Source organism: Rana temporaria, chromosome 1 (assembly GCF_905171775.1).
Source record: "Rana temporaria chromosome 1, aRanTem1.1, whole genome shotgun sequence".
NCBI classification, from domain to species: domain Eukaryota; kingdom Metazoa; phylum Chordata; class Amphibia; order Anura; family Ranidae; genus Rana; species Rana temporaria.
Genome location: NC_053489.1, coordinates 287002382 through 287074470, shown reverse-complemented (window position 1 = coordinate 287074470; position 72089 = coordinate 287002382). Strand labels below are relative to the sequence as shown.

Sequence of the window (72089 nt, the reverse complement as noted above, 5' to 3'; positions counted from 1 at the left end):
TTGGCGGAAAAATTAACATTTATTTTAGTCTTCCTAAAAATTTCAAACAAAAAAGGTGGCAACCCAAAAACACAACATAATAAAAACAAAGATGCCAAGGTAGGCAGCACTTTAGAGCATGCTTGATTTTTTATGGAAACAAGGGTCCCCGAAGCCACAAATACAGCCTGTGAGTCCACATAAAAATTCCATCAGAGGCACCGTATTATTTCTTGGCCTTTTTCTTCCCAGCAGCCTTCCCTGCAGTCTTCCCTGCAGCCTTCCCGGTAGCCCGAGTCCTTGGGGGCTGGGTTCCTGGAGGAGATGAGGTGGCAGGAGCCAGAGCAGCCTCATGAGGTGGAGGAGCAGGAGCAGGTGCAGGAGCAGGAGCAGGAGCAGGAGCAGGAGCAGGAGGAGCAGCAAGGACAGGAGGAGCAATCCGCACAATGTGGGTGTCGTCATCGAGCTGCCCCAGGGATGCCATGGTTATGGCTTGGAAGATGAGGAGTTCGCAGCGCACACGCTGGCTCTGCTCCAGATTGTACATCTTGGCTGCAATGAGCGCTGCGAACCCCTCAACTTCACTGGGTGGCTCTCGGATGGCTGCAGTAGCTTGGCGAAGCAGGCCCTGGGTCTCCTCCTCCATTTGTCGCATACTCCTGAGCCGTTTATTGGGATTGCGGAATGGAGGGATCCGGGAGATGGTATCCCGCCGGCGTGCCTCCTGGGTCCCACTGGGGCCTGCCACCTCCTGGCTCCCAGTGGGCTCTGCCACCTCCTGCCTTGCAGTTGGCCCTGGCTCCTCCTGGCTCCCTGTGGGCCCTGTCTCTTCCTGGCTCCCTGTGGGCCCTGGCTCTTCCTGGCTCCCTGTGGGCCCTGGCTCTTCCTGGCTTGGGTCTGCCTGTGTATCAAAAAAAGGAACATATGTTATTTGTGTTTGTCATTAATCACACACATTTTTACAATCATGAGTGATGCAAATTGAATGTCAATATATATTACACACAGGGTCGCCATCCTTAATTATGTGGCCCCTTAAACACCTTCAGACATGGTCCCCCTGGAATTATGTGGGTTGTTGCATGCCTAATTTAGTAAATAAGTGGCCTTTTCCCCAAAAATTAATTTATTCAATTTAGTGTCAACTAGATAGTACTCAAAAAGGGTGTCTTCCATCTGGGACCCCTTGCAGGTGTATTGCGTTACTCCCCCCTACTGGCCTATCTGAAAATGCCACCCACTCCTTCCTAAACATTATTAATTTGCCCATTTTGACCCCATCATGTTTTCCCACTACTGACTATTGATCCTATCCCTAAACTTACGAGATTCACATAGAATTTAGAACAATAGTAACATACATTTACCATTATTACTATACTTGTCATATACTAACTAAATTCATACAAAAAACACATACCATTCTCCATGGCTCACAATTGGGGTCCTCCAGGAACTCTTCCTCTTCCTCCGAGCTTGCCTGCTCTTGTCTGCAGGGAACACTGGAGGATTGGCTGCTGGGAAGCTGGGAGCTACCTCTTGGGGGAAGGGTAGACATGGATGTCCTGGTCTCAATGTGGTCGTCCAGGAACTGCAGCTGACTATAGTACCACAGGGTTGGTTTGTATATGGAGTCAGCTGCAGCCCCAGACCTCATTGAGGCCAGGACTTGGACCCGTTGGGCCCTGTAGGTGCCCCTGATGGAATTGATTTTGCTTTTCACAGTGGCTGTTGTGGCGTTGGGGACCCTTGTTTTCACAAAAACAAGCATGCTCTGTCTAGCTTTCTCCCTGGCATCTTTGTTTTTATTTATTGTGCTTTTGGTTTGCCACAGAACTGGATGTTCCTTCCATTTTTGGATGAATTCTGTCAGGAAGTCCGCATCCTTGAAGGCATCCATTCTTTCTGCACATGAAACAGAAGCCAAAACATAATGTAATTAAAGGCACTAGCTTACTTCCCCTAACTAGCCCACAAACTCATTCCCTATTCACTATAATAAAGTCGGAATAAAAAACTTACGTCTCGTCGTTAGGAAAGATCGTGATTTACGCCTTCTTCCACAGACTATGCACGCCGTTTACAAACACGTCCCATCCCTTTTACACTACGCACGCGTGACGCTCCGCACGACACCCCGCCCCTGACGTTCGGTATCGTCCTTTCCACGCCCCTTCTCTGTCGTTTGGTGAGTGAGAAAAGATGGACAACATGGAGGTGTATTCTAGCTCAAGCCAGGAGGCAGGCCAGGCCCAACCACGCCGCAGATTCCGCTGCAGAGCCTCCAACATGAGCTTTAATGAAATGGTGGAGATGGTCACCATATTGAGGAGGGAGGACTATGATGCCAAGCATGGCCCCTACATGCATCCCAATAAAGTAAAAGCCCAAATTATGGAGAAGGTCATCCGTAGGCTCCAGCGGAAGTTTGGGAAAACCAGGAGCAGAGAGCACCTGCGCAAAAGGTGGTCGGATTTAAAAAAAAGGGAACCCCACCAACTTTACAGAATTAATAGGGTGATTCGAAGAAGAAGTAAGTTTTTTCCATGTGTATTTAATTATTTTGGTGTGTTCTTTGTGCCATTTTTTTTTTTTGGCCAGGTTGACCATAAAATGAATATTATGAATGTGGACGCATGATGCAGTCGTCGTAGTCGTCGTTCATTCGGTGACTTTCAATAATCCAAGACCATATTAATGAGAAATGGCATCATGCCTAGTTTGCATGTGCAAAGGGGAGTTGAAGCACTGTATCTGAACAAAAATCGTAAATTTAGGAATTGTGGGCGAATGAACGACGACTCCTATGACCAATTAGTCGACACAAATATGAAAGTTGTGACATTTTTGGGGCTTAAAAAAAAGGTGTATTCAATTCTGGAATAGATGGAAATGTGTTTCAGCTTATTTTAGAAGAAACGTAAATACCTTGAGATTCACAAAAAGGAGCGTTTGCTACTCCTTTTTTTATTGAACATGTGTACTCAGTAGCACAATTGTTTGTCACAATCACAACCTATGTTGGGTCACACACAGGGGTGAGCAGATCCAGGGGAGACTTGTTTAGCTTACATATCTAAAATTAAAAATTGGGTTAACAGATTTGACATTACTTTGTGAATGGATTAAATACTGGTCTATTTTCTTGATAATTGTTTAAAAATCAACAATAGTGACCTTTTGTTTATCATTTATTAATTTTTGGGTGTCATTTCATGCCGCTCGTAATGGTTGAACCTCATGTTTTCCCTTTCTTCAATCTTGTAGGGCACAATGAAGCAGAAAGGCAGGAGGCACAAGCCAATCAAGCCACACCCCCGAGGGATGTAGAGGAAGAGGAACCTGCCTCAACATCCGGTAAAGTAACATCTACCACATTTTCTGTGAATATAGATATAGGCATACAATCTTTTAACACATGTTTTGGTTCCACATTTCAGGAGGAAATCGGGCTGGTCAGGGACTGGACACGTATAGTGCCCAGCTCCTCATCGGCGAGGTTCTCACCTGCAGGGCCCAAGTCGAGGACATACGTCTGGCCTGCCGTGAAATACGCCACAAAGCAAAGACGCTGGAACGGCAGCTTAAAAATTTTATTAATGTTTTGGGGAGGGTTTAATTGTTTGTGTATTTCCTTTTTTCCTTGAATTTGAAAAAAAAAACAAAAAAAAAAATAACTAAATTATATTTTGTACTAATCAAAAAAAACAAAAAAAAAAATAACTAAATTATATTTTGTACTAATCAAAAAAGACCAAAAAAAAAATAAAAAAATTATATTTTGTACTAATCAAAAAAGACCAAAAAAAAAAAAAAAATTATATTTTGTACTAATCAAAAAAGACCCAAAAAAATAAAAAAATTATATTTTGTACTAATCAAAAAAGACCAAAAAAAAATAAATAAATTATATTTTGTACTAATCAAAAAAGACCAAAAAAAAAAAAAAAAAAATTATATTTTGTACTAATCAAAAAAGAACAAAAAAAAAAAAAAAAATTATATTTTGTACTAATCAAAAAAGACCAAAAAAAAAATAAAAAAATGATTTGTTGTACTAATCAAAAATAAAAAAGTAACCAATAAATAACATTTTGGACTCCAAACAATTTGTGTGTAGTTATTGGTATCAATGCAGACTCATTCAATTACTCAGGCATATTTGTAGAGTTATTAAGATTTAACACTCATGGGAATTTATGACATCCCAAACACATGGCTGGATGAGAACCTAGGAAAAAGAAACATTACCCCCCAAAACTTACAAATAACTAAAATCAAACAAATAAACACTGTTTCATCAAACAAAAAGTAAATTTAATTATTTATTCAAGATCAGGCATTGCAATGGCCCCCCTCCCCATAAAATAGTCCACATATGATTGACGCACTGCACGTGCGGTTTGGGGGGCCAAGCCTCTATGGCTAGCCTGATGTCCCGGCTCCGGAGCCACAAGATCAGCCTCATCAGGCAATACCGTCAGGTAAGTTTGAGAATTTCGTTTCAAAAAATTGTGCAAAATGCAACAAGATAGGATGATGTAATTCCACTTGTATTCCGCCAGGTTTATTGCTGTTAAAAACAATCTGAATCGGCTGGCCATGATTCCAAAGGCATTCTCTACCACACGTCTTGCTCTGGCCAGCCGATAATTAAAAACCCTCCTCTCATGGGTGAGGGTGCGTACGGGAAATGGCCTCATGAGGTGGGGACCCAAACCAAAAGCCTCATCTGCTACAAACACGAAGGGCAGACCCTCTTCGTTCTCCTCCGCAGGTGGCAATCCTAGGTCCTCCAACCGAAGCCGTTGGGCGAACTCCGTCTCCGCAAACACACCGCCGTCCGACATCCGGCCATTTTTCCCAACATCCACGTACAAGAACTCGTAATTTGCAGAGACCACCGCCATCAAAACAACGCTGTGGAACCCCTTGTAATTGAAGAAATGGGATCCACTATGGGGTGGGGGCACAATGCGGATGTGCTTGCCATCAATGGCTCCTCCGCAGTTCGGAAAGTTCCAACGCTGGGAGAAGTCCGCTGCCACAGTCTGCCATTCCTGTGGCGTGGTGGGGAACTGGATAGAAAGAAAATAAAAAATACATTAAAACAAAGATTTTGAACAGAATATAGCTAAAATTACAAGGGATCCCACCAACAATTCCACAAAAAAGGTTAGTATTAAAAAATAACATGTGAACACTTAAGCATATTAATCACCCCCCTCTGATGTTGAAAAAATATATTTAGGGGGAGTGGGGCTCAACATGAGTTTCTCACATGAGAAACAACCCCCCAAAAAAAATCTAACTAAGAAAAATAATTATTAGTATGTAGTTCAAAAATCTAGGGGGGGGGGGGGGGTTTGGACAATGGAGGCCACAAATAAACGGGGATATAGGGACACACAAAATGCAGCACTACAATGGAGGCCACAAATAAACGGGGATATAGGGACTATGCTAGGTGGGTTTGGCCACAACATAGAATGATGGACAGGTTGGCTAAATTAAATAAACATGTAGGGCTTTACTAATTGTGTAGAACAGCATACATAGAGACAAAGTGAGCATTCTGAGCATATTAGAATTTTTTTTTTTTTTTTGGGACATAGTTTGACCATTGAAAGAACACCACTTACCTTAACATAGTCCTCCTGAAGAACCTGAATGATGGCCGAACAGGTCTCAGGGATTATGAGGCCCAGAGCCTGGGGGGAGATGCCCGTCGAGAACTTCAAGTCCTGCAGACTTCTCCCTGTTGCAAGGTAGCGCAACGTAGCAACTAGCCTCTGCTCAGCAGTGATGGCTTCCCGCATAACGGTGTCCTGCCTGGTGATATATGGCGACACCAAAGCCAAAAGCTGCTGAAATACGGGGTCAGACATCCTAAGAAAATTCCTGAAATCATCAGGGTTATTTTCTCGGATCTCCCGCAGCAGAGGCATATGAGAGAACTGGTCCCTGCGTAGCAACCAGTTCTTGGTCCACAACCTCCTCCTCACCCTGTTCATGGACCGTCGCTGGGATGCAGCACACATCCTAACAACAAGCACAGCACGATCTCGGCGACGAGTTCGTACCCGCAACATGGCTAGAAAATGGTCGTCAAATCAGATCAGACTAAAAATTACGCCCTGAAGTAAAGAATGGCCTTTGAAGAACGACCTGCTAAACAGCACCGTGCACACAAAACGTAATGCCTAAACAAATACGTCCTTAGTACAAGCACTGTATCACAGATCCGACAACAAATAGACAAACTGTACGACAGAAAACGAAATTTAAAGCACAGTCACTGAAAATCACGAATCGTATCTCACCAAACTTTTACTAACACGCAGCAACACGATATCAGCAAAAGAGGCCGTCTTCCGCATGGAAACGACCCTTTATAGTGACGTCGTGCGTGATTGACGGAACTGCGCTGTGCTAGAGCGTTGTGAAAATGCGATGGTGTGTATGCTACGTCGTTGTTCAAATTGAAGTTTGAAAAATGACGTTTTTTTAAAGCACATAAAGCGTCGCATTTTTCCATCGCAGAAAGCGATGGTGTGTACGCGGCATGAGAGTTTCAATTTGTATGCAATCAGGCAGGCCCTTGTACTACATGGTTTTGGTAAATCTGAAGACAAAAATCTGCAGATAATCTGATGGTGTGTATGGGGCTTAAAGCGGGGGTTCACCCTTAGAGGGCACTTTTTCCCCTTAGATTCCTGCTCGTTTTCTCTAGGGGAATCGGCTATTTGTTTTAAAATATGTGCAGTACTTACCCGTTTACGAGATGCATCCTCTCCGTCGCTTCCGGGTATGGGCTGCGGGAATGGGCGTTCCTTCTTGATTGACAGTCTTCCGAGAGGCTTCCGACGGTCGCATCCATCGCGTCACGATTTTCCGAAAGAAGCCGAACGTTGGTGCGCAGGCGGAGTATAGAGCCGCACCGACGTTCGGCTTCTTTCGGCTACGAGTGACGCGATGGATGCGACCGTCGGAAGCCTCTCGGAAGACTGTCAATCAAGAAGGAACGCCCGCTTCCGAAGACCCATACCCGGAAGCGACGGAAGAAGATGCATCTCGAAAACGGGTAAGTACTGCTCATATTTTAATACAAATAGCCGATTCCCCTAGACCGAACGAGCAGGAATCTAAGGGGAGAAAAAAAAAAATTTTATAAATGGGTGAACTCCCGCTTTAAGAATAATTTTTTATAACAACAAAAAAAAATCTTTACCTTTCAGAATATTCAAAAACAGTGAAAACAGTATACATTCCGTATGGAACTAAATCCACTGTTCTTGCCATAATGTCCGCTGCACATTATAGCGCACTCACCCTCTAGTGTGCCCTCCTCAAGTGATACAGGGTTCACAATTCCTTGGTCATTCTGTCTGCAGCCACTGACTTGTAGAAATTGTACCTTCTAGCATTTTTATCTTAGTTTTGCTTTGAATGGAATAAGTAATGAAGAACCAAGGATCACTACTTATCATTAGCGAAGTATGGAGGTTACTGTTACTAACTTTCTGTTCCAAATGTCACTTTATGTACTGATTTACCTCCTCAGACCCAGTCTGTCTGGGTAGTATGGTCACCTACTGACTTGGTATCATCCACAGGCAGCTTAACCACTTAAGGACCGGACCAATATGCTGCTACATGATCCAAGGGGTTTTTACAATTCGGCACTGCGTCGTTTAAACAGACAATTGCGCGGTCGTGCGACATGGCTCCCAAACAAAATTGGCGTCCTTTTTTCCCCACAAATAGAGCTTTTTTTTTGTGGTATTTGATCACCTCTGCGGTTTTTATTTTTTGCGCTATAAACAAAAATAGAGCGAAAATTTTGAAAAAAATGCAATATTTTTTACTTTTTGCTGTAATAAATATCCCCCAAAAACATATATAAAATATATTTTTTCCTCAGTTTAGGCCGATACGTATTCTTCTACCTATTTTTGGTAAAAAAAAATCGCAATAAGCATTTATTGGTTGGTTTGCGCAAAATTTATAGCGTTTACAAAATAGGGGATAGTTTTATTGCATTTTTATGAATTTTTTTTTTTTTACTACTAATGGCCGCGATCAGCGATTTTTTCCGTGACTGCGACATTATGGCGGACACTTCGGACAATTTTGACACATTTTTGGGACCATTGTCATTTTCACAGCAAAAAATGCATTTAAATTGCATTCTTTATTGTGAAAATGACAGTTGCAGTTTGGGAGTTGACCACAGGGGGCGCTGTAGGATTTAGTGTGTGTTTACAACTGGAGGGGGGTGTGGCTGTAGGAATGACGTCATCGATCGAGTCTCCCTATATAAGGGATCACTCGATCGATGCAGCGCCATAGTGAAGCACGGGGAAGCCATGTTTACATACGGCTCTCCCCGTTCTTCAGCTCCGGGGAGCGATCGCGACGGAGCGGCTATAAACAAATAGCTGCGCCGTCGTCCCGGATCGCTCCCCGAGGGAACACGACCGACCCACGTCTAGGCAGGCACGTACAGGTACGTTGATGTGCCTGTCCGTGCCATTCTGCCGACGTATATCTACATGCGGCGGTCGGGAAGTGGTTAAAGGGGTTGTAAAGGTTTGTCATTTATCTTCTAAATTGGTTTCTTTAAGCTAGTGCATTGTTGGTTCACTTACCTTTTCCTTTGATTTCCCTTCTAAATGTTTTTTTTTGTTGTTTGAATTTCTCACTTCCTGTTTCTCCTCAGTAAGCTTTCCACCATCATCCGAGCGGTGGAAAGTCAGTCAGAACAGCTTACTGAACAGCTTACTGAGGGGAAACAGGAAGTGAGAAATTCAGACAAAGAAAACAAAGAAAAAAAAACATTTAGAAGGGATATTGAAGGAAAAGGTAAGTGAACCAACAATGCACGAGCTTAAAGGAACCTATTTAGAAAATAAAAGACGAACCTTTACAACCCCTTTAACTCTTCAGTATGACACAGAAGTTGAACCTAATGCAATTTTACTTCAGATAGTTGCAGCACAGATGATTTTTTTTATAGTCTTCAGAAGTGTAAGAAGACAATGACTTTGCATAGCTGTCCTTGTGCAACAAACTAACACTGAGTGAAATAATATAGAATAAACAGAGAAGGACTAGCTAGGAGTGAACCAACTAGCTTTAAAAACGAGGGAATGACAGAGGGGAATACCAAACCACTCCAGTAAACAATTTCTAGTGGCCTAAAACCGCCTCTAGATGTCAGCATACTATAACAATAGTAACTTGGTGCAGTTCAATACAATGCAGAAAAATACATGAGGTGGGACAGTCGACAGTGTCCGGTCTGTTTTCTTACTCACTCCATCTCTTTCTAAGCCACAGCACTCCATATCTTTCTAAGCCCAGCACTATTCACTTTCTTTATTTCTAAATTTAGCGACAGCGACATTAAAGGTTGAACAATGAGTTTGATATGGTAATGGATGACTGTCATTGCCTATAAGGTGAAAACAAAAATGCATAAATTATAAGGCTTAGCAAACTACTAATTATACATCAGACAGGAGGCTCATATCTTATGCATTATCTTTCTTTAATAATGCCCATAGCAGAAATACAGTAAACATTTATTGTAACTTAAAAAATTCAAAGAACTACCCTTCCCAGCAGTCCCTGGCCAGTGTAGCCCCTCCCAGACCGTAGCCTATATAAGGGACTGTCTGAGGTAACCTATTCCTCTTTCTTTCTGCTCATAGCCAGAACTCAGATAAGTACATTACTCTATGTTTATAATTTTTATGTAGGCTTGCTTGTTATTTGGTTATCAGCAGCCTTTTTAATTTGTGTAGATCCTAATGTCACATCGTCTTTCCACAGGGTGCTGGGGATCCCCCCCTCCCACCCCAGCTTTTATTACAGCTACGGAGGTTTTTCCCTCCTCCGCTATTCCCTTCAACTTCCACCTGTATCTGTATATACCCTCTGATCCCCTCAGACCTTCATCTGTGTGTTGTTCTATCAACCTTCTTCTCCTTCTCCTCAGAGCGTCTCATCTCTGAGGGGGGCGTAGCGGTGAGGATCTCCCTGCACCAATCGCGCTATTGTCGTGAATCGACGGCGCCATTGCTGCGGACCTGTCCTGGGGACCCCATCCTCCGTGTGCTAGGCCGTCTCTCCCCATCGCCGCCACGCCAGGGTGCGGGCGGCTGTATGGTTGGAACTCTGTGTAGATCTCACTGATCTATGCGAATCACGTTAGGCCGTAGTCTCGCGAGACTACGGCCCCGAGCCTCACGTCTCGCTCCCCTTGTGGTGGGGAATATCTCCCCTCACCTAACTTCTGTCACTCACACCTAGCTGGTGGGGAATTCCTCCCCTCCCCTGCTTCTGTCACTCCTTCACCTTCAGTTACATTAACATCAGTTCTTGTTCTGGGAATTTATTCCCCTGTAGTCTATTCTACATATAATGAATATATTAATACATGTAAATAAATAATAAATTTAAATAATTATACGAATGAATAAATTAATGACTTATTAAATAAATATAAATAAATCAATGAACATAAATGTCTATAAATAAATAATTTATACAATCTATATGATTGAATAAATAAATAAATATATAAATATATATATAATAAACAAATTTAAAATATAAACTATTAAACTATACTTTATATATAATTGAATAATTAAATACATATATATATATATATAAATAAATAAACAAATTATAACAATAATTGAATGAATTATAGAAATTACTATACAAGTTATAGTACATAACTTCCGTATCTTCCTGTGCTGCACGGCCGTGCTGTCCGCAGACAGCTGACTCTTCTCCTGTGGCTGGCGACAGATCCTTTACTCCCTACTGGTGCCACTGAAGTGGTGGACGCAGCCCTGGAAGGCCCTACCTACCTCAGTGCTGCACTGGTTCCTGAACTGGTCGGTAGGTCCGTCCAGACTACCAGGGCATCGGTTGTTCCAACCCACATGCACCCCTATGTCCGGATCTCCCGGCAAGGATATAACGCCCCTGAGTAGGGCATGGCGTCCCGTATGCGCCGTCACATTAATGTGGCCTCCGTCTCCCCAACTGGGGAAGTAAATAACATACCCCAGGCAGTACCCTCCCAGGACTGCCGACCCTCTGACTCCCCGGCAGGGGAAGTACATAACATGCCCCAGGCAGTACCTTCCCAGGACTGCTGACCCACGGACTCCCCGGCAGGGGAAGTAAATAACATGCCCCAGGCAGTACCCTCCCGGGCCTGCCGACCCACTGCCTTCCCAGACTCCAATCGACCCCCGAGCCTCGGGGAGATGCACATGCAGAGGCAGCGATCCGCTAGACGGACTGAGCCAGACTCCTCGTGGACTCTTCCAGAGTCGTCCGCGGAGTACGAGGCGGCTAACACCTTTGAGTCTGAGGATGAAAATGATGATGATAATGATGATGATTATGTGAGCAGTGGGCACATGGCGCTCCATGACGACGCCAACCCTAGGTCCCAGGGTAAAACCTTATTGGACTCTTGTGGAGTACCATTTTCGATCAGGAGGTGATTGGCCACCCACACTCCGGTGACTGGGCACCTCTACCTGAGGTGATCCAATAGATCGAATGCTGGACCCGGAGATCGATCGGTACGCTAACCGGACAAGTTGAGGGTGGAATACTCACCCTTCCATTACCAAATACGGTGGTGCTCACTCCAGAGGTGGATCCCATAATCATTCAGTATTCCAGGAAGGGAATAGAGAGGGCCTTTGGGACCTCACAGTACTGGGTCTTAGATCTCTGGACCTATCACCTAACCCTACGCCTTAGTGAGCAGGCTACCGCCTCTGTAAGCCGGTTGACCTAGCACAATGGGATCACGTTAATTGATGATATCTTTAAGACGGTAGGACAAATGGAGTTATATTACCAGGCGTATACCTGGTTCACCATCCTATTCGGTTTTTCAAACCTAAACACCGTCCTAATGGACAACAGGTTGCTAGACCTTGGACCAAACAGCCGATAGTAGAGATGGACCCGCTCTCTTTGAACTTCCTCAACAACATCTTCCCGATCAGGAAGAAGAAAGGCGGTTTTTCGTCCGGTGGGAGCTTGAGAAATCTCACCAACTTACTGCCCTGTGGAACAAGGGTGAGGTTGAACATCTACTTGAACGACCTACTTCTAATGGCTGGTTCCCCTCGCCTAGCGAGCGAACACGCCTCCTGGATGGTCGGATCGCTTCGCGATCTGGGACTCCTCATAGATCACGAACACCTATTATCTCCCCATTTCAGGAGATAGAGTTTTTGGGGTTCTTGGTGGACACCAACCGAGCGACCCTTCGGCTACCCATACCCAATTAGCCGCCATCCGCAAAGACATCAGTATCATGCTGGGCAGCAGCGGGTGTCCTTACGCGGACTGACTCGCTTAGTCGGCCTGTTCCCGGTGTCAATCCAGGCCACTCTCCAGCCCCTCTTCACTGTCGAACCCTCCAGAGACTCGAGACTCTACATCTTCGCTAGGGGCTTCGCTATACAAACTACGTGAAGCCATGGTGGACCTACGGTAGTGGTTACGTCATGCCGTCAAACGGAACGGCGAGACATTTTCAACTCCTCACCGGATTTCGTCATAGGGTCGGATACCAGCCGCCTCGGCTGGGGTGCTCGGTGCAGTCCCTCGTCCTCCGGTAGGACGTGGTCCGCAGAGAACCCTCGGCTGCACATCAACACGTGCACCCCTGACGGCCTTTTTTGCCATCGGAAGTCTGTTGCCACGCACGTCCATCTGCTGTGTGCTATTGCGTTCGGACAACGTACCCGCAGTCCGGTACGTCGATCGCTTGGTGGGCCCCTGATCCAGAATCCTAGCGGATCTAGTAAGACTTCGGGCACTTCTGCCTGGAATGCAACATCGTCCCGATTGCGGGATATGCCACAGACTATCCCTATAGGGTGGCAGATTGGATTCTCGTTACCTGACCGATTCCAACGATTGGCGACCGCTCCGGTCAGGGTCCCTGATCCTCGCTCACTTCGCGGATCCTTCTCTATGGACCTGTTCGTTCCCCGTATCAACCACCAGTTTCCGCGCTCTTACAACCGGAGGCCGGATCCGGAGGCGCACCATGTGGACGCCCTCCACCAAACGTGGTCACAGGGGACACATTACGCGTTCCCCTGTTCCCGGTGACCCTTAGCGAGCCGGAGGGCATCAGTCGTGCGGTTCACTCCGTGGTGGCCGACGCAGCCATGGTTTCCCCTCCTTCTGAGGATGACGGTGGAACTCCCCAGGTTGTTTCCTCATTCCCCCCACCTCCTCGCTGGTCCGAACGGGGATCTGCACCCTCTACTCACGAAGAACATCCTACCTCTCCTCACATGGTTAGTATCGGGGTTCCGGTCGTAGACTACGACCTTTCGGGAACAGCTAGGGATTCCCTGCCTTGGACTGGGCCCCGGGACAAGATCGGCATCTCGATCTACCTGGGGACTCTGGGTTACTTGGTGTGATCAACGACGGGTCGACCCCGTTCAAGCGCCAGGGTCTGTAATAGCCAATTATCGGGCGGACTCTTTGGATCCGTTGGTGTGTCAATTTTGAAGGCGTTAAGTTTAAATCGCCCAATGTACCAGCACACTTGGGATTTTTCCAAGGTCATGATGATGTTCTCGGGCTGGGGGATGTTGACACTCTGTTTTGAGGTTACTGTCTTTCGAGCTTACTGTCTTCTTGTGTCTGATTTCCATCATCGTGGGTCAGACGTCAAGGCTTTGGACATATCCAGGCGTCATTCCTCGCCTCAGAGACTCAAGTCTTTTTCCGTCGTGCGTTGGACCAGACGGTACTTCGATCGGTTTTCTACCCGTTCTTCCCCGCACATCCACAACTGTATGTGGTCCGCTGTCTACAGACTTATATGTCCTTGACAGCCTCGCTGCGATCTTCGCAAGTCTTTCAACTCCTCGTTTCCTACGTTAATCCTCTCTTCCCGGTTTCCTCTGTGACTTACTATAGCGGCGGACTGTTGTCAGCGACCGCTTTTCCGCCAATCCCGCTTTGAACAGGAGTTACACATATCTATGTCAGTGTTGTGGATTATTTTGATTGTTATTGGTCATATGCATTGTTATAGCTTTGAACTTGCATAAGATATGAGCCTCCTGTCTGATGTATAATTCGAGATTTTCCTAGCTTGTGACGGAAAATATTAATTATATGAAGACAGGAGGCGAGTATCTTCCCTCCCAACCCAACCCTGTCACGAGGTTGTCTCTCTCTCGTTCTAGACTGATGAACCACGCACCCTGCAAGTCGGAGGCTGGTACGCCCCGGGAGTTCGTTTTCACTATCCCCGTTGGGATTGCTGTCCGTTTCGATCCATGGGTTTAGTTCACCGCAGATGGAGGTTCCTACTGTGTTCCAGATCCGGAGTCGGGATACCGTTGACTGAATCCGTTGGTCCATGTTCCGGAGGACAACTGACCGGTCGGCTCCGAATGGTTTGGGTTTCCTATAGTCCCCGTTGGGATGAAGCTGGTCCGGATGAAGTTGGTCCGTGTTGGCCTTGTCCTTCGTTTCCTCCAGATTCGGATGTTGTGTTCCGGTCGGAAGGTTCCCGGCAGCCGCAGAGATGTCTAATTGGACTTTCGGTTCCTGTTTACACTAATTTGCATGAAGAAAGAGGAATAGGTTACCTCAGACAGTCCCTTATATAGGCTACGGTCTGGGAGGGGCTACACTGGCCAGGGACTGCTGGGAAGGGTAGTTCTTTGAATTTTTTAAGTTACAATAAATGTTTACTGTATTTCTGCTATGGGCATTATTAAAGAAAGATAATGCATAAGATACTCGCCTCCTGTCTTCATATAATTAATATTTTCCATCACAAGCTAGGAAAATCTCGAATTTCTAGAAAGAAGTTAATACGTGAAAGTTTTTCGATTGCAAAACCAGCATACAATAATTTGCATTTTATGACCTGACAATGCAGAAAAGGCAAAATATATTTCCATTTGAAAGCTATTTTAACTTTTAAGTGGTGTAGAATGTGTGAGTTTTTTAATTATTTTGAGAGTAAATTAGCATATTTATGAAATAACAAAGCTTGTATTTTGTTGCAGCAATGGCATGCTTTCTTCCTTACTGTTCCATTTTTTAAAACGTAAAACTAGTAAGACGGGCATAGGCATTGGGAAAATGTCCTTGAATCTGTGAAGTCCCTGGGGATTAACACCTTCTATCCAAAATGGGCCCTAGCAAGTGTGTGTCTATATACAATAAGTAGGACACAGACCCAAAGCAGTAAAACCCTTCAGGGGCTGTGGTGGACATGCATGATCTATGCCAGGGGTAGGCAACCTTTGAGAGGCAGAGATCTACCTGAACAACACAGGAGAGATCAAAGATCACTGGGGTGTGGCGCCTTTTATTTTATTTTTATAGAAGTTAATGTTAATTAGCATGCCCCCAATAAAAAGACAGCACAAAGAAAGCTTGGAAAAATCTAACAAAACCAGAAAACTAATGTCATAGTAAAAATATATACTTAGCCTACCTTGGCTTCAGCAAAAAACTCTGCATTCACTTATATTCACAATTTTTTCATGTCTGGGGAGTAATTGGTCACCCCCAAAAGTCTGATGCAGGAATCCATTAAGAAGGCAGAACAACTGGTACTGCAGGCTGACTTGCATAACTAGCTTCAGGCTGGGTTCACATATATGCAAACTGGATGCGTATTTCCAATCCAATTCGCATGGCAGGTGAGTGTAACCAGCTCTCAATGTTCACACAGGGCTGCAGGGCCGGCATCATCAGGAATGAATTATGGGGCCCCTTACACAGCTTCAGGCATGGGCCCCCTGGAGCAGAGAACCGGGGGGGGGGGGTGCTGCCACCTGAAATTGAGAAGCAGGGGGGGGCCCTTTACAAAGAAATAAAGAAAAATATATATAAAAAAAAGGGGGGTAGCCATCCGGGGCCTTGGGGACCTCTGGGCCCTTTAATAAAAAGAAAAAAAAGAAATATATATATATATATATTTTTTTTTTTAAAGGGGGGTTGCCATCTGGGGCCCTGGGGACCTCTGGACCCTATATATATATATATATATAGGGCCCTTTAATGAAAAAATTTAAATAAACCTCTGGGCCCTTTAATAAAAAATAAATAAAAACAAATATATATATATATAAAAAAAGGAGTTTCCATCCTCTGGGCCCTTTAAAATTTATATATATATATATATACATATACATATATAAACAAAAAAAAGAAAATAAACATTTATAAAAAAAAAAGGGGGTTTGCCACATGGGGCCCTGGGGACCTCTGAGCCCTTTAATAAAAAAATGATATATATATATATATATATATATATATATATATATATATATATATATATATATATATATATATATATATATAAAGAACTAGAAAGAAAAAAAAAGAAAGAAAATAATATAAAAAAAAAAAAAAATTATAAAAAAAAAGGGGGGTTGCCATCCGGGGCCCTGGGGACCTCTAATAAAAAAAAAAATATTATATATATATATATATATATATATATATATGTAAAAAATATATAAAAAAATATATTTTTTTTATAAAAAAAGGGGGTTGTCATCCGGGGCCCTGGGGACCAGTGTCCTGATTATCAGTGCAGTCCCAATAGTGCTGCCTATCAGAGCCCACCAGTGCTGCCAATCAGTGCCTATCAGTGCTGCCAGTCAGTGCTCATCAGTGCTGCCAGTCAGTGCTCATCAGTGCTGCCAGTCAGTGCTCATCAGTGCTGCCAGTCAGTGCCATTTATCAGTGTCGCCTACCAGTGCCTATCCATGCCCATCAATGCCACCTATCAGTGCTTGTCAGTGCCCCCTATCAGTGCAGCCTCATCTGTGCCTCCTTATCAGTGCCCATCAGTGCAGCCTATCAGTGCCTCCTTATCAGTGCCCATCAGTGCAGCCCCATCAGTGCACATCAGTGAAGGAGAAAAATTACCTGTTTGCAAAATTTATTAACAAACTGTCAAAAACGTTTATTTAGCAAAAAATTAAAAACCCAGTGGTGATTACCGTATTTATCGGCGTATACCGCACACTTTTTTCCCCATAAAATCAGGGGAAAATCGTGGGTGCGCGATTAACGCCGATAGCATACCTCGGAGGGGAAGGAGGGGGACGAGCGCCCGCCGGAAATCACTGAGCCGTCATCTCCTCTCGGCTCTCACTCGGCTGTCACGTCACACACGCACAGTCCCGCCTCCGCCACCAGCATTGGACCAGTGTTCTGTCTGTCACAGGAGATGGTCCAATGCCGATGGCGGAGGCGGGACTGTGCATGTGTGACGTGACAGCCGAGTGAGAGGAGATGACGGCTCTGTGATTTTTCCGGCGGGCGCTCATCACACTCTGAGGTATGTGAGAGCCGCTTGACCTCTTCGATATCACTCGAATTATTCCCCCTTATCTAAGAAACTTGAGGTTGATCTCCAAATGTGGTCAGTATATGATCTGTCCTCAATTGGCAGGGTTATTTCTATTAAATTGATGTTGCTACCTAGAGTTTTGTATTATTTTCGCTCATTACCTATCGATTTGAATTGGGCAGACTTATTGAAGCTACAAGCTAAACGTATTCGTTTTTTCCAGAAAATTCTCTCTTAAAATTGGGGTGCTCGTTATACGCCGGCGCGCGTTATATGCCGATAAATACGGTAAATATCACCCAAAAAATAAATAAAATGGAAAATGGAACAGGAGATTTTAAAGGTGCCTAAAAAAATTCATGTATAATATAAAACTACAAATTTTATTAAATAGATTTGATAAAAAATATATAACAATCTTCTTCAGAAAACAATGTGATCAGATCAAAACATATCTACTGTACAAAAACATATTTCTCGACATGTTTCGCTAAAGTATATAGCTTCCCCACTTATCCTTGGCTGATTTACCTAATAAACCACCAAACTAAAACTCTAATTGTGTGAACAAAATGATAAAAATGTCATATGTGTACAGCGTGGTATGACCTTGCAATTATCATTCAAAGTGTGACAGCAACGAAAGCTGAAAATTGGCCTGGGCAGGAAGGGGGTATTAAATATGATGCATTCATTTATAAAAAAAAATAAAATAACATTTTCCAACAAATAAGTGTAAAATATAGTGTGACTCTTGTACCAGTGGCGGCTGGTGCTCAAATTTTCTTGGGGGGCGCAAACAAGCTGAAAAAAACCTCCATCAATTGCAGCCACTGTGCCATCAAATGCAGCCACTGTGCACATCAAACGCAGCCACTGTGCCATCAAACGCAGCCACTGTGCCCATTAAATGCAGCCACTCTGCCCATCAACCGCAGCCACTGTACCCATCAAACGTAGCCACTGTGCCATCAAACGCAGCTACTGTGCCCATCAATTGCTGCCACTGTGCCCATCAATTGCTGCCAGTGTGCCCATCAATTGCTGCCAGTGTGCCCATAAATTGCTGCCACTGTGCCCATAAATTGCTGCCACTGTGCCCATAAATTGCTGCTACTGTGCCCATCAATTGTTGCCAGTGTGCTCATCAATTGGCGATACTGTGCCCATCAATTGCTGCCAGTGTGCCCATCAAGTGGCGCTACTGTGCCCATCAATTGCTGCCAGTGTGCTCATCACTTGCCACTACTGTGCCCATCAATTGCTGCCAGTGTACCCATCAATTGCTGACACTGTGCCCATCAAATGCTGCCAGTGTGCATCCCCCGCCCACCCGGCACATACTTGTCTCGGTGGGGCACGGCGACGATGTCCTCTGCGCTCCTCAATGTCTTCTCCTGTCCTCTGCTATGATTGGACGCCTGATAGGCGTCCAATCACAGCGCCTGACGTTTCAGCAAATCAGGTAACAGACCCGAGCACCTGATTGGCTGAAAGGTGGTTCAGTGTTAAGAAAACTAATATGTATTCGCTTTCCAAACACAACGCTGAGTGAACTGCGAGTGCCGAGCATGGCGCCCGCTGTTACCCTTTTTGGACGCCTATTAGAGCCTACGCCAAAAAGGGGCCAGGCACCTGAATAGAGCGTGGCAGCGACAACCATAGATAGATTCATGCAATGCATGAATCTATCTATGGTAATAGACAGGTGGCAGGCGAGAGGGGGCGGCGCCCGTGCGCCCTTTATGGACGCGCTGCCACTGCGCTTGTACTGAAGTTTGGAGACCCCTTAAGTAAATAATGCTAATTTTACTACAGACAATAAATGCATGCATAAAAAAAAAAAAAAAGCATGTCACGGAAAAGGTGACAACAATGGTGTGTGATTCCCTCTTACAGAAGGAAAGTGTCCTATGACATACATGGCAGAATGTTGTGTGCTGCTACTGCATATACAGTATGTGGGTCTGCTCCTCCGTGCTGCATTCGATGCACCCTTGCTGTTCTGGCGATAATCATGTTGTCTTTACAAGGCTTCCTGGTAATTGTCAGGGAAATCGATAACCATGTGACAACATGAATCTATCAGGGACTACATCTCCAGCACTGGCGGCGGAGGGATCCGAGAACACACATCCTGCTTAGCGTCTCTGTCACCATGGAGACTAGGGGAAGTGCCCGTGTTTCTGCTTCTCTGCCCCCCCTGAAAACGAAACAATCGGGTCACCTGCTCGCTTTTCTTGCTCTCTGCTTTTAGCAGTTATACAGAGGGTTCTAGAGAGCTCTGTGTAGGAGGAAGCAGTGCGGATGAACACGTGTGAAGTGTCTTGTCCCCGACATACCTGTGGAGCTGCTGACAAGTTTGTGGACAGCCATGGCCATGTATATGATGGACAGTGCAATCAGGGGGGATATGCTGGAGAAGAAAGGCTCGCTGTTCCTGCGTTCAAACCACATGCACTTAGAGTGACCACGTGTCCCGGTCTACCCGGGATCGTCCCGTAATGTACATATTTGTCCCTGGTCCCGGACACCTTCATTGCGGGACAATACAGTGTCCCGCAATAGAAACTGACAGTCTGGGAACAGGGGAGGACCGAGCCGCCATAGTTCTGGCTCTGGCTCTGCTTCCACCTGATCACTGGTTGCTATAGCCGCTTGGCGTCTGGCAACCAGTGACGTCACTGCCCACGTTGAAAGCAGAGGAGGATTTCACTTCTACCTCCTCCTCTGCGCTAGTGCTGCTGGGGAGTCACTGCTGGTTCTCTCACCTCCGCTCCAGTCACTGGCTTGCTGCTTCTGTGAGGTGTTTCTGTTCCCACAGCTGAGAGGCATCTCTCCCTCTCACTTCCTCCCCCCTCCTGCCCTGCCCACCTCACACTAACACACAGATTGAAGCCCCCCTTCTCCTTGGCTCGGATGTCAGGAGGGAAGGAGGGGGAGGAGAATGGACACTCAGGAGGACGGGACATGCTGATCTGAGGTTAGTACACAAAATCTTAATGCTTGGCACTAGCAGGAGAAGGAGACACAGAGACAGGGGGCAAGTTGTCAAAAAATAATACTTGCAGTGATTTTGGGAGATAAGAGCATGCTGTATGTGATAGGGGGGCACTTTAGGAGGGGAGATAAATTGTTTTTTATTCACCCCCCCCCCCCTTCCAGAACAATTTCTCTCCCCTCCCAAAGTGTGCCCCCCCTAGCACATACAGCATGCTCTTATCTCCCAAAATCACTGCCAGTATTCTTCTTTGACAACTTGCCCCCTTCCCCATCTTCAAAGACAAGCTGTCTGCTATTGAGGGGGGAAACGTTGCTAGACATTCAGGGCAATTGCTCCAGGTGCCAATGCCCCCCTGTCAGGCAAGTTAGTGAAGCCAAGTGCCTGACCTTTTTCAGCAATGGGCTCCAAGACTCAGGACTGGTTCACACCACAAATCACATAGGAACATGCTCTGCGTTCCTTTGCAATTCACGTGCCTTCCAGATTCTGTGCGATTTCAGCCCTTTCATTTGAATGGGCTAAAACCCATCGGTCTGCACCAAGAGCTGTGCATGCGCTACTTTACAAAACGCACAGCAACTGGATCGCATGGTACTGCTGATCATACAAACACTACATTTGCTACCTGCATTTGGGTAGTCATTAACCCCTTTGTACCAGCCACACACAAATATGCGGCTTCTCTGTGCCTGGTTCTTGGCACAGAGAGGTCACATATTTAAATGAATTGCGATCAGTAGCGCTGTGCCGAGAGCGCACTCCCTGAGCACCCCCTTCACAGTTACCGGCGTCTAAGTGAAAGCTTGCGATCGCTGCAATCGATCAGGAGTTTTTGAATCGTGTGTGCCAGGAGGTAAAGAGGTTAAGTTGACACCCACAACAGATCGCTATGGGACACAAAACGCAGGATTCCCTCACAGCATTCTGGTATAAACAGACCCTTAGTCCGGATACACAGGATTTCATTTGTATCTCAGAAAGCTCCCACCAAAATCTTGCACATGGGCCCGCTGATTTCATACGCCCCTGCCCCAAAAATCGGCAAAAAATATGTCAAAAATCATCTTTTTGTGGGGGGGGGGGGGGGGGGGTGTCCCTGAATGGCAGTTTGGAAATGTGGTCACCCTACATGCACTATGACAAGCGCGCCATGGTGTCTGGCTGGTAAGATTAACCTCCTGGGATGACTGGATCTGAAGGGTTAATGGATCCAGGTCATGGTATAGTATGATCATGATGATGATTTGGTTGGATTCAAGTGGGATCTGAATAAAATAAAGTGATGATTTGCAATGTATAGAGAACATATAGAAGTTATCTGTGCCTACACAGTACCCTTTCATATCTCCCAGCTTTTTGACATGGGAATGAGGGACACCTATTGGCAAAAGTATGCAGGCATAGGACACACCCCTTGCCACGCCCCCTTAAAGAAGAATATTATTATATTGGCTTTTGGAATTTACAAATGCAGCAATTTAGATATCAGATGAAAGGTTTAGCACTGGGAAACACTTTTTGATAGATAAAAAGTGCATTTTATATAGATCTATAGATCAGAGCAAAATGAGGGACAAATGGGGGGGAATGAGGGACAGAGGGACATTGCTTCAAATCAGGGACTCTGCTGCCAAGGAGACACAAAAGAGTTTAAAGGGGTTATAAAGGTAATTTTTTCCCCCCATAAATAGCTTCCTTTACCTTAGTGCAGTCCTCCTTCACTTACCTCATCCTTCCATTTTGCTTTTAAATGTCCTTATTTCTCCTGAGAAATCCTCACTTGTTCTTCTGTCTGTAACTCCACACCGTAATGCAAGACTTTCTCCCTGGTGTGGAGTGTCATGCTCGCCCCCTCCCTTGGACTACAGGAGAGTCAGGACGCCCACTAACACACAGCTCCTTTCTCTATCTGCAATGTAGAGAGCGTCCTGACTCTCCTGTAGTCCAAGGGAGGGGGCAAGCATGACACTCCACACCAGGGAGAAAGCCTTGCATTACTGTCTGAAGTTACAGACAGAAGAACAGGAAGTGAGGATTTCTCAGAAGAAATAAGGACATTTAAAAGCAAAATGGAAGGATGAGGTAAGTGAAGGAGGACTGCACTAAGGTAAAGGAAGCTATTTAGGAACATTTTTTTTTTTAAACTTTACAACCTCTTTAAGGCTGGGTTCACATATGAACCGCATGCGGCTTACAGCAGGGGTCTGGTGTGTGCTGGTTCACCTTTTAAGTCCAATTTCAGCCTAAATTTTGGGCTGAGTTCTGAAGTATTTTTCTTTAAGTTGCAACGGACCCGCTGCAGAGATATGTGAACCGGCTCCATAGAGAGCGGGTCAGAATCTCCTGCTATTACAAATTAGATGATAATGATAATGATCACTAGGACAGGCATGTCCAAAGTCCGGCCCGCAGGCCAATTGCATTCCGGTTTTGAACGGCCCGCCTGGTCATTTTGACATGTATGTCTTTTGTGGCCCCCAACGAATCCCTGAGCGCCGGGGGCCACAAAAGAAATACATGCTGGCTGCCTTGGAGGAGGAAGGACGAGCGCTGTGCATACAGGAGTACTTCCTGTTTACACGGCAGCCTATGTAAAAGGAAGTCCAGTCTCCTGTACTGCCATTGGACGACTGTTCTGTTCATCACAGGAGGCGGGACTTTCGATTAAAGAGGCCACCGATAAAATAGGAAAGTCTCCTATATGTCTGTTGGCACTTGTCCCGCCCCCTCCTTGTCTCCTCCAATGCTGTAGATGAATGAATCAGGCTGCAATGGTGAGTCTGCATTCAGGGCAAGGGGGGGTGCTGCATGCATGGCAAGGGGGTGCTGCATGCATGGCAAGGGGGGTGTTGCATTCAGGGCAAGGGGGGTGTTGCATTCAGGGCAAGGGGGGTGTTGCATTCATGGCAAGGGGGGTGTTGCATTCATGGCAAAGAAGGTGCTGTATTCAGGACAATGGGGGTGCTGCATTCAGGACAACGGGGGTGCTGCATTCATGTCAAGGGGGTGCTGCATTCAGGGCAAGGGGGTGTTGCATTTATGGCACTTGTGAGGCTGTATTGATGGGCAGTGACCCTTATTTTGTTTCACAGTTCTTTATTTAAAAATGTAAGATTTTTTTAAAGTGAAGGTGCATGTTATACGCTGATTAAATCTGATATATCCAAATAATACGCCTGAGCTCATCTCTTCACCACACATAGCCACAAAGGTAAGAGAATTCTTGTTGGGCCGTGTATTAGTGATCAGAGGAACACACTTAGACCACATTTTTAATGGTTCAAAAAATCTCAGGCAAAATGGTCGGCCCTCACGCATGTTCACTTCATCAATTCTGTCCCTCTTTGAAAAAAGTTTGGACACCCCTGCACTAGGACAAATAGAGAGCGCAAATCTCCCTAAAGGGGACACAAACAGCATTTAAATACCAGACAGTTTCTAATCCTTAAAAAAAATGTTTGACTTTTGTTATACTTTTAATGCTCATTATAGGGACCAGAGTCTACAAAAGTTTCAGTAGGAAGGACGCATTGTGTATTTTGCGAATATTTGTGGGCCAAAAAAAATTCCCATCAGGGTAGCTCTTACATCAGAGTTTAAATCACAGTCCCCCTGTATCAGGGCCCCCATCAAAGTACCCATTTTACATTAAGGCCCCCATTACAATCCCCCCTTACATCAGGGTCCCCATCAGAGTCTGCCCTTACATCAGGGTCCCCATCAGAGTCTCCCCTTACATCAGGGTTCTTAATCAGAGGCTGTCCTTACATCAGGGCCCCATTACAATCCCCACTTACATCAGGGTCCTCGTCAGAGTCTCCCCTTACATCAGGGTCCTCGTCAGAGTCTCCCCTTACATCAGGGTCCTCGTCAGAGTCTCCCCTTACATCAGGGTCCTCGTCAGAGTCTCCCCTTACATCAGGGTCCTCGTCAGAGTCTCCCCTTACATCAGGGTCCTCGTCAGAAGTGCAAAAACATTACTATGCTGCAGGCTCGGACTGACCATAGGGCACACCAGGCATTTTCCCAGTGGGAAGGGCCACCAAGCCGCATGTCCTGGCAGGAGCGGCCTGTTGGTGACCGGGCCACGGAGCGGGAGGGAGGTGGGCAATGACCGCAGTCTGGACAGGGCTGATGCAGGCTGCGATCACCACTCGTCTCCTGCTGTGTGATCATGCCTGTGTCTCCTCTCCCGGTGTAGCATGAAGATATGTATCCTCTGATGCAACTGCGCTTGCACCATATTCAGGCAAAACAAGCCAAGCGCAGAAATACACCCGAAGAGGTAACTGAACTTATTTAACTCCTTACATGCCGAATGGTTGGCGGGACAAAGGCATGATCACCTAACTCTTTACATGCCAAATGTTTGGCAGGGACACAGGCACAACACACGCTCAGGCACATTGACAGCCAAGCGAGGACACAGTCACGAGTCATCATTATTAACAGTGGGCATACATGGGGGATACAGGGTTTTGCAGCGGCTGTAGCATTGATATCTGGTGGTGGTGGTGGTAGGGATTGGGAACCTGTCAGTGGAAGGAGAGGGTGAGGTTGGGGGTCTGTCAGTGGAGGGCGGGGTGCTAGTTGGTGAGGTGGGTGGAAGGGACTTCCGGAGCCTGCTGCAATGAGTTTGTGTTCCCATCACATACCCGGCAGAGTAACTGGTGGGTACCGAAAAGCTCCCAATGCATACTTGCGATCAGGAGCTTTCCGATCATGTGACCGATGTGAATGCCAATCAAAGTGGTCTCATGATTGGAATGCCTGCCTCTGCCTCCCATCATTTGGATCCTCTTAAAGGGCCGGGAGGTGGTGGTGGGAAGGGGTTAAACCCAGAGGCCCAGATTCACGTAGAACCGGGCAAATCTGCGGCGGCGTAACGTATGACATTTACGTTACACCGCCGCAAGTTTTACGGGCAAGTGCTTGATTCACAAAGCACTTGCCTGTAAAGTTGCGGCGGCGTAGCGTAAATCCCCCGGCGCAAGCCCGCCTAATTCAAATGATCCGGGTAGGGGGTGTGGATCATTTAAATTAGGCGCGTTCCCGCGCCGAACGTACTGCGCATGTGCCGTCCCTAAAATTTCCAGACGTGCATTGCGCTAAATGGCGTCGCAAGGACGTCATTGGTTTCGACGTGAACGTAAATGGCGTCCAGCCCCATTCACGGACGAGTTACGCAAACAACGTAAAATTTAAAAATTTTGACGCGGGAACAACGTCCAACATTGGCTGCGCCTCCTAATAGCAGGAGCAACGTTACGACTTACGCAAACGAAGTAAAAAACTACCGCCGGGCTCACGTACGTTTGTGAATCGGCGTAAGTAGGTAATTTGCATACTCTACGCTGAAAACTACGGGAGCGCCACCTAGCGGCCAGCGTGAGAATGCACCCTAAGATACGACGGCGTAAGAGACTTATGCCAGTCGTATCTTAGGCTAATGTCGGCGTATCTAGCTTTCTGAATACAGAAAGTAGATACGCCGGCGCAGATTTGAATTTACGCGGCGTATCTATGGATACGCCGGCGTAAATTCTATCTGAATCTACCCCAGAATGTATTGTATTTCCCTAGGCTCCTGTAGATGAAGCAATGTGCTTTCAATCTAACAGACTGAGGGCAGAGCTTTTTACTCATAGGGCAATCAGCTTTACCAAAGTCACTATAAAAGCAACAAGGCTGTTTTCACTGTAGAAAGAAGAGAAAGAAGAGTGTTGTCACTCTATGAAGGGAAACCTATACAATAGTTCTGCTGGTAAGATCAACAGGAACTTACAAAGTGTTCTGGGGTGTACTTTGAAACACATAGAGCCTTTTCTTCTTACGGTTATTGGTTGTCTACTTCACATAATTTTATAGTTTGATATTTATTTCTACTTTATAAGCAACCCTATGGTGGTGCAAATTGATGATGCACGCCCATGCCCTTTTTACCTGCATGCAATGAAAAAGGCAGCTGGGTTCTAAATTGACTAAATTGCATCAAGTTTGTAATATTGCGTTCTAAATATTTAGAGTGCTTCTAAGTATGTTTGATGTTTTGCTGTTATATTCAGTAGTGCACAACCCTTTTATCACTGGTACCAACCAAGTCTTACCATTCCTTTTGCTTGTATGGTATCAAAAGCCTGTGTAGCTAAACATCAACAATTACATAAATAAATGTGAATTACTAATACATTTCAGTTATACGTATTTTTAATTTTTGTTTCCATTTGATTTCTTTTATTCTACTAGGCATCAACGTCGTGAAGCTGAACCTATAGACTATGATGTTAGTAAAGTTCCTTTGGGCGAGAAGAATTTATGCCATTCTTCATATAAGAGATTTGGAAATTCAGATTCAGGAGTGAGTAGAAATTGGACTTCATACAGCACAGTGCACATTTTTAAATTTCAGCAAATCTCTGTTATAATTCAAGCCTTATAAAAGAAGCCTGCAGAAAATGATTTCTCTTTTTTTAATACCGTATTGCTTTATTGGGTGCTTAAAGAAAAATCCAATGACATTTCAAGCATACAAACAACAATGTAACAAATTAGTATTACATTTTGTGTAAAGGACTGTACTTGTTCTACATGGCCTCCTATATAGAATTGTAGATATTTAGTAGTTCTACTTATGCACAGAAACTCTTATCATAAAGAAAGGGGGTCGGGAAGCATTACACCGTAAAATGGTTAATAAAAGGAACAAAGGGGGGGGGGGAAAAGAGAAACAAAAATAATAGATTAGAAAAGAGTAGAATATAATATTTTGCTTATTTTGGCTCTTTGAAACTTCTGTTGAAGTAGAACTCATGCTAAAGCCATGTTTTGTTTGGACAGAGTTGGTTATCTGTTTGCTTTCTTGTTAAAATTTCCCTTCAGTTTCTGTCCTCTGATGGCGGTAGCGTTCCCAATTGTCTGCAGCTTGGCCTGTAAAAAATATAGAAGATAAAGTTGGCAACCAGGTAAGGATGAATAAAATTTCTTCTTTGTTCGTCCAAGGAGAACACATGTTCCAAACTGAGCCAACACTTATGCCCTGTACACACGATAGGTTAGTCTGATGAAAACGGTCGGATGGATTTTTCCATCAGATATCCGATGAAGCTGACTGATGATCAGTCGTGCCTACACACCATCAGTTAAAAAAACGATCGTGTCAGAACGCGGTGACGTAAAACACAACGACGTGCTGAAAAAAAATGAAGTTCAATGCTTCCGAGCATGCGTTGACTTGATTCTGAGAATGCGTGGATTTTTAACCGATGGACGTACCCACAGACGATCGTTTTTTTTTTTATAGGTTTTTTATCCATCAGATAATTTTAAAACAAGTTCCTATTCTTTTAACCTATGGATGGATAAATAACCGATGGGGCCCACACACGATCAGTTTGGTCTGATGAAAACGGTCCGTTTTCATCAGACTAACCTATCGTGTGTACAGGGCATAACACGTTTCAGCCTATCAAGGCCTTACTCACAGTAAGGCCTTGATAGGCTGAAACGCATTAGCGTTGGCTCTCTTTGGAACATATATACTTCTTAGGCAAAATAAAGAGAAATTGTATTCCTTCTCACCTGGCCGCCATCTTTATCTTCATGGAAGGACTCTTGTGTTGCAGAGTGGAGACCGCAAGTCAGGCACGGTGAGTGAAAACAGAGAGCTGATGCTGGCCCTGTTTGCATGATTGGGTTGCAGTGCCATTATCTTGCATGTGTGTTTAGTAAAAATGTAGTGTTGGGCTTCCCGCGCCTGTAATGATGTCCCACATACTTGAATGAGATATACCCGCATTGCAGGAGTACCATCCCATTAAAGTCTATAGGATGTTAGTCTGCAGGTGTGGGTTTCTATATACAAGGCTTTCTCATTTCACGCCAAAGTCCAAAGTGGCCTCCCAATGACCCCTGGGATTTTTATTACTCCCACTGACGGACACAAGGGCATTTTTTACTCCTTCTAACCACTGATGCCAAGGCAATTTTGTACTCTTTCTAGGGCTCAATCTCTCCCCACTGACCACTGATGCAGGGGCATTTTGTACTCTTAGGCCCTGTACACACGATCAGTCCAAACTGATGAAAACGGACTGAAGTTCAGTTTCATCGGTTAACCGATGAAGCTGTCTGATGTGCCTACACACCATCAGTTCAAAAACCGATCAAGGCCAACACGGTGACGTAAAACACAACGACGTGCAGAGAAAAATGAAGTTCAATGCTTCCAAGCATGCGTCAACTTGATTCTGAGCATGCCCGGGTTTGGAACCGATGCTTTTGCGTACTAACCATCGGTTTTGACCTATCGGTCAGGCGTCCATCGGTCCATTTTTAAAGCAAGTTCTCTGTTTTTGGACCGAAGGACAACAGACCGATGGGGCCTACACACGGTCGGTTTGGACTGATGAAACTGAACTTCAGTCCATTTTCATCAGTTTGGACTGATCGTGTGTACAGGGCCTTACTGATCTTTGAAGAAAGGGCATTTTTTTACTCCCACTGATGCAGGGGCATTTTACCTATGACCCCATGGTATTTTATTATTCTAAACTTACCTCTTATGCCAGGTCATTTCTCCTACTTCTCACAGCCCAGCCCACCTAACAGTCTGGACAGTGAACTGACCCTTTGTGTAAAAATGTTGATGTCCCCCAGATTAGCATTACCAAATCAAGTACTGCGTGCTTCCCATGCAACAACTGCTGCCCCAGTTTCCCAGTCTAGGTAAAAGGTTACAGTTCCTCTTTGTGGGCATGCTAAGTTTTAATTGAACATCTTGGCACTGGTACTCAGGGGATGCAGCCCAGCTGCAGAAAGCCTTTGGGTTACATCCAAGCATTATGATAGTATACCTTGTCACCCTATATACAAAATCTCCTTGTTGCAGATAACCTGGTGTTTGAGAACTCCTCCTCCATAGCCTTTCAAAAATGGAGTCCAGGTATGAAACAGAACTAAACAGAATCCCTGTGAGTAAGTAGCTCAACCTGGCTTTATCTGGACCATAAAAACATCCTACTAAACATGGACAATGGCAATATGATTACATTATATACATTATATTATTATACTTTATCTAAAAACCATAATAATTGTCATCATAACAATAAATTACTAAAATAAAGAATTTCACAGATTTATTGCATTTCAGCCATTGAATAAATGTTATCTGCTTAACATACAGGCAAAATATAAAGACATCATTTGTAACCTTTTTCTGTTTTTTTTTTCTTTATTGTCTCATGTTAACACTAGGGGGCGTACTAACACTTGATGCTAAAGAGGGCTGTGGTTACTCAGCTCCACATTTATTTTTAGGAGAGTTGGAACAAAGAATTGTCCTGTAAAATATTTAATAAATGTGCTAGGAAATATTTGGAACTGGCTAATTTTACAGTTTACTGCAAGTGATTGAAAACATTCAGATGTTGCATATTATTACAAGAGATGAACATGTGCTATAAAGGGTTCTAAAATATTTTGAAATGTGTCTAAGCTTTTGTGTACCAAAAAAATTAGCATTTTCTATGTTTTAGCAAAGATATAATCTGCCTCCAAAATGTGTTAAAGTGTATATATATATAAAAAATTAACAGTGAACTTCTCTTATTGGCCTGCCAAAATGCAGTTGGATGTGTTTTTGTTATATCTGATCAAAAATATATACTTGGTGATCGCTCCAGAAATCAATTGCTGTCCTGTGTCCTGTGCACTCTGCAGTCTTATCTCGAGCATTTGTATGTTCCTGTCAAGGTAAGGTTATACATATGTGAACTACAGAACGCCCTCTATGTTGCGAAAATTAGAGCAGCAGGTTTTCTGTAGTCCTAACACACTACCTGCCATTTGGTGACATTGCCGTTTCTTCATAAATCTAGTGCAGTGAGTAAGCATTGTCACCCTAGAAATGGAAGTGTGTTACTGACAAGATCACTAGGTGTAAATAAAGGAAAAAAAGCCTGAAAAAAAGGAAAACTAATACAGCCACCACAACCAAAGACTGATAAGCTGCAATATATAACATTTTTGTTCTTGGGTTTAGATATTTTTTTTCTTACAATTTTCAGATATTAGTTATGAGAGATGTGCAAAAAGGAATACAATAAGAAAATAAATAAAAATTGTATAGGCCAAGTGTAGTCAAAAATACACATTACTTACTATGAATGTGATGTGTTCCTTGTGCTGCAGGTCGCCTGCTTTAGTTGAAATTTTCCAACACCACACAACCCCCCCGGAAGCACAATATTTTAGTGCAGTGGGGGTTAGTAGAGATGAGGAACCTGTCATATGCACTCATCAAGAGTACTGACTATGCCCACCCTTTCTGTACCCCTCTATTCATAGAAGCTTTACTATGATTGAAATTGAGGAGGCAGACCTTTCATTCATCTGTCCATTCCCCATGCTATTGTGTTATTTTCCTTCCTTGTTATTTAGTGAATAACAATTTAATGGTACTTAATGGGGCACTTCTTTTATTTTTACTTCTAAATCTTAGATTATGAGCTTGCAAGAGCAGGGCCCTCCTAACCCTCTTGTATTGAATTTTATTGTTGCTTTTTTGTCTCCTTCATATTGTAAAGCGCTGCACAAACTGTTGGCACTATATAAACCCTGTATATTAATATAATAATAATATTAAATCAGTCCCTGGGTATGAGATGACAAATGTCCACTCTTGCTGACCTCATATTTACATTGAATTAGAATTTTATGGTACTTAACCACTTAAGCCCCGGACCAATATGCTGGCTAAAGACCCAAGGTGTTTTTACAGTTCGGGACTGCGTCGCTTTAACAGACAATTGCGCGGTCGTGCGACGTGGCTCCCAAATAAAATTGGCGTCCTTTTTTCCCCACAAATAGAGCTTTCTTTTGGTGGTATTTGATCACATCTGCGGTTTTTAGTTTTTGCGCTATAAACAAAAATAAAGCGACAATTTTGAAAAAAATTCAATATTTTTTACTTTTTGCTGTAATAAATATCCCCCAAAAACATATATAATTTCTTTTTTCCTCAGTTTAGGCCGACACGTATTCTTCTACCTATTTTTGGTAAAAAAAATCGCAATAATCGTTTATCGGTTGGTTTGTGCAAAATTTATAGCGTTTACAAAATAGGGGATAGTTTTATTGCATTTTTATTTTTTTTACTACTAATGGCGGCGATCAGCGATTTTTTTCGTGACTGCGACATTATGGCGGACACTTCGGACAATTTCGACACAAAATTCTCTAAATTAGCCCATGGGTATGAGATGATAGCTGCCATTTGCATGTTAGGCATGATTAAGCACTGATCCAGTGTGAAACGCGTAGGGCTGTTTTCCCTATTTTTGCTGCCTTTTGTAGTGCATTTTACCATTGATTTTACAATAAAGACAACTCAAGAGTTTTTTTGGAGTGCGGCTGTCAATTCTTCCGAAGTTTTCATCATTTGCCCACTCTTGCTGATCTCATATTTACGCTGAATAAGATTTTTTATGGTACTTAAAATGGTTGTAAAGTCAGAAGTTTTTCATCTTAATTCATTCAATGCATTAAAGCGGTTGTAAACCCGCATATACATTTTTTTTTTTTTTTAACCCTGGAAGGCAAAAGCCATAATGAGCTAGTATGCACAGCATATTAGCTCATTATGAAATACTTACCTCGGAACGAGGTAGGGAACTTACCTGGTCCACGCCGAACCGAGGGTGTCTTCCGGGTATCGCCGCTCCAGCACTGTGATTGACGTCACTCCCGCGCATGCGCGTGGGAGATTTCAATCCAGCATGGGTCGGCGGGGCCGGCCCTTCAGCCGAGGATCCCCCCTGCGCATGCGCCGCTGCAATCAGCGGCGCATTGCGGGGGGGGAATATCTCCTAAACCATACAGGTTTAGGAGATATTCTTTATACCTACAAGTATGCCTTATTATAGGCTTACCTGTAGGCAAAAGTCAAAAAAGTGGGATTACAACCACTTTAAGATAAAAAGCCTTCTGTGTGAAGCAGCCTCCCTAATACTTACCTGAACCCCCTCTCTATACAGCAATGTTGTTTGCATTGTCTCGGCTGCCCGGGACTCCCCTCCTCATTGGCTAAAACAGCAGCGTGGTGCCATTGGTTTAAATATAACATGTTTATTATATTTAACAAAAAAAATAAAAACAAGAATTTACAATCACCTTAAGGGGTACTGCTTTTATTTTTACCTCTAAATCAGCGTCTCTAGGTATGATATGGCAGTTGCCTGCTCTTGCTGAACTCATATCTACAGGAAACCGTCCACCAGCTGAAAGCTTTCAGCTCGGGGCAAAGGAAAAATTGGTTAGTTTAGTTTAAAATATTTGTTCTAATTGCAAGAAGTCCAGTGTGTATGCCACAACAGCATACCTCATTGGGTCACTACTTGTGTTAAAAGGATAAGAAATAATTTGAAAGGAGCTTCTAAGGTCCAGAAACAAGACGCTGTAAAAATGTATGTACAGTGTTGGAGGTGGTACTGGACCCTTTACTACTTATATTCCCATTTCCGCCTAGTGTATATGACACTTCTGTAATGTTAGGATGTTCCTTCATATGAATTGGTTCAGTGTTGGTTTCCCTAAGAGCCCTTTCACACTGGAAACGCCTATAGCGGAGTGTTAAAATAGCGGTAAAACACCACGATTTTACTACGATTTTACAGCGTTTTCAATTCATTTCAATGGAGAGGGGCGTTTTTGGAATGTTTTTTTCAGCGCTCAAAAGCTGCTCCAAAGATGCTGCTTGCAGGACTTTTCTCAACGCTCCTCCAGCGCAACGCCTCAGTGTGAAAGGGTCCATTGAGATGCATGTGGAGCGTTTTATGAGCGTTTTAATAGCAATATTTTTACCGCAAAAAATGCAGCAAAAACACACCAGTGTGAAAGGGCTCTTAAGCATAAACAAACCAGTATATCATTTTGCCTGATAGTGAAAAAGTCCCGTTCCCAAATGACATACAAAGTCATGGAAATTTTTTTTTTCCAAATCCATATTTTGTTTTGCCAGTGATTGGGTTTAGTCAAAATTTCAGTTACATTTTTATTTTTTTTTGCTAAAGTTTTTTATCGGTGCGATATTGGTAAAATTTTTCTTCACAGAGCCAAAGACCATTAAACCATTAAACCATTAAATAAATTGAATGAATACAATTGAATGAATATATTATACAGTGCAACATTCCAAGCAGTTTGGTTGCATGCAGTAACACAATGCAGCTCATCATTCTTATTTTTATATAGCTCAAGTTTACTCCATATGTGTTTTTATTCAGGACTGGAACACTACAACACATCAACATTTATCCCAGATTCAGTTAAAAGATGAATATCAAGTCAAAGAAGTCCCTAAGAAAATGATCAACGAGGACAACATCGGTATTCTAGATATTAAGAGGTAACCTTTTATTTTATGCTTTAAATTAGAATGCTGTATACATCAGATATTTATATTAGACATGCTATGAATACGTACAGTATGGGTTTGATTTACTAAACCTGGAAAGTGCAAAATCTGGTGCAGCTGTGCAAGGTAGCCAATCAGATTTTAAATGTAGCTTGTTCAATTAGGCTATGATGAAAAAAAATGAGCTGAAATGCCTATCTGTATAAGGAACTTTTTTTTTTAACATTTTGGAAAGAAAATGGTAATAGTTAGAACTAGGGTTGTCCCGATACCACTTTTTGAGACCGAGTACAAGTACCGATACTTTTTTCCAAGTACTCGCCGATACCGATTACCGATACTTTTTTTTTTTAATGTCATGTAACCGTGGCAGTATTTTTTTTTACAATTTTTTTTTTTAACAGTTCTTTCTTCTTCTTCTTTTTTTAGGGGGGGAGGGTGGATTGTCGGTGCATTTTTTTATTTTTATTTACATTTTTATTATTGTTAAAAAAAAAAAAAAAAAAATATATATATATATATATATATATATATATATATATATATATATATATATATATATATATATATATATATATATATATATATATATAAAATTGCAATTGTTTTTTCTTTTTTATCAGCCCTGGGGGGTCTTTGGTGAGATATCAGCGGTCTTAACAGACCCCTGACATCTCCCCTGTGAGACAGAGAAAGGGACTAAAGACACAGATTTCCCATTCCCCAGTCCCTTTTTCTGCAGCCTCAGCTAAAATGAATGGAGAGAAGCTCCTCTCCATTCATAAACTGAAGCATCGTAAACACAGGTTACGATGTTTCAGTTATGTGAATGGACAGAGTCAGTGATCACTGACTGTTCATTCGGAAAAGGTAGGAGCCAGATTTAGCATTTACAAGTACCTGGGGAAATGCTCGGTATCGGTACAGATACCGATACTAGTATCGGTATCGGGACATCCCTAGTTAGAACCCCTATCAAGTTCTTTTCATGTTGTATGTGTCCTATTTTAAGATTTCCCAACACTGTCCAAATCTCTCCAAAATAAAGGGAAAGCCCATCTAAGCTGTAATTGGAACTGATTTAGCTCAGAAGACTTCCCCCACACCTCCGGTTCTAGAAACAACTGTACCATTTTTGATTTCCCAGCACTTCCTCTCTGGGTCATCTGGGCTAATAGATCTTCCCAGCAGGGGCAAGACTTCCAACTTTTCCCCTCTAGTCAAAACAAAACAAAAAAAATCTGAATACACTTTATTCATGAATTGTCACCTGTCTGGGTGTGTAAATCACAGAAATACAAATCCTTTGATAGATATATACAGTATACGATTATGCATGAGGATGTTGATTGGATTCTGTTGGTTAGTGCACAATTGTCCATGTTTCTTAAATTGTTTATCCAGTAAATCTGTCTGTAGAGAGCTGCAAATATATATTGGAGGATATAGAAATATCACTAAGATAGAGGTTCAGGGAAAATCAGAGGACTTTGTGAGCAAGACTGGAAGAAGGTGTGTGTCCGTAGCTCACATTCTAGGCTACACCTAAGCACTGTAATTTTTGCCGATGACTTTATCCACATGATAGTGCACAATGCATGCGTGACCTGTGTTTCAGCATTCTGCAGTTTCGCTTTCCCATTAATCTGTACACTAAAGAAGAACATACTGAAACATCATCATAACACACATAATTGTTCCTTTTCAGGTCAACTGGATGTCCAGAAAAGGGATTTGGAGCTGTTTTGCCACGCCATAATAAAGATCATATGAAAATGTAAGTTTACAGAATGTGTCGAAATTGTTAAAATTCCAAAATGTATTTTGTTTCTTGTATATTAAGGGACACAGTAAATCTGTAACCGTCAGAAACTGGGCACTGATCAAAACTGTTGGTCAGCCCAGAGCAACCCCTCAGTTGCATGCTTCCTAGGAGCATGGACTTCTTTCTCTATTGAAAGACCTAGCCTTTTTTTCTCTAAACTGTTGCTGGACTTGGACGCTTGCAACTATTCGGCATGGTGATCCTTAGCCTAAATTTTGAAGGTCGCAAGGACGTATCTTGCTTTTCCAGCTCTGATAAGCTGTTTATTTCCCCCAAGTGTTTATTACCCTTGTATCCATTTGATGAGGATTTGGCGCAGAAGTGGCCATTTCCCAGCGTTTTGTCTTAAAATGGAACTACACCCATCGATTTAAAAAGTCTTCCTTGGCATGAAGGCATAGCCCCATCTTTAAGAATAGAGGGACGTTTGTTAACCTTAGAAAATGCTGGAACAATTTGCATCTCCAACACTTGTGTACAAGGGGTGGTATCCCAGGGCTACTAACTGGAATTTTGCTCCCTGTTCCTTAGTTTTTCACCTCTTAACTTCCTGTGTTACCATGCAAATGAGCAGATCTTCATTAAGGCTTTTCGAGTCTTCTGGATCTTTGCCTCAGTTGCTGTGGTAGAACAGTTTCAGGGTTTTACTCCAACCTGTTCACTATTTATAAACCCAAAGAGGGGCTTGTATGCCATGCTGGATCCTAAAGCTCTGAATGTCTTAATTTGAAGCCAGTAGTTCTGCATGGAATACACCAAATATGTTATCACCTCCCTTCACCAGCGACTTCTGAGGACATCAAGGACGCAAATCTGCATGTCTTCATCCAGCGCATCAATGTTTCCCTAAATTTTGCTGTGGGCCCCCTACACTGCCAGCTCATGGCTTTTCCCTTCGGCCTCTCATCTGCACTTTCTGTGTTCACCAAGATGCTGGCTCCTGTATTAGCCCTGGTGCACTCTTGTGGCATACTCATTGTGTAATACCTAAAGCTGAAGTTCAGTTATGTGTAATGGTGTGTATCCAGTGGCGGACTGACAACTCATGGGGTCTCCGGGCAATAGGAGATTATGGGGCCCCGGGGGAATAGGAGATTATGGGGCCACACAGTATATATACACACACATACAGTATACATACACAGTATACACACACAGTATACATACACACAGAATACACATACACACATGAACAAGGTACTGGAGAGGCGGGGCAGCTATAATCTTGGGATTTTTTTTTAAAAAAACACAGATTTTTACATACTGTCCCTGGTTTTACTGAGGCTGGTAACCCTGATGGGGCCCCGTAGTGGCATGGGGCCCTCGGGCAGTGCCTGAGTGCCCGAATGGTCAGTCCGCCCCTGTGTGTATCTCTTTACTTGAATAGAGATGCTTCTGCTAAAAATCCTTCCTGCTATGCCTCTTCAAATCACTGGATACTGTCCTAAGTGGCTGCCTTCTAGTGCTGTGAGAGTTGACTGCATCAGATGTTACTGTGAAATCAGCTGCCTGTCTGTACAGAGGTAAGGGCAGAGAGCTCTGGGCAGAGTTTGCAGGAGCCGGACATTGCAGTGTATTTTTTTTTTTTTTTTCAGAAAGGTGATTTTTGCCTTTAAAGTGGAACTTGCATATAATGTTGACACCTGGTAGCATGGCCACTTGAATGAATTATTTTGAAGTTTGAGATGAAATCGAGAAATAATAGGTAATGTACCTGTTTTTAGACTGATATATATTTTCAGTTAACATTCCCAATGCTACTTTAGAGCTAAGAAAATTGTAACATTAAATTTTCAGATTACCTTGTAATCTTTACATTGTACCTTTACATTGTAATGTAATGCGTAAACTGTTGGCGCTGTAAAAATGAATAATGATAATAATACCTAAGATGCCATAAGAATGAATGCAAACACTCTGAAAATGGAAGTGAAAATAGAGCATGCATGCACACTTGCAAAACTATGGCCCGGATTCACAAAGCACTTGCGCCGACGTATCTCAAGATACGCCGCGTAAGTGCAAATATGCGCCGTCGTATCTGTGCGCCGGACCCACAAACTAAGATACGCCTAAAAATAGGCTTCATCCCGCCGGCTTAACTTTCCTACGCTGGCGTAGCGTGGGCGCATATTTAGGCTAGACGCATGGTGGCGCTTCCATTGATCAGCCATTCAAATATGCAAATGAGGAAAATACGGCGATTCAAGAACGTACGTGCGTCCGACGCAGGCTACGAGTGGTGCGTGTAAGTTGTACGTCCGGCGTAAAGTTAAGCCCCATAAAGGAGGTGTAACCCAGCAGCAGACATGCAAAGGTCTGCACCAAGGAATACAAGCCGGCGTATTTTACGTAGTTTACGTTGGACATGAGTCATGAGTCTGGCTGGGCGTAGGCAGTGATCCGGCGTATCTTAGGCAGTTGTTCCAACGTGGTTGTGAGCATGCGCAGGGGGATGCGTTCACGGCACGACGCATGCGCAGTTCTTTAAACGTACTTGTCTGGCGCTCGGACCATCATTTGCATGGATTTGCATGGGTCAAGCCCACTTCCACCTACACCGGCCTGCGCCTTCAAAATCTACGCCACGCTGACGCAGCATGGGGAGCAATAGCTTGCTGAATGCAGTGCTTGCCTCTCTGCGCTGCGTCGGCGGGGAGGGGAGGGGGGTGACTGGGGGAGGTGACCGATGCTGTGTCCCTATGTACAAGAGACACAGATCGGTCTCCTCTCCTCTGACAGCACGTGGAGCTCTGTTTCTACACACAGAGCTCCACGTCCCTGCTGTGTTCCCGACGATCGCGTGTACCCGGCGAACATCGCGGCCGCCAGGTACACGCATCGGCTCCCCAGCGATGCGCCGGGACAGTGTTTACCCGCTGCGCGTCCCCCAGAGGCGCGCGCGGGTAATGCTTTTAAATGACGTCCAGTTGGCACCTGAGAGCCGCGCTGTTGACGTCTTTTGTCAATAGCGCGGGTCTCAAGTGGTTATGGTGCCCAGGGAACTCTGGGATGGAATTCCCTGTGACATCATTGCCAATATTTGGACTTGCACAATTTTTTTTTTTTTTTTTAAAGTGTATTTTGTGCGTGTACTCGAGAGAGGAGCCGGACTGCAGGTGTTGGGAGTAGGCAGGCCTCCCCCAGAGGCAATCTGCCACCTTTCTCCATGCCCCGGGTGGCAATGGTGGGTGTGTGAGGGGGTCCTCCCACACAGCCCGCCCTACCTGCTCCGCTTTGAAGCCCAACGGGGCAGCGGGACTCCCTATAAGGGAGTGAGAGGATCTAGCCCGCTTAACCAGCCCCGTTAGTCCTTTGCCTCTCTTTTTAGAGACCGCGTGGTCAAAGTGCGTGCATGTTAACCCAATTTTGAGTGTGTGTAAGTGTGGTGGTTTTTGTGGGAGGGGGGTGGGCATACTAAGCGCAGGCTTACCTCGCATAGCACACCCACCAGGAGCCGGGCTGAGACCACCAAACTCAATTCACATGTAGCTGAGACCGGGATCCGAACCCCTAGCTGCAGAGGTGAATGGCTTGTCAGCGCAGTGCCAATCGCGTTGAGCCACCGCAGCTGCCCCGGACTTGCACAATTAATCTAAAAAATGTATATACTCTAGTTCTCCTTTAAATTGTTTAATCTATGTTAGAAAAACAGATATTGGCTACATTGAGCTGTAGAAACCATACTACATTACCTTGTGCGGCAGACTATGGAGAAATGGTCTACCTTTGTAACACATTTTTCTGTATTCTCATCTGGCTTTCCCATGGCTGTCAGTTTTCTTGGAAAACAAACTGGCCTTTCTATCTTTTTTCCTATCTCTTGAATAACATCAAATGCCAGTAGAAATTGGATTTGATGTTGCCATGTAGCAAAAGTGACAACTACAGAGCTTGCCATAATTAAAGTGTCACGAAACCCACATCATAAAAAAAACTATCAATAAATGCTGCATTGCATGCTTTTCATACTCGGTCACTATGAGTTCTGTTTTCTGTATTCTGCAAAAACCTAGTTGATCCTGCATTTCTCTATCTCCCTCTTCTGTCCATGTCCCCAATGTAGCTAGGGATTTTGCTGAGCAGTTTTGGCAGCTCTGCACATGCTCAGTTATCAATGTGTTTCTATGCTGAGCATTTCCTACCTATTACATCTGAGTAGCCCATGTGACTAAAGAGTCACACATGTGGGTGTATACAGTAAATGACAGCCCACTCCCTACCTCCTCCTTTCATGCCCACTAACCAGCTAAACACATGGGGAGCAGAATATTACCTTTTCTAAGACACAAACTGGAGGGGCGTGACACAACCTGTGACTGGCAGAAATCCACCCACACCATGTTATTGTCAAAAAATAATAAAGATTTGATTTCAAATACATATTTGTATGACAATTTAAAACCATTTATTGATATTAATTATTTTTACTCTGTTCCAAAAGGCTGTGTTTTTTTTTTTTTTTTATAATGTGACCAGCAGCAGAGGACTAAACGTTCCCCTGCTTATGTTTCCCTGCAGACAGACTGGGAAAGAACTGGGTCATGTAACAGTAGTCTATCGATTAGGAAAAGGGTACTTTGATTTTTTTTTTTTATTTAAAATAATTACAGTGCCAACATCCATATACAGAAAGGATCATGTAAATTAAACTGTGTGTTTAGTATCACTTTAATGTTCCATTCAAATGGATTATTATAGTTAATTCTGTGCAGACAAACCCACAAAAACTGCATTTTCTTGTGGCCTACAATACAGTTTTTAAATGCATACCAGTTACAGAAATAACATCAATTATTACTGCATTGTGTAGAGAAATCAAACAATTGGTCTAATGATTAAAATGTTAGACTTGCCTTTGCCATAAATGATGAGTACACTGATCATTTACTGTGAGAATATAATTAGCAGTTAAAGTAACAAATGAATTCCCGACCTAATAAATGTACCAGCTACCAATGATCTCACAATTCATACTGACATTTTAATGTATTAATAACAATAACACTGTTATTAAATGGGTGATGTAGTGTCAGGGTAACGAAGTGTAACATTAACTACTGCATGTGTTTTTGTTTTTGTATTTTTTTTAATCTGTTGTTAAAGTAAAAATTGTTTTACTAGAGCATGTCTTTTTTTTTTTTTTGCATAAAGTCCAACTCCAGCTGAAAACAGTGGGAAAAATAACTATTAGATCCTCTGCAGATTTTGTAAGTTTGCCCACTTACAAAGAAACGATGGGCCTGATTCATGAAAAATTGTGGCGGCGTAACGTATCCCCTTTACGTTACTCCGCCGCAAGTTTTCGTCGTAAGTGCTTGATTCACAAAGCACTTACGTGTTAACTTGCGGCGGTGTAACGTAAATCTCACCGGCGCAAGCCCGCCTAATTCAAATGGGGCGTGTGTCATTTAAATTAGGCGCGCTCCTGCACCGAACGTTCTGCGCATGCTCCGTGTGAAAATTTCCCGCCGTGCTTTGCGCAAAATGACGTCGCCCCGACGTAATGTTTTGAACGGCGACGTGTGTTACGTCGTTTCGTATTCCCGGATGTCTTACGCAAAAAAAAAAAATACATTTGAAATTCGACGCGGGAACGACGGCCATACTTTAACATGGCTGGTCGAAATGTAAGCCATGAAAAAGCAGGCTTATGTTTGCGACGGGAAAAACCGACTAGCGACGACGTATCGAACGCACGTACCTTCGTGGATCGCCGTAAACAGCTAATTTGCATACCCGACGCTGGTAAACGACGCAAACTCCACCCAGCGGCCGCCGGAAAATTACACCTACGATCCGAAGGCGTACGAAGCCGTACGCCTGTCGGATCTTTGCCAAAAGCCGCCATATCTTGTTTGTGAATTACAAATTAAGATACAACGCGGCAAATTTTGAAGTACGCCGGAGTATCAGCAGATACTCCGGCGTACTTATTCTGTGAATCTGGCCCGAAGGGTCTATTATTTATACCATAGATGTATTTAAAATATTGACAGAATATCAACCAAAAATCCAGAAAAAAACACACAAAACAAATGCTATAAATTAAGTTGCAGTTCAGTGAGTAAAATAAGTATTTGATCCCCAAACAAAACATGACTTAGTACTTGGTGGAGAAACCCTTGTTGGAATGCACAGAGGTTAGATGGTTTCTTGTAGTTAGTGTCCAGGTTTTCACACATCTCAGGAGGGATTTTGGTCCACTCTTCTTTACAGATCTTCTCTAAATCCTTAAGGTTTCTTGGCTGTCCCTTGGCATCTCAAAATTTCAGCTTCCTCCATACTTTTTCTATAGGATTAAGGTCTGGAGACTGACTAGGCCACTCCATGACCTTAATGTGCTTCTTCTTGAGCCACTACTTTGTTGCCATGGTGGTATGTTTTGGGTCATTGTCATGCTGGAAGACCCATCTTTAGTGTTCTGGCTGAGGGAAGAAGGTTCTCATCCAAGATATTACAATACATGGCCCCGTCCATTGGCCCCTTAATGCTGCAAATTCGGCCTGTACCTGTAGCAGAGAAACAGTCCCAAAGCACCATGTGTCCATCTCCTTGCTTGACTATAGAGATGGTGTTCTTAGGGTCATAGTCTGCATTTTTCTTCCTCAAAACACGGCGAGTCCAATGCCAAATAGCTCAATTTTGGTCTCATCTGACCACAACACTTTCTCCCAATCATTGTCTGAATCGTTTAGATGTTCATTGGCATGACTGTACATGTGCCTTCTTGAGTAGGGGGACTTTCAGCATGACAATGACCCAAAACATACCACCAAGGCAACAAGGGAGTGGCTCACGAAGAAGCACATTAAGGTCATGGAGTCGCCTAGCCAGTCTCCAGATCTTAATCCTATAGACAATTTATGGAGGAAGCTGAAACTTCGAGATGCCAAATGACAGCCAAGAAACATTAAGGATTTAGAGAAGATCTGTAGAGAAGAGTGGACCAAAATCCCTTCTGAGATGTGTGAAAACCTGGTAACTAACTATAAGAAACGTCTTACCTCTGTGCTTGCCAACAAGGATTTCTCCACCAAGTACCAAGTCATGTTTTGCTTCGGGATGAAATACTTATTTTACTCACTGAACTGCAACTCAAATGGTTAAGGTTTTTACTGCTGCTTTGCCCTCACTGGGGATATTCCTCTCCTTTTTATTTTTGCCTGTGACACCCTGATGTCACCTACAGTAAATTACTGTTGTTATGAACTATCACTTCCTTAATAAATAAAAAATGAAAACCGTTGGTATTAATAAATTAGGCTGAATGATCTTCTGAATACTGTATAGATAAGTGACTGGGTACACAATACATATGGAAAGCAAACTCATGTTCAGGGATGGCGGTTGCGTTTTGTCTGTCTAGACTGCATGTCAGTCTCATGTCTGAAGTATATATTTCTGATGACAGCTCTCCTTTCTGTCACCTCTCATCTGAGTTATATGGTAACTACTGAATAATACATTTACTGGCTCATAAAGTAGTGAGCACCGTGGATGACATTGATTCCTCTGTTTACTGAGCATGCTATAATTTACAGCAGAGCCCCAGGAATTGATAACCCTTACACTAGCCACTGCTTAAAGTCCTCCCTTTTCTCTCATTGTACCTGTACGGAAACAAGTGTGATTCTCTCGACTCTCTCAAAACTCAACTAACAATTTGACTTTATTTAAAAATACTAGTGATGTTATAAAGGCTTAAATATATGTTATACACTGCTCAAAAAAAATTAAAGGAACACTTTGAAAACATATCAGATCTCAACAGGCAAAAATCTCATGCTGGATATCTATACTGATATGGACTGGGTAATGTGTTCGGAATGAAAGGATGGCACATCATTTGATGGAAATGAAAATTATCCACCTACAGAGGGCTGAATTCAAAGACACCCCGAAAACCAAAGTGAGAAAATTATGCAGCAAGCTAGTCCATTTTGCTGAAATTTCATTGCAACAACTCAAAATGGTCCTCCGTAGTTTGTATGGCTCCTAAGTGCTTGTATGCATGCCTGACAACATCAGAGCATGCTCCTAATGAGACGATGGATGGTGTCCTGGGGTATTTCCTCCCAGATCTGGACCAGAGCCTCACTGAGCTCCTGAACAGACTGAGGTGCAACCTGGCGGCACCGGATGGACCGAAACATAATGTCCCAGAGGTGTTCTTTTGGATTTAGGTCAGGTGAGTGTGGGGGCTATTCAATGGTATCAATTTCTTCATCCTCCAGGAACTGGCTGCATGCTCTCGCCACATGAGGCCGGGCATTGTTGTGCACCAGGAGGAACCCAGGACCCACTGCACCAGCGTAGGGTCTGACAATGGGTCCAAGGATTTCATCCCAATACCTAATGGCAGTCAGGTTGCCATTGTGTAGCCTGTAGAGGTCTGTGCATCCCTCCATGGATATGCCTTCCCAGACCATCACTGACCCACCACCAAACCGGTCATGCTGAATGATGTTACAGGCAGCATAAAGGTCTCCACTGCTTCTCCAGACCCTTTCATGTCTGTCACATATATGCTCAGGGTGAACCTGCCCTCATCTGTGAAAAGCATGGGGCACCAGTGGCGGACCTACCAATTCTGGTGTTCAATGGAAAATGCCAATCGAGCCCCACAGTGTCCGGCAGTGAGCACAGAGCACACTAGAGGACGTCGGGCCCTCAGGTCACCCCCATGAAGTCTGTTTCTGATTGTTTGGTCAGAGACATTCACACCAGTGGCCTGGTGGAGGTAAATTTGTAGGGCTCTGGCAGTGCTCATCCTGTTCCTCCTTGCACAAAAGGAGCAGATACCGGCCCTGCTGATGGGTTAAGGACCTTCTACGGCTCGGTCCAGCTCTCCTAGAGTAACTGCCTGTCTCCTGGAATCTCCTCCATGCTCTTAAAACTGTGCTGGGAGACACGGCAAACTTTCTGGCAATAACACATATTGATGTGCCATCCTGGAGGAGTTGGACTGCCTGTGCAACCTTTATAGGGTCCAAGTATCACCTTGTGCTACCAGTAGTGACACTGACCCTAGCCAATTGCAAAACTAGTAAAAAACAGTCAGAAAAGATGAGTAGGGAAAAAAATGTCAGACACCTTCACCTGAAAAAACATTCCTGTTTTGTAGGTCGTCTCATTGTTGCCCATCTAGTACACCTGTTAATTGAAATTAACAGCAAAGCAGCTAAACTGATTAACAACCCCCTCTGTATACACCCCTCCCCATCTGCTACTTAACTGACCAGATCAATATCCCAGGAGTTCTGATTCAAAAGTGTTCCTTTCATTTTTTTGGAGCAGTGTATAAAGGGGAATTCAAAGTTAATCTCTTTCATCACATAACTCAAACTGTGCAAGATAACAGGGCCTTTTTTTGCTAATTTAAAAAATGGTCCGGCAGGATATAAAGTCGGTTTCTATTATTTCTGTATTTTTCCAAAGGAGCAGAGTGTTCTACCATGGTATACCATCAACACAAGGAAGAAACTTTGCATTATTACATTTTATTTGCAAACTGAAAAGTGAAACATTTAAGACTTATGCCGCATACACACAATCTGATTTTCTATCGGAAAGGTTTGGATGGTTTTTCCGCCGGAATTCCGCTCAAGCTTGGCTTGCATACACACGGTCACACAAAAGTTCTCTGAACTTCCGTCCTTTAAGAACGCGGTGACGTACAACACTACGACAAAATAAGTTCAATGCTTCCTAACATGCGTCAAATTGTTTATGAGCATGCTTTAGAATTTTGTGCGTCGGAATTGCTACAGACAATCGGATTTTCCCATAGTAATTTTTTCCGTCGGAAAATTTGAGAACCAGCTCTCAATCTTTTGTTGGCGGAAATTCCAACAGCAAAAGTTTGATGGAGCGTACACACGGTCGGAATTTCCGTTCAAAAGCTCACATCTGACTTTTGCTGTCGGAATTTCCGATCATGTGTACCGGGCATTCGGCTCGGTTCACACTGCTGCGACTTGGGATCCGACTTGTTAGACACCAAGTCGTGTGATGTGAAAAATCCCATGTTAGTCAATGAGAGCTGTCCTAAATAGCACTACTGAAATTGTTCCGACTTCAGAAAAGGCTCCTGTACTACTTCAAGCTGACTTGTATCCAACGTCTATTCTCTTCTATTCTATACTTCTATCAAAGTAGTACTTAAGTCGCCGGGAAGTTGTCTGGCAAAGTCGCACCGCAAGTGGCCCAACTTTTAGGTCGCTGCAGTGTGAGCCGAGCCTTATGCTGGCCATACACTCCACGAAAAATCGTCCGAACGAACTTTCGAAAAACGAAAGTTCGTTCGTGAGCGCAAACGATAGTGCCATCATGTAATGAGCGATAAATCGTTCAGTGGACATAAAAAAAAAAAATGGTTCGTTTTTTTTTTTACATATACCTAGTGCAGAAAGTTCGGACGGGAAACACATTAACCTTCCGATTTATCGTTCGTTCGGCAGAAAATTTCCAAACTTGTCCTTCGTTTTTTTTGCTCAAAAACGTCCAAACGATTATCGATTCTGTGCCCATTAACTGGCCGAAAAACGAAAGATCTTTCTTAACGACCGAATGTCGGCCGAATTTTCGTATAGTGTATGGCCAGCATTAGACTGCTTCCAGTGTTAATTTTGTCGACTAAAACGTTTTAGTCGACTAAATGAATACTATTTTAGTCGACTAAAATACAACTAAAACAACTGAGATGACTAAAATATGATTAAAATTAAAATGCCATTTTAGTCAAAAGACTAAAATGGGACTAAAACTAAAATACCATTTTAGTCAAAAGAGTAAAGCCATACACGGTCAAATTTCAAACAAATTTTTTTTTCAACGTTATTTTTTTTTTGTGATCCGATGATGCCACCATTGATTTTCGAAATTCGGCCGACAAAACCTTCATGTTGCCGGGAATATTCGTTTCTCTCCGGGAATATTATTTTCTTGCACATGCGCATTTTTTTTTCTATTACATTTCTGGCACGATTTTCCCATCATTGATCAGAAAATCTTTAGTTTTTCAAAAAAATTACAAAATGTCGGATTTCTCAAATTTGTTTGCTGCACGAAAATCGTCTGTTGCTGCAGCCCACTAATGGTGCGAAATACGTACGAAAATTCTTTGATACGATTTTCGAAAGAAAATTCTTTCAAAATTCGAACCGTGTATGGCCGCCTTAAGACTAAAAATAAATTGAAATTAACACTGGTCTATAGTGCATGTTCATACCTCAATACCATAAATAACAAATTCGATTTTTTTTCAAGTATATAATGAGTTTGGAAATTGTAGAGAAATGTTAACTAATGCATTACAATTTGATTTTAGACGACTAAAATTAGTTTTAGTCGACTAAAATGTACTGGAGATTTAGTCAACTAAAGATGACTAAAACAATTGCAGAAGACTAGCATGGGACTAAAACTAAAATGCCATTTTAATCCTAAGACTAATGCCGCGTACACATGATCATTTTTCGACATGTAAACAACTTTTTTTTTATTTATTTAAAACGATTGTGTGTGGGCTTCACATCATTTTTCGGGGTTCTGAAAAAGGACAAAAAAAAATTCGAACAGGCTGCATTTTTTAACGACATTTTAAACGATGTCGTTTTTCGGGTTGTAAAAAATGATCGTGTGTGGGCTAAAACGACGTGAAAAACCTGCGCATGCTCAGAAGCAAGTTATGAGACGGGAGCGCTCGTTCTGGTAAAACTACCGTTCGTAATGGAGTAAGCACATTCATCACGCTGTAACAGATAGAAAAGCGTGAATCGTCTTTTACTAACACAAAATCATCTAAAGCAGCCCAAAGGGTGGCGTCATCCGAATGGAACTTCCCCTTTATAGTGCCGTCGTACGTGTTTGCTAGAGCATTTTTTTTTAACGATCGTGTGTGGGCAACGTCGGTTTATTGATGAAGTTGGAAAAAACGTTGTTTTTTATAGAGGCTGAAAAACTTAGTTTTTTTACAAGCCGAAAAATGATCGTGTGTACGCAGCATAAGACTAAAACTAAATCAAATATTTACACTGACTGCTTCATCAGGGCACAAATTGCAAAATAGTAAAAGTCAGTTAGTTGTACCATGACTAAAGCCAGTTTTATCAAGAATATGAAATTATGTACATTTTTTTTTCTTTATAGATATAAACATGTATTTAAATGTTGATTGTAATTATTTAGCTGTTTGCTCTACTTTGTAGACATCTGGACACGACATATGCTACAGACTATGTGGCCCCTTATCCTGGCACAGCAACTTTAGTAAGTATTTCTTTTGGTTTACATCTCTATTTATTTTAGTTTGAAATATTAGTAAAACTAGAGTTTTTTGATTTGTTTTACTTTATGTAAGCAACTATAGGACCAACATGACCAAAGGTTCAAATCGCCCAATAATGTTATTTCATTTGTGGGTTGAGCTACTTGCTGAATTCTTGTACCTTTTGGATTCTTCAGCGATGGGACCTCTCTGCAATAGTATTACCTTTGGATACCTATGTCCACACTTCCATTTTTTGCAAACACTGACACAAGACTCCTATAAACATAAGATTTCTTTGGGGTTTATTTACTAAATGAGTAGATGCTGCCCACTTTGCAAATTAATTGTTAATGATTGGAGTGACGTTGTGTTTTTTATACAATGGTAATGCTTATAGCTGAAATCCATTTAATAAAAAAATACCATTGCGTCTCGGTTCCCATCTATGTGGCTGCGCTTGATGCGTTTTTAATGCCCGTTTTCAGTGCATTTTGCATTTTTAGACCAGCATTTTTGCATTCAGTTTTCTTGTATTTTGTGTTTTACAGGTTTTTTTTTTCTTTAAATGCTCTGGGCCTCTTCCCGACAACCCTAGCCGGTGGTTGTCGGGGGTCTGTCGGTGGGGGGCTTATCAGAATCTGGATGCGCCCTTTAAGAAGGGGGCCCACAGATCCCAGCCCACCCCTATGTAAATGGATATCGGGTACATCGTACCCCTACCCATTCATCAAAAAAAGCAGTGAAATGTAATAAAAACACAATAGCCAGTTTTTGATAATTCCTTTATCAATAGCTCTGTCTTCTCTAGCCGTCTCCTCCTGTCATCTCCTCCTTGTGCTGTCTCTTCTGGCTGTCTTCTCCTTCCCACCGTCTCTTCCCGCTGTTTTCTCCACGAGCTGTCTCTTCCCGCCGCCGCCATCTCTTCCCGCTCTTGTCTTTCCTCGCCGCCAGTTACCTGCTAAAAAATAAATAAAAAAAGCCGCTCTTGTTCTGTTGATGTCTTCATCTGTTTTGTTGCCGCCCCCTCTCTGCCGACTCTTATATAGCCATGGGGCGTGGCCATCTGATTACACCACCTGGAGACCCTGCCCCTTGTCACAAGGGCCCCCTGCTTAACAACCAGCTATATACAGTGGTAAAATAAGAACTGCAGAACACATAAAAAATCACATAAAAAAACACTTGGATTTCTGGTGCATAGGTCCATAGGAAACAACAATAAATGGACTGCGTTTCTGTAAACTGCAAAATTCACAAAAAAAACGCATAGGTGTGAACGTAGGGTTATAGTCCAGCAGTAAAGCAGCTTTGATGCATTATTTACCTTCCATCTGGAGCTCTCCCCTACAGTAATTCTTTCCAAAAAATGTAAAACATCTAATTGATATAATAATTATTTTGTTCAATATATTTTATTGGAAGTGTGTAAGGCCCCTTTCACACTGGGCAGTGGAGGTGCGGTGACGGTATAGCGATTTTTAGCGCCGTTATACCGTCGTATTTACCGCAATATTCGGCCACTAGCGGTGCGGTTTTAACCCCCGCTACCGGCCGAAAAAAGGGTTAATACCGCCCGCAATGCGCCTCTGAAGATGCGGTTTCCCATTGATTTCAATGGGAAGGAGCGGTATAGGAGCGGTAAACACCCCGCTCCTATACCGCTCCAAAGGTGCGGCTACCAGGACTTTTGGAGCGGTCCTGCTAGCATACCGCTTCAGTGTGAAAGCCTTCGGGCTTTCACATTGAAGCCTGCAGGGCACGATTTTTTGAGGCGGTATAGCAGCACTGAAAAACGTGTCCGTGTGAAAGGGGTCTAACAGAGAGGGAAAAAACAGCTCATATAAACAAAGTGCCTCATAGCATTTAGGTTATAAGAAACAGACCGAGATTGATAACAGCTTTGACACAGACCAGAAACAATAGGGTGGGATATCAGAATAACGACCAGGGAATTTCTGAGTCATATCTACACTTGTAAGTCAATATTCCGTATGCCATTAAATTTGGATATTTTCCTGGTTAAATAGATACATTTTAAAGGTTTGAAGACCAACCATCAAATCTGTATATTGAGAGAATTTTGCTGACCATTTTGAGTCATGCCTGAGATCCTCTAGTCGTTTGTAGGATGGATGTTCCTTTAAGTATTACTTAAATTTTTTTTGTGGAAATACTTTTTATAGGTTGTTTTTAACGCATGAATAATATTCCTGCTATGGGGGGTTCAAAAGGGGTTTTAAGCATAACATGGTTAAACTTTACTGCTAGTATTACTATGCCCTCTTTGCATTTTGGCCATGATGATGGAGGGGGGTGGGTATTATTATTCACTTTAGTGGTCTCAGCATTGACACATAAGTGCGGGGTGTTGTCACTATACATGAGCTAGTTCATTGTCTTCATTGCACAACACACACACGCGTTAAAGTGGAACTTCACTCTCTAAATCAGCATTGACTATTTTTACTCCTCATTCTGCTACCATTGATAAATAGATAGGAAAGTATATCATATTTACTTGTTTTAAACTTTTTTTTACATTTCTTCAGTTACTTTTTGGTTTCCATGCCTAGGCTAATTATGACATACATCCCAGGAGTCTTCTGTAGGGGAGGAGGGGAGGAGGGATTTTCTCAGCTATGCACACCCTCTCCTGCTTGCATGCCTGAGCTAATGGCAGGTGGATTCCAGGAGGTAAATGCTACATTAATCATTTGCCCTTGTTTAACAAAATAAATAAAGCATGGAGACATTGATGGACTGGTGAGTTTGCTTTGAATATTATAAATGTATTTAATAGTATTTTTGATTTGTGGTGCTCAGGATAAGTAAAGTTACACTTTAATGGCAAAATGAGGTCAGTGCCTAAAGCTAAATAAGGCACTGATGTCATTATGCTATTAACATGTTTCTGAGCGGTGGAGTTTTTTGTATACTTGCGGGGTTAGAGCGATAGTGTTTACTCATATAAATTGCCAGTCGTTTTTAAATTTTTCTGGTGAAATCCAAGGGAGAATTACCATTATTGCATGGGAATACCAGTTTCAGCAGGGTAGGTAATAATGATTATTGCCGATCATGGATGTCTTTATTATAAATTAGTTCAGGTTGACCTCCCAGCATGTGAGATCCAACTTGGTCTAACTGGTGAGCTACCATCCTACCTTGTTGTGGTGGTCAAATTTGCATGGAAGGAAGACTCACTTCTAGCCCTGCAGTTGTTGAATATTTGAACCAAAGAACATTTTGCAGACTGCTGTTTTTCTATTGTTTATTATTATTCTTAATTCATTGTTTTAGCACAGATGTATTACACATGAATTAAATGTTATATGACAACTAGGCAAAAGAGGGATTGTGTCCAACACAGGGTCTAATGGCCGCATGTTGCCCATTGGCCCTCTGTGAGTGGCCTGCAAACTCTTGGGCACCAATTAGACAGCAGGTTGCTACTTGCTAGGTGCTGGAAAGCTGACTGTGTTTCATCACTGAAAGGCCCCGTACACACGTCCGAGGAACTCAGCGTGCCAAACACATTGAGTTCCTCGTCGAGTTCAGTGTTGAAGCTGCCGAGGATCTCGGCAGGCCGACTTTCCTCATTGAACAACGAGGAAATAGGGAACATGTTCTCTATTTGGCCCGACGAGTTCCTCGTCGGCTTCCTCGCTGAAAAGTGTACACACGACCGAGTTTCTCGGTAGAATCCAGCTCCGATCGAGTTTCTGGCTGAATTCTGCCGAGAAACTCGGTCATGTGTACAGGGCCAAAGACTGTACTGCGGGCAGAGTTATGTAGTCGATGTGTACAATCAGCTGCAGGGTACTGCAGGTCCATGGCTGTGGTCCTTCTGTTTTGGAACCAGTCCCTGAAGACCCCTTAGGAGGTATGTCCATGGTGACAGGTGATGCCTGGACTTTATGGTCCACAATTGTAGACAGGTAAGACAGGGTCACCCTGTATGCTTCTGACTATTACTGTTAATCGTGGATTGATATTTGATGTGTATTCACTACAATGTGGTATAAACTTTTTAAATTTGAATCTAAGGCCCCTTGCACATAGGCCAGATCTGTTTTTGCTCAGCAAGGGATCTGTTCGCAGCAGTCTGCTCTGCTCTATGGGCAGTTGGATGTAAACAGACTGGCTGTCCATTTAAACCCTCCTACACCCAGGGTACTGAGTCTTCCATCTGCACAGGCTTACCCTATATTCCGAATCCTACTCTGTGAGTACCCCACAGTGGAATACCCTTACAGATAGCTATAGTGGAGAAAAAAGCAAAAGGGAGCACTGGAGCAGGAACCGACTGTTTTAGTTCTATTTCAGGTATACAACATGCTTCCTGATAAACAAAAACATAACTTTCTACGTCTACAGAATGTCACAGTCCCTTGGATAAATATTAGCCTTTAAAATACGTATAAAGATTAAAAAATCTTAGCGATTGCCTAAGTTGACCTAGCAAACCCAAATTCCATGAGCAACTATTTTTTTCCAGATCTTTAACCACTTTGTTACCGGGCTTATTTTGTCACTTCTCTCCTTCATGTAAAAATCACAATTTTTTTGCTAGAAAATTAATCAGAACCCCCAAACATTATATATATTTTTTTAGCAGACACCATAGGGAATAAAATGGCGGTCATTGCAACTTTTTTTCTCGCACGGTATTTGCGCAATAATTTTTCAAACGCCTTTTTTTAGGGAAAAAAACTGTTTCATTTATAATAATAAAAAATAACAAAACAGTAAAGTTAGCCCAATTTTTTTATATAATGTGAAAGACGATGTTACGCTGAGTAAATAGATACCTAACATGTCACGCTTTAAAATTGCGCACACTCATGGAATGACGCCAAACTTCGGTACTTAAAAATCTCCATAGGCGACGCTTTAATTTTTTTTACAGGTTACTATTTTTGAGTTACAGAGGAGGTCTAGTGCTAGAATTGTTGCACACGCTCTAACGCACGCGATGATACCTCACATGTGGGGTTTGAACGGTGTTTACATATGTGGGCGGGACTTGCATGCGCGTTCGCTTCTGCACGGGAGCGACCGGGACAGGGGCGTTTTAAATTTTTTTTATTATTATTTTATTATTTTTTACTTCATTTTTTTAGTTTTTTATTTTTACACTTTTTTTGAATGTTTTTTTTTTTTGATCACTTTTATTCCTATTACAAGGAATGTAAACATCCCTTGTAATAGGAATCAGTGTGACAGGTCCTCTTTATGGAGAGATGTGGGGTCAATAAGACCCCACATCTCTCCTACAGGCTTACAAGCATGAAATCGGTGAAAAAAAAATCACAGATTACATGCCGACAGCCGCGATTGCGGCTTTGTTTACTTCCGGGTACCGGGCGTGACGTCATAACGTCGCGCCCGGTCCTCCGACGGTCATAGAGATGACTGTGACCGTCTGGTCACCAGTCATCTCTATGGTACACCAACGAGCGCCGGCCGATTCGCTCTCCGGGCCCCCGATGGCACGGGAGAGCCCGGAGAAGCACCGGATGGCGCCGGGAGGGGGGGGGACGTCCCCTCCCGCTGCCTTAGAAGAACGATCGAGCGGCGGAACCGCCGCTTTGATCGTTCTTCTGGTGCACAGAATCGCCGGCTGAAGATGGCGATATCTGAATGATGCCTGTAGCTGCAGGCATCATTCAGATATCACCGCACAAAGTCCAGGACGTCATTTGACGTCCTACGGGTCTCAAGTGGTTAACTGAAGGCCCATGCTATTCTACATTTCCTTTTAACAAGGTTGTAAAGGTACAATTTTTTCCCTAAATAGCTTCCTTTACCTTAGTGCAGTCCTCCTTCACTTACCTCATTCTTCCATTTTGTTTTTAAATGTCCTTATTTCTTCTGAGAAATCCTCACTTCCTGTTCTTCTGTCTGTAACTCCACACAGTAATACAAGGCTTTCTCCCTGGTGTGAAGTGTCGTGCTCGCCCCCTCCCTTAGACTACAAGAGAGTCAGGACGCTCTCTATGTTGCAGATAGAGAAAGGAGCTGTGTGTTAGTGGGCGTCCTGACTCTCCTGTAGTCCAAGGGAGGGGGGCGAGCACGACACTCCACACCAGGGAGAAAGCCTCACATTACTGTGGAGTTACAGACAGACGCACAGGAAGTGAGGATTTCTCAGAAGAAATAAGGACATTTAAAAGCAAAATGGAAGGATGAGGTAAGTGAAAGAGGACTGCACTAGGGTAAAGGAAGCTATTTAGGGGAAAAAAATTACCTTTACAACCCCTTTAAGCTGATTGAACAACAAGAAGATGTCACCTCTGAGGAGAGATGGTGTGTGATTTTGTCACCTTGCAGAAGAGGTGAATTGGTCGAGGCCTTGGATGTGTCCTCTGTCACCTGTCAAATGCTGTAAAGCAAATAAGCACTTGCTAGATCTTGTAGCTGGTGTTTTCAAAGGTTTTTTTCACCATGCCATATGAGTTTGCTGGAGTAAAGCCCCAGAACTCTTATCTTTTAATGCAGACTGGGAACAACATTGAGCTGACGAGGGGGCAGGTTGAGGGTGCTATGTTCAAGCGTGTGTGTGAGTAAATGTGTTTTTTGGGGGAGGAAAACGCTGTGTTGACTGTGACATCAGTGAGCAGCATTTTGTTTTTTGCTTTGGCCAACTAGGTTAGTCACAATGGCAAAAGGAACAAAAACCTTAGTGATTGTTATGAGCTCAAAAATGTTTCAGCCCATTGTGGTGTTCTCCCAAAATAAGACAACAGGTCAGCAAAACAGCATCATTGGGCTTTTTTTTTTCTCTTGTGCTGATTCATGCCTATATCTGTTTTTTAAATAATTACCGTGAATATATCCATAATACACACACAAAGAGGGATTGTACAGGCTCACTGGACCACACAGGCTGTTGGCAGATATTTTCATATTTTATCTTTTAGGACATACAACCATAAATAATACCTAATATTTTTTTTTCTTTTACAGTTCTTTTATTCTGGAAGCTTTTCAATTTCACTGTTTTCTTTTTAATTCTTTGAACTTTAATAGCAAGGATATTTATATTACCAAGCTGATTTTAACAGTGATTAGCCTGAAAGTTATTTGTTGTTGAAACATGATCATATCTGTGCGTGATGGCTTAACAGATGTTAAAGAGAACCAGTTTCACTCTAATGATTTCATTTGGATGCATCAATTATTAACTACTAACTCTTCCAAAAATGAATTTTCATTTCCGTCCTCCAATCCCAGTTTACCATACTTTGTTCAGCAAATAATAATGCTTCATTATAATTAATGACTGGGCCTCTTTTATAAAATACTATTTTTTGTGCAGCCAAAAGTTTGTTTATTGTTGTGTCTGCCTAGTAATTCCTCTTTTTGATTTGCTTACATAGTGACATGGACGTAAAGTAAGTTCCCAAGAAGAATAGTTACTAAACAAAATATTTTTGCCATGTTTTTTGCCATGTTTTTTTTTTTCAGCGTTAAGAATGTATTCTAAATGGATAATGCTAATATTCAACAATGAGGTTGATCCCCATAAAATATGTAAAGTTCAAGAAATGTTTTAGATTTTTCTTGAACTTGTTTACCCCCTCCTCTGTCCCTCCCGCTGTCCACCCGCTGGCTCTAAAGCCACAAGGCTTTACATTCCTGATTGCCTTACTGAAGAATTCGGCACCTGGAGCTGATGCTTTAAGTTAATTAACCACTTAAGGACCGGACCAATATGCTGCTAAATGACCCAAGGGGTTTTTACAATTCGGCACTGCGTCACTTTAACAGACAATTGCGCGGTCATGCGACGTGGCTCCCAAACAACATTGGCGTCCTTTTTCCCCACAAATAGAGCTTTCTTTTGGTGGTATTTGACCACCTCTGCGGTTTTTATTTTTTGCGCTATAAACAAAAATAGAGCGACAATTTTGAAAAAAATTCAATATTTTTTACTTTTTGTTATAATAAATATCCCCCAAAAACATATATACATTTTTTTCCCCTCAGTTTAGGCCGATACGTATTCTTCTACCTATTTTTGGTAAAAAAAAATCGCAATAATCGTTTATCGATTGGTTTGCGCAAAATTTATAGCATTTACAAAATAGGGGATAGTTTTATTGCATTTTTATTATTTTTATTTTTTTACTACTAATGGTGGCGATCAGCGTTTTTTTTTCGTGACTGCTACATTATGGCGGACACTTCAGACAATTTTGACACATTTTTGGGACAATTGTAATTTTCACAGCAAAAAATGCATTTAAATTGCATTGTTTATTGTGAAAATTAGTTGCAGTTTGGAAGTTAACCACAGGGGGCACTGTAGGAGTTAGGGTTCACCTAGTGTGTGTTTACAACTGTAGGGGGGTGTGGCTGTAGGATTGACATCATCGATCGAGTCTTCCTATAAAAGGGATCACTCGATCGATGCAGCCGCCACAGTGAAGCACGGGGAAGCCGTGTTTACATACGGCTCTCCCCGTTCTTAAGCTCCGGGGAGCGATCGCGACGGATCGGCTATAAACGAATAGCCGCGCCGTCGTCCCGGATCGCTCCCCGCGGGAATCCGACAAAATCTGGGTAAAGGAACTTTCAGGTATTTTTAAATGGTAGTGGTGGTGTTCCCGGAGATCAACCTTGACTCAACTTCATGTAACTGCGTGCCACCTTCTAATACTGTTTGATCTTTTGAATTATCTAAATATGACACCTATTGGAGTAGTTGTCATTTTTGGAAATTTAGTTAAAGAATCCACCAGAGTCTATGGATATGCAGAATTGGTCGCCAATCTACACCAGTACATCAAACAACTATTCAAATCTCTGTTTTTAGTCAGAAATTCCATTTTATGAAGGATGCAAGCATTAAAGATCCTCCTGACCTGATTTATTATTATTATTTTTATACAGGTTTTATATAGCGCCAACAGTTTGCACATCGCTTAACAAAATAAAGGCAGACATTACAGTTACATTACAATTTGGTACAAGAAGAATCAGATGGCCCTGCTCATTAAAGCTTACAATCTAAAAATTCATTATTATTTTTGTATTTATTTCAAGAACCTTTATAGCCAGGGGCGGACTGACCATTGAGTCACTCGGGCACTGCCCGAGGGCCCCATGCCACTAGGGGGCCCAATCAGGGTTGCCAGGCTCAGTAAAACCAGGGACAGTATGTAAAAATCTATGTTTTTTTTTACATCTGTCCCTGATATGTCCAAAACCGACATGCTTTTGATGTCCCGCCTCTGCACTGCCTCCTGGCGTGGTGGCTATCTGTAAGCCCAGGGGCCCCATAATCTTCTATTGCCCGGGGGCCCCATGAGTTGTCATTCTGCCCCTGTTTATAGCACTGTCAATTTACGCAACACTTCACATATATTGTACATTCTTGCCCTCAATGAGCTTACAATCTAAGGTCCCTAACTCACACATGCTAGGGCCAATTTCGACAGGAGCCTATTTCCAGCATGTCTTTGGAGTGTGGAAGGAAACCCACGCAGGCACAGGGAGTACATGCATATGCTAGGCAAGTAGTGCCGTGGCTTGAATTTGAATTGGCTGCCAGGTTGAAGTGATAACCACGTAGCCACTGTGCTGCCCATAAAGTAGCAAATGTATTACAAGGTTGCAGAGTTTAAATAATGCAAAAATATTAAAGAATAAACTTTTGGTTATAATCAGCACAGAGGAGCCTAAAACAGAAGGTGTCTGCATGTCTGATGTCTATCACACATCCAAAAGATAAGGTGTTTATTCCTTAGTTTAGTAAATACCAAAGAAATCCTTCCTTTTGGCTGGTTTACAGCACATATAGAACACTCACCTGCTTATATGTTTAGTTGTCTTGCTAGTGAATTACATTCTGCAGCATTTATTTTTTTAGATGTATATTTTTCATTTTACAGCTAGTAAAACAACTCTGACACAAAGAAAGACAGCAAAAATACAGCTGCATAGAAACATATAACAAACACTGATACAAATAGCCACACAGTATGCATACTTACTGTACCTTCTTTCTCCTCATCATTAAATGTGCAGAAATAATAATTCTGCAGCTTTTGTGGCCTTAAGGGAGTGACACCTCGCCGGACGGTCACGGAGAAGAGGACCGGGTCGTAAGCGCGCCGCCGGCGGTGCGCTCGTGACCCACGGCTGGGATCTTAAAGGGGACGTACATGTACGCCCTTGTGCCCAGCCGTGCCATTTTGTCTACGTATATCGTCGTGCGGTGGTCCTCAAGCGGTTAAAGTATTCATACCCCTTGAAATTTTCCACATTTTGTCATGTTACAAACTAAAATGTAAATGTATTTTATTGGGATTTTATGTGATAGACCAACACAAAGTGGCACATAATTGTGAAGTGGAAGGAAAATGATAAATGGTTTTCAAAATGTTTTACAAATAATATGTGAAAAGTATGGCGTGCATTTGTATTAAGTAAATACTTTGTAGAACCACCTTTCTCTGCAATTACAGCTGCAAGTCTTTTTGGGTATGTTTCTATCAGCTTTGCCCATTCTTCTGTGCAAAATAGCTGATTGTAACATGACAAAATGTGGAAAGTGTCAAGGGGTATGAATACGTTTTCAAGCCACTGTATATAAACAAGAAAAGTAACCAGTTAAATACTGTGTTGTATTCTTTTCAATACATACAAGGCATTCTTTAAATGGATGAGGTGGAAAAGAGGGGCCATCACAATCTGCCCTTGTCCAATCAGAGAATGCCTTGAATCCAATAAAAAGAATATAACACATTTCTGAATGGAGGAGGTGCCAGGCAAGTTACGGCTTTTGTTTTAGTGTACCAGAGGGGAAGTCACTCACCTGCAGCCCCCTGGATGTGTTGTATTGATCATTACAGGTAACCAAGTTGGCCCAATATGAATTTTAAAAATAGGTTATTCCTGAAGTTATTTTTATTTCTTATGAGGCCCCAAAATACTAGTTAAACGTGGTCTCATTTTCACTGACAGACCACTGCAACAGGGTTATAATGTTGTTTGCTTTGCAGTGAAATTATACAGCAGGGTTTGTCACTCTGTGAAAAGGGTAGGCTTAATCTGGCCATACACTGATAAAAATGTGACCAATTCAGCTGGTGACTTCACAATGCAGTTTTACTTCTCTTCAATCTCTTGCAATCTGCGTTATGCAGCATAAACAAATACAACACTGAGAGCACCTCATAAAGCAATGAAGCAGCATCTTTTGGTGGCATCTCCATAAAAGTAAAATATCGTTTTGTTTTTTTAAGAAGGTTTTATTTTGTTTTAGGAAACATAACATACAGTCAAGAGAAATACATTGCATGGCAATAAAGACCCGGTTATCATGATAGATATAAGAGAGTTCCATGCAAAGTTATTAGAGCTATTTCATGGGTTACCCATAGCAAAGAAATGAAGGGACAATATGAAAAAGAGGGTAAAGGAAGGGTAGAGGAGGGAGGGAAATAAATAAAAGAGGGGTGGGATATAGACTGTAGGATAAAGGGTGGGAAGGGGAGGAGAAGGAAAGTTGTTGAAAGTTTGGGTTGGTTTAGTATTGTAGGCCACTGACAGGTAGAGATACAAAGAGAATAAAGGCTTCCCCATCACCTTGGAGGACAGAAGGCACTCTATGGGGTTAGATTAAAGAACAATTGGTTCTGGGAATTGAGTCCTAATATCGTGCCACAGTTGCCAGTAGCGGAGTTCCAGGCATCTAGGCAACGGTATGTTCGCTGCAGGTCCCGGAAGGGCAAGATCCTGCTGTCACACATAACATGTTTTAGAGTGGCAATTCCCCAGGTTAGTCCATACGTATGGGTCAGGAATTGTATATAAGGCTAGGTTCACACCACGATTTTACCATCCGATAAACGGACCGTTAAATCGGATGGAATCGTATGTGACAAAATCGTATGTAATCGTATGTCAAAATTGTCACTAAAAAATCGGATCCTGATTTTAAATAATGTCTGGGAAAAAGAAGATTTTTGAAGTTATGGATATTCAGGGGAACCCCGCCGGCAATTTAAAACAAAAATGACGTGCGGTTCCCGGTAAATATCCATAACCAGACCCTTCAGGTCTGGTATGGATATTCAGGGGAACCCCGCCGTCAATTTAAAACAAAAATGACGTGCGGTTCCCGGTAAATATCCATAACCAGACCCTTCAGGTCTGGTATGGATATTCAGGGGAACCCCGCCGTCAATTTAAAACAAAAATGACGTGCGGTTCCCCCTAAATATCCATAACCAGACCCATTATCCGAGCACGTTGACCTGGCCGGCCGCAGAAAAGAGGGGGGGACAGAGTGCGGCCCCCCCTCTCTCCTGAACCGCACCAGGCCACATGCCCTCAACATGGGGAGGATGTCCCCATGTTGATGGGGACAAGGGTCTCATCCCCACAACCCTTGCCCGGTGGTTGTGGAGGTATGCGGGCGGGAGGTTTATCAGAATCTGGAAGACCCCTTTAACAAAGGGGACCCCCAGATCCTGACCCCCCCCTGTGTGAAATGGTAATGGGGTACACTGTACCTCTACCATTTCACGAAGGAAGTAAAAAGTATTGTAAAAAAAACACACTGACACAAAAGAATAAAGTCCTTTATTAAAAAAAAATAAAAAAAAAATCCAGCGCTGAAAAATCCACTCGTTCCCGGCTTCCAGCGTTGTCCTGATCCTGCGACGGGTGCGGGTGATCTCCCGCGATGAGAAGATCCAGCGTCGGGTGATCTCCGCTCCGGCGATGTGAAGATCTATTCATCCGGCGCAGCAGCATCCCGGACCTCCTCTCACCGCTGGGCACAGCCCAGCGAATGAGCGGCTGAAGCGGTGACATTTCTTATATAGAGGAGGCAGAGCCACCCGTCACGTGACCCTGCCCCCTCTGACGTACCTCTGCTACGTCACTGGGGAAGACCATGAAGAGGAAAGACCTTTCCTCTTCATGGTCTTCCCCAGTGACGTAGCAGAGGTACGTCAGAGGGGGCGGGGTCACGTGACGGGTGGCTCTGCCTCCTCTATATAAGAAATGTCACCGCTTCAGCCGCTCATTCGCTGGGCTGTGCCCAGCGGTGAGAGGAGGTCCGGGATGCTGCTGCGCCGGATGAATAGATCTTCACATCGCCGGAGCGGAGATCACCCGACGCTGGATCTTCTCATCGCGGGAGATCACCCGCACCCGTCGCAGGATCAGGACAACGCTGGAAGCCGGGAACGAGTGGATTTTTCAGCGCTGGATTTTTTTTTTATTTTTTTTTAATAAAGGACTTTATTCTTTTGTGTCAGTGTGTTTTTTTTACAATACTTTTTACTTCCTTCGTGAAATGGTAGAGGTACAGTGTACCCCATTACCATTTCACACAGGGGGGGGGTCAGGATCTGGGGGTCCCCTTTGTTAAAGGGGTCTTCCAGATTCTGATAAACCTCCCGCCCGCATACCTCCACAACCACCGGGCAAGGGTTGTGGGGATGAGACCCTTGTCCCCATCAACATGGGGACATCCTCCCCATGTTGAGGGCATGTGGCCTGGTGCGGTTCAGGAGAGAGGGGGGGCCGCACTCTGTCCCCCCCTCTTTTCTGCGGCCGGCCAGGTCAACGTGCTCGGATAATGGGTCTGGTTATGGATATTTAGGGGGAACCGCACGTCATTTTTGTTTTAAATTGACGGCGGGGTTCCCCTGAATATCCATACCAGACCTGAAGGGTCTGGTTATGGATATTTACCGGGAACCGCACGTCATTTTTGTTTTAAATTGACGGCGGGGTTCCCCTGAATATCCATACCAGACCTAAAGGGTCTGGTTATTGAATTTGCGGGGACCTCCGTTCGGGTTCCCTCAACCCTAGTAATAAAAAATCGGGTACATTTATCGCACAGTCATCCGATTCAGTACGATTTACATTGACCACAATATAAAAAAAAAACGGACACGATTGTAATACGATTTCAAATCAGGACCAAAAATCGTGGGCAGACACGTTTTTTGATACGATTTTAAATCGTATTAAATCGTATGCGGATCAAATCGGATGCACTTGGGGACCTAAATTAATGAATGGCAGTGAATGGATCCGTTTTGCCATACAGATTTGTACGATTTTAAAGCTAAAATCGTGAGTAAAAAACGGATGACAAAATCGTGGTGTGAATGCACCCTAAGTGAGGGAGCAAAGGGTTTCCCCATAGGGGTGTATGCAGGGATATGTGGGGTGGCTTCCTATAAATAGCCCGGGCTTGATTCCATACCTGTATCGTAACTTTTATGGGACCTGTTACAGATGGGTGAGCCTTAGGTCACCGGTTGCTTAAGGTCGCATAGGATCCAATAAGGGTCGCCTCCAGGGTTACTCTAGGACTCTGTCTAGTCTGGGAGAACCACCACTGCACAGTGACCATCACCACTGCCCAATAGCAAAGTTGGGAGTGCCAGTCCTAAAAAAAAAAAGTAAAAAATGTCAGTCAATGTCACAGACTAATGGGCAGTTACAAATCACTTGCAAGAAGTAATTTTTGCTGTGGGGGCAATATTGGCTGTTGATGCTAAGGATGTACTTACTTTTTTACAGTACATATTACATCTATTGATAGTTTTGATGAATAAATGATTGAAAAGGCACATTTTTTTTGTGTTCTTATTCAAGTATAGCAACTTTATCTGTAGTCATTGTGGAACGCGTTGAAAAAGTAAACAACTGCCAAGGGGTGTACATAATTTTTCACATGACTGTAGATCGAGAATGGATGTCATATTGTTTGTTAGTAACAATCCACTTCCTGCCCTCCCAGCATGTACACATACTGGGCCAGATTCACAAAAGAGATACGACGGCTTATCTCCTGATATGCCGTCGTATCTGAGAGATTTGTTTGTCGTATCTATGCGGCTGATTCATAGAATCAGTTACGCATAGATAGCCCTATCTTGCGGTCGGCGTAGAATATGCAAATGACTAGTTACGCCTATTCACGAACGTCCGCTTTGCCTGTCGCTCTAAATTTACGTAGTTTCCGTAAAGATGCGTCACGTAAAACTAAGGCTGCCCTCTAGGCGGTGTAATCAATGTTAAGTATGGCCGTCGTTCCCGCGTCAAAAATTTTAATTTCACGTCGTTCGCGTAAGTCGTCCGTGAATGGCGCTGGACGCCATTTACGTTAACGTCGAAACTAATGACGTCCTTGCGACGTCATTTAGCGTCATTTAGCGCAATGCACGTCGGTTAATTTTATGGACGTAGCATGCGCAGTATGCTCGGCGCGGGAACGCGCCTAATTTAAATGGTGCCCGCCCCATTTGAATTAGGCAGGCTTGCGCCGAGCAGATTTATGCTACGCCACCGCAAGTTTACAGGTAAGTGCTTTGTGAATCAGGCACTTATGCTGTAAACCTGCGGCGGTGTAACGTAAATGGGATACGTTACGCCGCCGCAGCGTAACGTAATTCTATGTGAATCTGGCCCACTGTGCATACTTGAATTCTCAGGGCTTGCCTTTGTATTTAATTAACAAGACTCACAGCACCAATGCTGGTGGGGAAAATGGAACAGTTGGCTATCAATTGCAAAATGTACTCCCTGGCTGATGGCCTACAGTATTTTGACCAATGATGGTGACCTAGGTATGCCTACTGCAGTTTAAGCTGTCCAAAAGACAGCAATATTATTCTGTTGACAGGAATCTGGCTTTTTACACTTTTTACGTCTGGAATTTCAAAAACGAGATTTACATCAAGCTTCATTCATACTGTATTTTTATTTTGCATTGGGAACAATGCAGCAAGAAGAATAAGACTTTGTTCCAAAAAGTAAATAACTGGATACTCTTCTGGGGAAATCTCTCTATTGAAGTCCCGAAGGGACATAAAAAGCAATTGAATGATATGTTTTTATCAGATTTCAGTTTATGAAATAACAGTGTGTGTACATTTAGAAGCAGAAATGTAATAACAGTAAGTGAGCAAGCAGAGTTTAGGATTTGCCTGTTGTCATGGAGAGTAGTTCTGTTCATAAAAAATGCACTCGGGAATTGGACTATTCATGTCTATTTTTATTGTAAGGATTTCACTTAAAGGCAATTGTTGGTGCTCTAGAGCAGATCCTCAGATCTTCATGTAGCTAAGTTGGTAAATAAGCGATAAATGCAGCATAAAACCCTGAAGGGAGAACATGAGAATAGATTCATGGAAAACTTTGCCTTAACTTTTTTTTTTTTTACTTTCTGTACTTTGTATCCCCTTTTAGTTCTTCAAGCAATGCAGATTTTACGACTGAACTGTGTAATGATTTGTTGGTTAACTGTTAATTTACTCTTTTTTTTTTTTTATGTTTTTTTTTATGAAAATTTACAGAAAGTTGCAGAAGTCCCAAACTACTCTGCAGCCTACAAGAAATGCCATTCCCAGTTTACAGACACAGCAGATTATAGAAGGCATGGTAGAAACACCTTTCAAGATGAAAGTGGCATGTATGCCAATAGTCACATGAAGCGACTGGTGTTCACGCCAACCTGCCTTATAACACCACACCTGTGAAGATAACATGATACACAACATGACCATCCATCTGTTCTCCATTTTCGAATGTTTTACTTAAAAAAACAATCTTAAAACATTGTTTTATGAATGAAGAAACTAACCTGGAAAAATGAAGTAAAATTACAATTTTTTAAGTACATTTTTCTGAGTGTAATGTAAAAGGTGTTATCAAGTAAAAAAAATATAACTGAGGTTTGTTGTGGTCATTTTATGAGAGATGAGAGTTGTGAATTGTTGACATTTTACTCCTAAATGTCACTGAGCGTGTATTCCAAAAAAGCTTTACTGACATAAACATGTAGCTACAATTGCGGTCTTGTGATTCTGAAGATGCTTGTTATATAATGTAAACTCTCTGGCTTCAACAGTGTTCGTCGCTGATCTGGAACAAGTATCCAGATTACTTCTGACTTTACTCTGACTTTCCAGATATGCATATTTGCTTAGGTTCATGGTTTTAATGGCAATCAAACCACTGAGACAACAGAACAACCAGGATATTAGCAAAATAGCAATCAAACCACTTGGACGACATAACAACCAGGATATTCGCAAAATAGCCATCAAACCACTTGGACAACATAACCAGGCTACTAGCATTTTTAGATTGAGGTAATCAATGGCAGCTTCCAGTCTTTAGAACTTAGGGTTGTGTATGAGGTATATGAGGAAATGGCCTTGTACACTTCTAACACTGTGCACATCTAGCACCTATATATAGAGATGTATTCAGCAGCAGTGAATGTCCCACTGAGGACCCATCATGGGGTAAGCATGACTTAACATTAGGTGCTGCCTTATGGTCTCCTTTCGGGAACCTAATGGTCCCTCCAAAGATTCCATAAAATATGAACTTGTATCATAATGGCTGGAGGGCCGCAAGTATATAAACTGCTCACCATGCTGATATTATGCCATATAACATTCAAGAAGGAGGCCCTAATAATGGAGCATCCTCTAAAATTTTGAGTCCATGTTGGGGGTGGGTAAGTGTAGGGGTTGGGGTAAGGGGGAAGCCTATAGAAAACCTTTTCTGAGAGAAATACATAGGTCTCTAGCTTCAATACATCCCAATACATTTAGGATGAAACTAAACATTAAATATTTTCTTAAATTGTTAAAATAACATCCAGGAGGTCACTTTTCTTTAACCATTCCATGTTGGACCTTATTATTTGGAAGAGCGAATCTCCTATGTCTCTTCTGTAGAGCTTTCATAGTAGTAAGTGTCTATGCACGCTGGCTTAAAAATCACTGCTTCTACAGGAGTTTTGTGTTCTGCCTGTAGAAGCAGCTCAATGCTATCCTATTTGTCCATGCACATTAGGGCGATTACAGGCATATTTTGAGCTTATCGTTTAGAATCAGGAAAAAAAAAACCTCTGGCTTGCATTTCTGATTGGAGTTTTCTGGCAAAAAAAACACAATTTCTAAACTCATCTAAACTGTGTACAAAAACACTCTATATGAGCATTTTTTCTGCCAAGGAAACTGACATTTTTTTAAGCCCAGTGTGCATAGAGCCTAAAAAGCAGGCTATAGCATTTTGGGGGACTATCATATCTGAATGGGGAGGTTGTTTATTTCAAATGCTTTCTATCTGGTTTACCAGGCCGGTAATTTTACAAAATAAAAAAAAGTGCAGTTGTTGGGAAGTAGATTGGACAAATCTCCTGTGGGGCTCCCCTTGCACTGCAACGGTTATATGCTTATTTTTGCCTAATGAGCACATAAAAAGCAATAGTACTATTTGTACTAAAATAAAAAATATGCAACATACGTTTGCAAAATGTGACAATGAATTATAGAGTTTGTTCACCAGTGCCAGAAGTCTGCCAAGCAAAATAGGTGAGTTGGAAGCTCTGGTGCATGAGGAGAACTATGATCTAATTGGTATTGCTGAATCTTGGCTTCATTCTTCTCATGACTGGGCTATTTCGTATTTCTGGCTCTGCTCTCTTTCGGAAAGACAGGGTAAAACATAGGGGTGGTGGTGTATGTCTCTATGTGAGAAGTGATCTCAAAGAGAGTGTGAAAGAGAACCTGGTTGATGGAGAGTGTGATGAGTCTGAAGCATTATGGGTGGAACTGTACATGGGTGTGTGTACTACAAAGGTTGTCATTGGAGTTTGTTATAGACATCCCAGTGTTAGTGAGGAGGTGGAGAGTCAACTCCTTGCACAGATAGAAAGGGCTGGGATGGTGATAATAATGGGGGATTTTAACTACCCAGAAATTGACTGGAGTAATGGCACTGCTGGGACAGTTAAAGGGCAAACATTTTTTAAACCTATTACAAGACAATTTTATGGTCCAGTTTATTGAAGCCCCGACTAGGAATGATGCTTTGCTGGACCTGGTAATCTCAAACCATGCATAGCTTATTACCAATATTCATATAAACGAACATCTGGGTAGCAGTGAATATAACATGATTTAATTTAATGTTAGCTGTAAGCAACAAACACATACAGGTAAGATAAAAACACTTCCCTGTAAGAGAGCACATTTTCCAAGGATGAGGGCTGCTCCCCAGGACTAAGACTGGGAGGGAACATTGGTATCGATGGACACAGAACAGAAATGGGAAATCTTTAAAATGACTGTATGTAAACTCACTGAAAAGTATATTCCCATGGCAATACGTTTAAAAGGCTTAATATAAAACCTATGTGGCTCACGACCAAAGTTAAAATAGCTATAAATAATAAAAAAAGAGCATTTAAAAAATATATAAAAATGAAGGAACGCTATCCTCATTTAAATGTTACAAAGAATATAACAGGATATGTAAAAAGGAAATCAAGGATGCAAAAATTCAAAACGAACGACAGATTGCAAAAGATAGTAGGACAAATCCCAAAATATTCTTCAAATATATTAATGGTAAAAAGGTGAAGTCTGAGCATGTAGGCCCCTTACAAAATAATCTAGAGTGGGTGACTGGAGACAAACAGAAGGCAAATGTATTAAATACTTTCTTCAGCTCTGTGTATACAAAGGAGCATGGGGGAGCTCATGTCCATAATAGGGGTGGTAGTGACACAGCCCCAAATGATCCACAATGGTTCAAAAGTGATATGGTCCAGAAATATTTAGACAGAATAAAGGTGGATAAAGCTCCTGGACCAGATGGCATCCACCCACGGATGCTAAAAGAATTGAGCTCTGTAATTAATTTCAAGGCCATTGTTTCAAATTTTTAGGGACGTGTTAATGACTGAAATGGTACCACTGGATTGGTGCAGGACCAATGTGGTGCCCATATTTCAAAAGGGATCAAAGGGCCAGATCCTCAAAAGGGATACGCCTGCGTATCCCTGTTTCTATCTTTGGAACTGATCCACAGAATCAGTTTCCAAGAGATAGACAGAAGATCCAGCATGTGTAAGAGACTTACACTGCCGGATCTTAGGATGCAGTACCGCATCCGCCGCTGGGGGCATTTTGAGTCGAAATGCCGATTCGGGTATGCAAATTAGCACTTACGGAGATCCACAAAGCTTTTCTGCTTTGTTTTTTCTCCGTAAGTATTAGTTTGCCTGCGTAACCTTAGGGCTGCTTTTACAAAGTGTAAACTGTTTACACCTTGTAAAAGTAGACCCTTCTTACCCGCGACGCTGTTATTTATTTTTATTTTTTTTTCCCGCCGTATCTTTTTTTTTTTCGACGCAACTTTTTTTCCCCGGCGCGTTTCACAAAACTCGGCGTAACGTAAAACCGCGCTATGCCCGTCGGGAAAATGACGTCACAAGCATGCGCAGTACGTCCGGCGCGGGAGCGCGCCTAATTTAAATGGGACTCGCCCCCATTTGAATAGGAACGCCTTGCGCCGGCGGAATTTAAGTTACACACCCGAAAATTTCTAGGTAAGTGCTTTGTGGATCGGGCACTTAGGTAGAAATTTTGGGGCACTCTTTACGTCTAGAGGAAAAAAAGATTTAGGGGCAGATCTCTTGATACGCCACGTAATTTCAAATTTTGCGCGTCTTATCTTTGTTTTGTATCTACAAAACAAGATACAACGGCATTTCGGATCGATCCGACAGGCGTATGTCTTAGTACGCCGTCGGATCTTAGATGCAATTTTTCGGCGGCCGCTAGGTGGCATTTCCGTCGTATTCCGCGTCAAGTATGCAAATTAGCTAGTTACGGCGATCCACGAACGTACGTCCGGCCGGCGCATTTTTTTTTACGTCTTTGCATTCGGCTTTTTCCGGCGTTTAGTTAAAGCTACTATATGGTGGCGTACTCAATGTTAAGTATGGCCGTCGTTCCCGGCTCGCATTTTGAATTGTTTACGTCGTTTGCGCAAGTCGTTTGCGATTAGGGATTTGCGTAGAATGACGTCACCGTCGTGAGCATTGGCTTGTTCCGGGTTAATTTTCGAGCATGCGCACTGGGATACCCCCACGGACGGCGCATGCGCATAAAAAAAACGTTGTTTACGTCGGGTCATAACGTATTTACATAAAACACGACCCCATCACAGAGATTTGAATGCCGCGCCATTACGCCGCCAAAGATACACTACGCCGCCGTAACTTACGGCGCAAATTCTTTGAGGATTCGAAAAAAAAAAATTACGGCAGCGTAGTGTATCTTAGATGCCCGGCGGAGAGATGCGCCGCTGTACATGGATCGGGCCCTTACTCTCCAAATACGGAAAGGTTTCTTCACAGTAGGAGCTGTAAAAATGTGGAAAAGACTCCCTGCAGAGTTGGTTCTGGCCAGCTCAGTAGATTGCTATAATAAAGGCCTGAATACTTTCCTAAGTGCACACAATATAACTGGGTACTAACATTTATAGGTAAAGTTGATCCATGGAAAATCTGATTGCCTCTCGGGGTATCGGGAAAGAATTTTTTCCCCTGCTGTAGCAAATTGGATCTCATGCTCTGCTGGTTTTTTTTGCCTCCTCTGGATCAACTGTGGGTAAATAATTGTGTATATGGGATTATATATTTTTTTTGGTTCAACTAGAGGTTGAACTACTGTAGAGGGTATTTTTTCAACCAACCTGACTAACTATGTAACTATGTAAGTGTTCAGCTTTAAACATATTGTATGAGGTGGTCTTCAAAAAGTTTACCCACTTTTTTATATTTAATGAGTTAAAAAAAAGTGTGGAAACTATTTGAAGAACCCTTGTATATCTGAAATGTATATGCTATGCATCAAATATGTTTTGAGCTACAGAGGTAAGCATAATACAAATTATCCATCTCCGTAATTGCCACAGACATGAAAAAAAAAAAAATCATATTCCCAGTAAAAAAAGAAGACTTATACAAAGTTGTGGTAAAACAAATATGAGGTTGCTGTAGGACAGTGTTTTTCTTTGCAAGTTCCAGGATTTCCTAATCATGCAGGTTTATAGGATTTATCATCAGTTTAGTGAAACTACATCCTCTAGAATATGTCATGTGAGGAGAGCTGTGTAAGACTCATACAGACTGAATGAAAACTGTATCTAGCATACACAGAGGGGGACATTCTCTGCAGATGTTTACACATTGGTCACATGCTTTCATATTATGGTCAAAAACATTAATGGTTTGTGTTCCTCATAGCAACCAATAATACTTATTAATGCATTTACAAACCTGCACTATACAAATTGCTTTTTATAAATCCACTAGACATATTTATAGCCAAAAAATGAGGTCAGGGTATTTTCAAATACATTCTTTATCACCATAGTTTTTTGTATTAGCAAGAGTTTTTTTTTTTTTACTGTAACTCTTAGGACTCAAATTACTTCTTCAAGAGTAAGACTTGAGGATCGAAAATCATTAGCCTTTTTACCTGTTGTGGAGCTAGTTTACTCTCCACAAACAACCAGTCAAATGTTGTGATACCATATAAATTGCACTAAAATTTTATTGGTAATTTTGTTTTTTCAAAACTAGACCCTTTATGCTCTATCACTATGTTTTTGTAGAGTATTCTTTATGATGCTGGTTTTGACATACAGTATACATATACATACTGGCCCAGATTCAAGAAGCACTTGCGCCCGCGCAACCATAGGTTGCGCGGCGCAAGGGCTTACTTGCTCCGGTGTAACGAGTGCTCCTGATTCAGGAACCTCGTTACACCGACTGCAGCCTAGGATGTGACAGACATAAGCCTCCTTATGCCTTCACATCCCAGGCTGCATTCTTGCGTTGGCCGCTAGGGGGCGCGGCCATTGTGATCGGCGTATAGTATGCAAATTGCATACTACCACCGATTCACAAAAGTTGCGCTGGCCCTGCGCACGCAAGGTACGGAGTTTCCGTACGGCCACTTTAGCATAAGGCTGCTCCTGCTAATAGCAGGCGCAGCCAATGCTAAAGTATAGCTGCGCTTCCCGCTCGCGACGTTCAAATTTTACGTCGTTTACGTAAGTGAACCGTGAATGGCGCTGGACGCCATTCACGTTCACTTAGAAGCAAATGACGTCCTTGCGACGTCATTTGCCGCAATGCACGTCGGGAAAGTTTCCCGACAGAGCATGCGCTGTTCGCTCGGCGCGGGAACGCGCCGAATTTAAATGATTCCCGCCCCCGGCGGGATCATTTACATTAGGCGCCCTTACGCAGGGCTATTTTGCATATTGCCCGCGCAATTTACGGAGCAACTGCTCCGTGAATCGCGGGCAAAGCGCAATATTTGCGTGGGCGCAGAGAAAAATGTTTGCTCTTTGCCCACGCAAATATTGCGCGATTCTACCTGAATCTGGGCCACTGTATTTAAAGTATATGCATATACAGTGTATATATTTTAATTGGCCCACATTAGCATCCAAAATAATGGGAAGGGTTAGGCTGGTTATCAAAATACTGTCAAATTACCCACCGACAGTCCATGTACATTTGTTCTGTGCCAGTTTACAAACTTTTGTGAAAATGGAGCAAAATCAAATGCTCTTACAGTATTTTCTCTCCTGGTCCAATGCTCTTGAGAATATAATGAACATAAATCATAAGGCAACCGTTCTTACTTGCACATGGAATAAGCACTAGTAGTATGCTGTAGTTTTCAATATTATAGTTCTGTCAATTCTAATAACGATATTACAGTGTTGCAAGTACAGTAGATACATTAGCCACAGCAGTGCTGCAAACTATAATCCCATAATTTGTTGGTAAAGATTGCCTTTGGCAGATAAACAAAAAGTAAATAAACTCACTAACCTGACAATCCATGCAGCTTTCTGATTCTGGGAGCCTGTACAGTCCAACCTGGGCAACTTAATAGCCAGGAGGTTATAGTCTGTGCGACCGGTGACAGACTGTTAGTCTAAGCTGACTGAGATAGTCAGGAGGCCTAAAGCTTTGCATTGTTTTGTGTTCTGTGCAATGGTGATAAACCCTTTGAAGAAAAGATGTGTGTGTGCCCCACTTCGGTGCCATATTTGGCACCTTTCAGGGGGAAGGAGGGCAGGATACCTGTCTTTCACAGGTATCCAGTTCCCACTTCCAGGAGCCTCAGCCACGGGTATTGATGTCACCCCCTGCCGCTGGGTCAGTAGGAGAGAGGAGCAGAGCCTCACGCATGGGCAGTAAGGTTCCCAGCGTGAAGCCGTAAGTCTTCACTGCTGGTTTACCTTACTTGCAATGGAGGCGGCATGCACCCTACAGCTGATGGAAACATCAGCTGTGGTGCCGACATT

At 42.9% G+C, this 72089-nt stretch overlaps 1 protein-coding gene across 1 annotated transcript; it reads left to right on the top strand.

The window, feature by feature from the left end:
- Positions 1-19580: 19580 nt before the first annotated feature.
- On the top strand, positions 19581-64566 carry C1H9orf135 (chromosome 1 C9orf135 homolog). Its single transcript, XM_040356771.1, has 7 exons — positions 19581-19841; positions 21520-21554; positions 26637-26748; positions 33674-33795; positions 35513-35581; positions 47842-47902; positions 64244-64566. The coding sequence occupies exons 1-7, from the start codon at positions 19761-19763 to the stop codon at positions 64424-64426; spliced, it is 663 nt and encodes a 220-aa protein (XP_040212705.1). The 5' UTR covers positions 19581-19760; the 3' UTR covers positions 64427-64566.
- Positions 64567-72089: the final 7523 nt, after the last annotated feature.

Excerpts from the sequence above, each read along its gene's own strand:
- C1H9orf135 (XM_040356771.1), top strand. The coding sequence starts at position 19,761 with ATGGCCATGTATATGATGGACAGTGCAATCAGGGGGGATATGCTGGAG. Across the intron at positions 26,749-33,673 it reads TTGGAAATTCAGATTCAGGA|GACTGGAACACTACAACACA; the intron begins GTGAGTAGAAAT and ends GTTTTTATTCAG. Across the intron at positions 35,582-47,841 it reads AATAAAGATCATATGAAAAT|ACATCTGGACACGACATATG; the intron begins GTAAGTTTACAG and ends TCTACTTTGTAG.